At 39.4% G+C, this 72089-nt stretch overlaps 3 protein-coding genes across 4 annotated transcripts; all 3 read left to right on the forward strand.

Moving 5' to 3' along the window:
- The first annotated feature begins 3473 nt into the window (after positions 1-3473).
- Positions 3474-8691, forward strand: Taar2 (trace amine associated receptor 2). The gene is made up of 2 exons (XM_003465629.2): positions 3474-3497; positions 7705-8691. The coding sequence occupies exons 1-2, from the start codon at positions 3474-3476 to the stop codon at positions 8689-8691; spliced, it is 1011 nt and encodes a 336-aa protein (XP_003465677.2).
- Positions 8692-13105: 4414 nt separating this feature from the next.
- Positions 13106-19938, forward strand: LOC100716344 (trace amine-associated receptor 3). 2 transcript variants are annotated; one of them, XM_063233352.1, is made up of 3 exons: positions 13106-13239; positions 17204-17253; positions 17885-19938. In XM_063233352.1, exon 3 carries the CDS (start codon positions 17970-17972, stop codon positions 19002-19004), a length of 1035 nt encoding a protein of 344 aa, XP_063089422.1. In that variant the 5' UTR covers positions 13106-13239; positions 17204-17253; positions 17885-17969; the 3' UTR covers positions 19005-19938. The 2 variants fall into 2 exon arrangements, with proteins under 2 accessions (XP_063089422.1, XP_003465695.1); XM_003465647.2 differs by lacking the exon at positions 17204-17253.
- A 13311-nt stretch (positions 19939-33249) lies between these two features.
- Positions 33250-34293, forward strand: LOC134472189 (trace amine-associated receptor 4-like). The gene has a single exon (XM_063233353.1). It carries the CDS (start codon positions 33250-33252, stop codon positions 34291-34293), a length of 1044 nt encoding a protein of 347 aa, XP_063089423.1.
- The last annotated feature ends 37796 nt before the right edge of the window (positions 34294-72089 follow it).

Raw genomic sequence — 72089 nt, forward strand, 5'->3', positions numbered from 1 at the left:
GGCCATTCTATCTCCACAAGTGCAGCTGCTTCCCCAGTGACAATAACATGAACTCATTTTCCATCCTTTCCCAAACAAGCAGCAGATGTGCTAATGAAGCCCTCTGGTCTCTATTTACTAAGGAGTTTAGCAAATGAGGAGAAAATCAAAGAGATGCTACATGTGCTCCTCTCTTTCAGTCCCAAGAGCAACCAAATTGCAGCTTCAAAGTGTCAAACTGTACACAAAGAGCATTGGGCGCTGATAAATAGCCAATCAACACATTTAATTACCATTATTAGTAATTCTCAAGAGCCTACTTTTCTTCACAAACAGAAAGGTTTTCAAACAGTGATGTCATGTTCTTGAAGTGTGGTGCTAACTTTATGTTTATAGGCTTAAAAGTTTTCCTCTTGGCTGTGGGTTCTCCTAAGTAGAGAAAATTGGGAAAAGTCTAGAGAATAAGGAAAACACACATTGACTATGAATTGATTTTCTTTTTCTGATTTATGTTACTGGAACAATGAAATAAAATACAACACAGCAGGTCACAGAATAATATCTATTTTAATACCATGCATTTGGTTAAAGGTGGAACTATCACAAGGCCACATTAGACCATTCTCAATATATCACAGGCTAGATCTAAGTAAAAATAAAGGAGGGGAAGTGAAAGTGGTGATCACTGATTCATTAATGCAATCATCAGAATTCTGTTCTTTTTTCTGATACCACCATCACATAAAGGCCTCAAATGAGAAGATAGATGTCAGCTTTTGAGGAAAACTGTGTTCTCCTGGGTGGGTCTATGTGTGGAGAATGGTGGTTATCAACTGCTTAGTAATGGTCAGAAGCAGAAGAGTTTACTATGTCTCTTTAAATTTAAGTTTTCTCTTTCATAAAAGATACACGACATAGTATTCAGGGCTGTTGTGAAGATGAATTTATTCATTCACATAACAAGTTTTTATTGGACATATGTGCTTAGTCACTGTTAGCAAGGTCCTAAAGACACAGATATGAGAAGGCCAAGACATTCATCAGCCTTCTGGAATTTTCATGGACATGAAAAGAGGTTTTCTGGAGATGAAGTGACACTACATTTGTCAAGTCTAAAACCATTTGTAATATGATTTGTTGTCTTGTGAAGATGAATATTCTTACGCTTTCAGACTCCGAAATTACTTTTTCATGTATATTTCCAAGAAAATCTCTAGAATATATGCTCCAGGAGACAAGCACTGGCATGCTTGAGATAGTACAGTTCACAGTAGCAAAACAATTGGAAATAATTCAAATAACTGATGACATGGAAAAAATTAACTGATTACTATATGGCAGAAATGGATGAAATGCAGTCATATAAGGTTATGTGGAAAAATAAGAGCAAAACAAATTCCAGAAGACAACGCAGAGCATGATGCTCATAAAGAGTTCTAAATATTATCAGAGAACTTTATGATTTAGTTAGAAAACATAGGTGATATGATTATTAAATGAATGCAAAAATGATAAACCCAAGTTTAAGTTCCTAACTACCTGCAGTGGTGCACAAAAGCAGCATCTGGATGTGTAAAGGCAAGTGTCAATTTCACAGTCATGGGTGGTCATCAATATTTTTCTGACTTTGAAGTAGAAAAAGATTACTTAAATAAAATAACACACAAAAATAAGTTGGGTAAGTGGAGCTTTATCAAAACACTTTTATTCATCCAAAAATACTCAACGTGACTATTTGTAATTAATTTCAGTCTACACATCTGTATTCCACCAAAAATGTGATAATGTGTATTAGTGATATATCCTTTTTCTTAGTGTAAGGTACAAACAGAGAGCCACTTTAAATGACTTAAATAAACTATCTGTTTATCAATTTTCCTTTGGATCCTCTCTTTTGGTTATATTCTCTTTTGATTAATCCAATGACTGAGTTCTTCCAGGCTGACACAAGGTGTCAGTGTTGAAAATCAGGGTCACCTTCTTCCAATAATCCCAGTCTTGCACAGATGTGGGACTGCTAGACACTGTAGTGTCTCAGGCACAGAAAGGAGTGAACTGTTGTCATTACATTTACAGTTGCTACAGATTTTTATTCTTAGCTCTTTTTGTTTGTTTTTTGAGAAAGGGCCTCCTTATGTAGTTCAGGCTGGCCTTGAATTTAAGACAATTCCTGCTTCAGCCTCCTAAGTGCCAAGATTATAGGAACACCTCACATTTGTAGCCTTCCCTGGTTACTTGTTTCCCATTGACATAATTTATAAAGATGGCTTCAATAATTCTCCATAGAACAAAATGTTTGTTCAGTATGATATACTACGTCTTTGAAAAGAGAGAGAAGTTGCTAGCAACTTTTGAGCAGCAGTGTCTTACACTATTCAAAAACTTAAATGCTAACTTTCGACAAACAACTGTGCTGCTATTTGTGTTTCTTTAAAAATACTTTCATAAACATTTTCTCATTGTACCATAACATAATTGAATGTGCTCATAAGTAAAGCGATGTTGGAGGGGATTCACCTTTCACTTGCTGCAGAGAACAACCAAGAGAGGAAAAGGCGGGCAGGGCTAGTAACAGGTTTTGTGGGGCCCGGAATGAAAAGAAAAGCTGGAGCTCCTTGTAAACAAAATAAGGACTTCAAGATGAACGTGGTAGAACACTCAATCAAGTGATGAGAGCCCTCTGAACGTCAGCCCTCCAGCGTCTGCCCAAGGTTAACGCCATTGCAGTAGCCTTGAGCCAAGTGTCACCAAGTTAGGTACGGTTTTAATTCAAGCTGGACCCTGGTACCTTCTAGTTACCAGGGTTGTGTTTCCCCTGCATCTGAGTTACCTGCCTTCCAAAGCTGATCCATCATTAGAGCACGAATCTTCACGTTTCAGAAGAAGACAAACAAACACATAGGCCCTTAAACATATGAAGAGATTCGAACCAAATAGCAGCTGGGTGGGTTTGGGCATAAACATGGGAATTACAGAGATAATGATTATACCTAATTCCTCTAGGCTAAGAGTTGATGAGACATACTCTTCTAGTTAGATCTATGCAAAGAAATAAAGCATAACAGTGGGTGGTAAACCTCGGTGTCTGGGATGTGAGACAAAATGCAGACTGTGACCATCTCGGGTCATCCTGAGTGCTAAAAAGCATGTATCTACATTTCTACTGGAGCCACTGATCCCATTCCTGTGTGGTTAGGGTCATGTTCAGGCTTACCACTGCTGCTTTGGTGTAACAGCAAATACAGAGACTTCACCACTGCAGTGATAATAATTCAGCAAAGAAGATGTACCATCTCCTGAGCTATGAGAAGTCAGGGTCATTTAAGACACCAAACTTTAGAATGGTGACATTTTTTCATTTGCAGGTACAATTCCCATGAGACCAGCTGTTAAATTATAGAACAACCTGATCAGCACAGCTCGGGTCTCTAGTTCCATATAAATATTCACAAGAGATGCCAGAGAGAGAGAGTTTCTACAATAAAGAGTTAACGATGGCATCTTTTGCAGTGCAACAGGTATGTGGAGAAGAGGTTGTATGGGGAAGAGCTCTGGTTTTTCTTCTTTGAAGTTTTAAAGAAGCAAGTTGTGCCCTCAATTGTTCAGTAGTTTGCTGTTGCATGTTCTTCCTGTTTCCATTTGGTGATGGGTCTAGAGAAGGTGCAGGAATATGAATTGATAATACAAGAAAATTCCCTTAAATATGAGCACTGAAGAATGCAGTGCCTTTTGAGAGGGCAGCATGTTTTCTGAAAGAGTATTTAGAATCCTGCTAAGAGTCACTTCCTCATGGACCCCAAGCAAGTTATTTATTGTAGGTGCTCGTGAAACACGGCAGAGGACTAAGGCAGTTAGCTGGGCTTTCTGCAGGCAACACCATCACCTCACTCTCCTAGGAGAAACGCTTCCTGATGAGATAAGTTTTTGAGTGTGGTGTTTATTTCAAAGAAGAAAGGAAGTAGGGGAAGAAAAAAAGAGAGGAAGGGAGGAAGGAAGGGAGGCAGAATTGTGTTAAAGCAGTTCCTATAATTATTTAATGATCAGTATCCATTAATTTTAAATGTTTTATAGAAACTGAAAAACAGAAGGGAGTCAATAGTTTGAGTAAGGATAAAAAAATACCTGAAGGAAGGCAGAAAGAAGAATAACAGAAATATCTCTTAAAATCTCAAAAAGTTACTACTGAAACAAAAATATTTAACAATAAAGAGCTAATCAAATCAATGACAAGTTAAAAAAGAAAGGAGATCATATTATAAAATTCAGGAAGTTCTTTATGAGTGTGGTCATGGCCCTACACTTTAATAACTTTTTTGAAGAAATTTAGAAAACATTTTTTAGGTCATTTTGAGACAGGGTCTGGTTATGCAGTTTGGGCTGGCTTTGAACTCATCTTGTGGCTCAAGATGATCTCGAACTTGTAATGATCATCCTGCCTCAGCACCCTCAGGGCTTGGACTGCAAGAAAAATATTTTTATTTTAACAATTGAGTACAATAAAATTAGGCGGGGTGTTTTTCATAAGCTGATCCATCAAGGAATTTATTATGTTTCAAATCTTTAAAGTTTATGTTTGTCTTTTTGCAGAAGTACAACAGTAATGAACAAATGGTGTGGCATTCTATATAATTCTGTTGCAACTCATGTTGTACAGAGAAGTTTTACAGATAGCAAAAATGTTCATTGCAGAATATACTGTTTTTACTTGTTTTTCATGGGCATTTGATCTAAAAGATGTGGAGGACAGAGTTTTTTAGATGTTTAAATCCATGGAAGATGTCACACGCAAAACCATGGCAAAATATGATAGCGAATGGTGACACACTCTACAAGTCCATCAAACACTTGTCTAAAGGGTGCGGACCTTTCTGCTCTGTAGTGAATGAGAATGCGAATCTGCATTTAGGCATCATGTGATACATTTCAGAGACTTTCATTCTAATACTTAGATTTCTGGGATGATAAGAGGAAAATGAGTCAGGCTTCATGCTATAATTCGAAATCCCTTCTGCAAAAGTGGGAGGATAGTATAATTTATAATATCAAAGTCCTAAATCAAGAGCACAAAAAGTTTTTAATTAAATCTAAAATGTATAGTCAGAGAGTTATTAGCAGAAGAATGTTGTGCTTTGCCATTTTCACTACAATGAAATTATTTCCTCTTAGCCTTCCTTTCTAAAGAGTGAGGTGATTTAAAAATAAACCAACAAAATTTCCTTTGGCTCTCCTGTACTGTGTGTGTGTGTGTGTGTGTGTGTGTGTGTGTGTGTGTGTGTGTGTGTGCATACCCTTGTCTGCTAAGGCTCAGACCTTTAGCACACACTCCACCACTGAGCTACACCCTAGTCATTCTCCACTTCTCATGCTTTTTTCATAAGTAGGTCCAAGGTGACCAAAGTCTTCTCTTCTTTTTTATTATACTGCATTTTCTCTCAGCAGTTCCTTCTGCAGTGATGCTTACCTAGTTAGCAGGTAGCTAGAAAGAGATGGAAACAGTTAAAAATTCAGTACCAGGACAGCATGGGAATCCCTCATCTTACGCGTTTCTTTCCTGCCTCTTTCCTGTGAGCACGCTAAGGGAACGTGAGTGAAATGCTACGTGTACATGAGACAGCACCACTGTCCATGCTAACAGTGAGTAGAGTCTGGGAATCAGTTCCCTACCTTTTTGGAATTCCAGGGTAAATTTGGTGAACGTAACTTTCAGGAATAACCTTGAAACATTTATTGTTTGGTAGAGACTTTACATGCAGTTTGACAGTATTCCTGTTCTGGGTCTAACCCCTCAATCACAAACATGAAAAGGCATCTTCCTCCACCTTGAATTTCACTACTAAAGCAGGTCCTGTCCTGTCTCACAGTTAGGCCATCAGTGTTCTTCAGGTCAGGGGGGTGGGGAAGGGCATCTCACAAAGAAAGTCAAAGTCAGGTAAAATTGCCTTGGGGCACCCCTTGGAATCAGCTAGAGAAAGATTTTAATTTCATATCTATACTTTCCTGTAGCTATCTTAATTATTTAAAAATTTTTTTTTACTTACTTGCCAAATTCAAGTGCAAAGTAGATAATCTTCTGTGACTCTGCTAGCTAAGAACACTGACTTGGGAACAAGGAAATCAGAATCCCTGTCTTCTCTTACCTTTACTCCTCTTCAACTTCATGCTATGCTGTGCTTTAAAATTCTTTGGAACTTACTTTTAGAACAGAACATTTCCAACCTCTCGGTTTTTCTTCACCCTTTGTTTGGAAGAGTCTTTCTTTTCCAACTCACCTAGGGAGTCAAATCCAACTCACCCAGGGAGATCCAGATCAAAAGTCCCATCTACTTACTGGAATAGTATTGTCTAGTGCAACGTAAAACCACTGCGTCCACTTTTGGTCTCTAGTTGCACATTTTATCTAGATCTCTTTTTGTTTGTTTGTTTGTTTTTGATCAGTTAGTCATCAATGCTATTTTTAGCTGAGATACAGAATCATTTGGGTTTTAAGTCCAGTCTTTAGCTATTCTGCAGGATCTCTGCAACCAAGGACTATTCATACATTCTTATTCCATTCATTGTATCTTTGGAAATTTCGATGAATATTTGTGTTGATTCTTTCATGCAACAGAAATTGAGACTTTATGTTAGGCCAGGTCAAGTAGGTGTGAGGTAGCTGAAGGTCAAGCACTTTTCTTCACTATTAATAGTTACGCCTTGCATTTAGGTGGTGGTGGCCCTCCTAATGTACACTGGAGGGAAAGTTACCCTGACTCATGACCACATTACATTTCTAAACAAATATGAAAATGATTACTTTCCAAGGTTTGTAAGTACAAAGAACATATTGGGCAACACAAAGAGGACACGTACTTGTTTCTCTTGTAGTGGAAATGGCCGATTTTTCAAAAGTCCCTAGACACCTGCTCAGATCTGGATGACCCACTCAGGAACTTGTCAAACAGTCATTGCAAGCTGCTGTGTGTTGCATGAGGCTCTCTGGAGATGCCATGCTGGGCAAGTGTATGTGCTCTGGATGAAAAGCTGGGATTCAGCTTTGATCTCCACAGGGTTCTGACTCAGTTGTCCTGGCTAACATGATGCTTACCAAGTTTTCATGGTTTGCTGAAGAGATGACTCTGTGAGATAATTAGGGATCCTTTAGTGATCCTTCTTACAAAGCCCCATGGAAATAATGGGACACATGAATGAAACTACTTTCAAAATCTCCTGGATGATGCACAAGGCAGTGGACCCCAAGCAAATCAAGTCTGATTGTGTATTCCAGATTAATTTGAGGAAGAAGTGTGTGTGTTCTCTGATAGCCATCTAGTATTCCTGGACATATAAAGAGGATCAATTTCTCTTTTAGTGATAAAATTGCTTCCTTTTTGCCTTTTCCTGCTGCTTCTTGTTCCCTTTCTGCTCACCCTTTCTTCTTTCTCCTGTTTCTCCTTTCTATTTCTCTTCTTATTCCTTTTCCTCTCCCTCTTTTCCCTTCTTATATTCTGGCCTTGGAATTATAAACTAAAAGTCTATTGAATGTTTATGGTAAAGTAATGTAAATAATGATCATTTAAACCTGTTGTTAGAATTCTGTAAAATTACAAACAAAGATTAAGGTAAACAAATGGGAAAGACAATTATCTTCCTTGTAACTTTATGCCTTTCTTGAGTTTTTTTTATAAAAACATGCATAAAAGATGTCTTTTTTCTGACAGAATTCCATGTGTTTTTGTTTTTCTAAAGGAAACGTTTGATTGCTCTGAGTATGGAAATGGGTCTTGTCCAGAAAACGCGAGGTCCCTGGGAGTCCGAGCTGCCATTTATTCATTTATGGGAGGAGCCATATTCATCACGGTCTTCGGCAATCTCGCCATGATATTTTCCATTTCCTACTTCAGGCAGCTTCACACCCCAACCAACTTCCTCATCCTCTCCATGGCCGTCACTGATTTCCTCCTGGGCTTTGCTATCATGCCATACAGTATGATCAGATCAGTAGAGAACTGCTGGTATTTTGGGATTACATTTTGCAAGATTCACTATAGTTTTGACCTGATGCTTAGCATCACATCCATTTTTCATCTGTGCTCTGTGGCCATTGATAGATTCTACGCTATCTGTTGTCCTTTGCAATATTCCACCAAAATCACCATTCCGGTCATTAAAAGGTTGCTGCTTCTCTGCTGGTCAGTTCCTGGAGCATTTGCCTTTGGGGTGGTCTTCTCAGAGGCCTATGCTGATGGAATAGAAGGCTATGATATCTTGGTTGCTTGTTCTAGTTCCTGCCCAGTCATGTTTAACAAGCTGTGGGGGACCACTTTGTTTATGGCAGGTTTCTTCACTCCTGGGTCTATCATGGTGGGAATTTATGGCAAAATTTTTGCAGTATCTAGAAAGCATGCTCACGCAATCAATACCTTATCAGAAAATCAAAGCAGTCAAATGAGGAAAGACAAGAAAGCAGCCAAAACTTTAGGAATAGTTATGGGTGTTTTCTTGTTTTGTTGGTTTCCCTGTTTTTTCACAATTTTACTGGATCCATTTTTGAATTTTTCTACTCCCGTAGTTCTGTTCGATGCCTTGACATGGTTCGGCTATTTTAACTCCACGTGTAATCCCTTAATATACGGTTTCTTCTATCCCTGGTTTCGCAGAGCACTTAAGTATATTTTGTTAGGTAAAATTTTCAACTCACATTTCCATAATACTGATTTGTTTACTCAAAAATAAACTGAGTAGATTGGCTTTTATATGAATACATTGAAGCAAAAGAAATGGAATTCAAGAATGAAGGTGAAGAAGGAAAGGGACAGAGACAGAAAGAGAGAGAAAGGAAGGGAGGCAGAGAGAGAGAGAGAGAGAGAGAGAGAGAGAGAGAGAGAGAGAGAGAGAGAGAGAGAGAAAGAGAGAGAGAACATGCACATTATTTTGGCTCAGAAAGAAAACGACTATTAAGTCTTGATAGAAAATGAAAGAACCTCTCTTTAGACAAATTCCCTCTCCTCCAAATCCTTCATACTATTTTTAGGCAGCCCAAAAAGAAGGAAAACTAGAAGGGTAAATAGAAGTAGACAAAGTGAGAATTAGAAGAAAAAGGATGTGTAAAAACTTGTTTTATTACTTGAAGAAGATCAGATTGCAGGCTGAGTTTAAACATCATATCTCACGACCACACAGGCTTTGTGTAATATTTTCATTCAACATTCCTCAGTAACTGATCAAGTGTATTTTGAAACATCAACCATTAAAAATACTAGTAAATAAGCATGGTGGTGCACACCTCTAATCCCGGCACTCAGGAGATTGAAGCAAGAGCACTGCAGGGTTCAAGGCCAGCCTGAGCTGCACAGTGAGACTCTGTCTCAAAATACCAAAAAAATTGCTGTAAACACATATGAAAATAAAGATCGCACAAAATCTTATTCTAGCAGAAAGCAGTGATGCTTAGCTGAGGCTTAAGCCTTTATTAGATTTTATGGTGACGAGATTAAGCTTTTTTTAAATGAAAGATCTTAATAACTGTGTAACTTGTGAGATATTCCACGAAGCCTTCATTAACCAATTACTTTACACACAGAAGTAAATTTTCTATGTCACTGGCAGTAGAATTCTCATTTGTCTTTCTCTCTTCCTTAGGCTCACACACATTTTGCGTTGCTATGTGATTCTCTGTTTAATAATATCCTTAACCAATGATGTTTAATACCTGGATCCCAAAAGAAAAAAAATTGCTAGTTGGTAGATGTTTGACACTTTCTGTGGTGTACACACAAATCACCTCATTTTAAATTATGAATATCATGTCAACTGGTTTTCAAAATTCCTGAAAGGTTAACAACCCACTGTGAGAGTGGGCACGAAAGAGCAGATTGCAGTGTGCAGCTGGCTTCAGGGAACATTCTGTTCTTTAGTTTTTATCTTGGTTAATACACAGTAGTAATACCTAATGATTACACGCATCATGGGGAGTTGGTACATGTTCAGAATACATCTTTATTCTTCTTTCCTCCCTCCTCCCCTCCATCCTTCTCTTGGCCCTCTTCCCATTTGGAAAAGACCTATATCTCCCATTCTTAATGAAAAGCCAATTAGAAGGAAACAGATAATATTGGAATCCATCCCCTGCACTGAGGGTAGTATTGCCTTATGAAGTCTTGTTTTGTGCCCACATATGTGCATGGATTTGTTATATGTGTATCAACTGTGTCTCTCCATAGCATTTAATTTCTCCGTTTACATTGTATCAGTGAAAAAACTGACCTGTTTTGCATTACCACCTGCAAGTCTGTTTTGGTTTTAGCTCCTTGCACAGGCTAACAACAGTTAGAAAGTGCAGTCAGCTTACCTATGAGATTTGTCCAAATACAGCTGCCTGAGGACAGACATACTGCCTCCCCATCCTAGCTGCACTTCTGATAGGTTGCTGCCTCCTCCTCATTGCTTGCAGAGTAAGAGTGGAATAAATAACTTCTATGAAATGTCGAGAGAGAGAGCAAGTTCAAAATAAGAAATGGAAAAAAAAATCTTCCAACAATGGAATAAATAAACCAGCTGCATTTATGAGTGCACTACTGTGGGGTGCGGGAAATAAGTGTATTAGATCGTTTCTGTTCATGCAATAATGATGTGTATGCTGTTTTGATATTTAAACACACACCCACAGATACTCATGGAAACTTTCTGCTATTAGTTTAAAAGACTAATTGCCCCAAACTGAGTGAAAGTTTATTCTCAATGTGAAATAGAATAACACTATTTTGAATTAATGTTTATTAAATTTATTTCCTAACTCATTAAGCAATTACTTGAGAAAATAAAACCAACAGAGTATTGTGATGGGCGGTTGCACACAGGCATCTGTGGAAATGGAGTCTGAGGTGCTCCTTTTCGCATTATGATGACTTTGTGATGGTACTTTTTGTTTATGATGGAGCATACAGACAAAATAGAAAGGAGGCCATCCTGGGTGAGCTATAGAAGCTATTACTATGTTTGTCTCTTTTAAAATTCTGTTTATATTTTCTTTTGCTTTATAAAACATTCCTTCTTTTCCCCTCTCCCTCTCTCCTTCTCTTCCTCCCTGTTTTCCTTCTTTTCTTTCTTCCTTTTTGTGGTGCTGGGGCTCAAACTGAGGCCTTTCCCATGCTAGACTGAGCCACACTCACAAATACCTTTGTGTTTGTATTGTCTTTCTTCTTCTTCTGTTTGTTTCTCTCTTTTTTAAAACTGTTTTTCTTTCTTGCTTTTTTATTAAGACAGCATCTCACTGTGGAGTTCAGGCTGGTCTGGAGCTCACAGTGATTGTCTTACCTCAGGCTCCTGACACTTGGGTGCTGGGATTACAGCGTGCACCACCACACCCATCTGCATTTTTAAAAATTTTCTTTTGGGACAGGGTTTCACGGTGTGGTCCAGGCTGGCCTTGAACCCACTATGTAGCCCGGGCTGGCCTCAAACTCATGGTAAGTCTCCTGCCTCAGCTTCCCAAGTGCTGGGGTTACGTGCAGCACCTCACCTGGCTTTGTATTTATATTTTGAAGTATCACTCACATAGTGTTTCTATATGCTTTTTCTTTTTAATTCCTGTATTTTTATTAGTACACATTTACTATACAATTATGATTATTAGTACAATCATCATGGAGAATTTGTACTGTATAGTGTATCTTAATTCTTTTTTTCCCATTCCCCTTTGCTCCCCTTAACCCTTTCTCCCCAATGCATTCCTTTCCGCTGCACTTTTTAGCTTGAAAGTGTTGTCATTGTGCTTTGTCTGCTGATGAAGATGTGTTCTCAATGACTCTGTCTGTCATTTATTCTGCTTTTGCTCCTCAGGGCTGGTCCAGTAAATCTGCCTGCCCTATTTCTAAAGTTTGTTGGAAGTCATAGATGAAAAACTGGACATAGATGGTAGATTAAGTAACCAGGTGGATTATTCTGTGACTTGCAGAAGCAAGGCTAGAACCCAGTGTCATCTTACTTCATGTTCTTTGGTTCTTAAACTGGATTTTCAACCTGATTGTGATACCTTAAATTGCTTTTCATTTTTCTCAAGAGTTTTAGTTAAATTGGTACAAGCCACTGAAATAAAATTAAATCCTCTATCCCACTCCAATGTCTTCTTAGAGTTCAAACAGAAATGTTTTATGGTTCAAATAATAATTTCTTCCTTTGATATAGTCAGTGATCACTTTAGTCTGCCCATGTCAGTATATGAAAATTTCAGTACCTGCTCTTTCCAAAATGAAACCCAAATGGCCATAAACTCAAACATGAAATTATTGTTGTGCATTTTGAAAATATTAAAAACAGAACATTTCAATATCCCTCAGGAAAGAAAGTTAAAAGAGCAGTTCCACTGGGGCTGGGTAGTAAGCACCTCTCTCCGACCTCCTCTCTTCTCCAGTTCTCTTGAGAACAGAGCCAACTTATATGATCCGGTATCTTCTTCCATTAAGCTAAACTTCTCAGAACTTTCTGCCACCTTAACTGCCAGACCTCATTAGAAGAGACTCAATGAATCCCAACTAACTTTCTAGGAAAGAAAAGGTACTGGACCACTAAAAAGACTAGCAATGTACCAGATATTGTTATAATTAGGTTTTAGTAGAGGAGATTAGTTTTTTTTTTTTAACCTGAAAAATAGTTATGTTATTCTTGATCTTAAGTTTTCCATTCAAATAAGTTTCCACGTAATGACATATAAAATGCTTTTGCAAATATGAAACCTATACAAGACTTGATTCAAAAAGTGTCAAGCACTGGGGTATTTGCTGAAATGCACCTTTCTGTTAGGCACTGCAGCACAGTGGAAACCCCAGCTGTTCAGGCAGTGCTGCTGAATCCCTGGCAGATGCCCACTGCCTCCTTTCTGGCATTTTTTCCTTTGCAAGTTACTCGGTGCTCTTTGCTTCCCAAAATGATCTCTTTTTTCAAAATACAAAGAGTAACCAAATTAAAAATTTGGTTCCTTTATGGTCTACAAGAGTTCTTTGCAAATTCACTGAGGGTGCAAATAACGCAGGCATACCCTGGGCAGAGAGGAAATGACTGAGGACCAGTGGGAGGCAGGGAGTTGTCACAGAGCTCACAGGCCACAGCGAAACCACCAGGGCTGAAGGCGGGCTGGAGTGGGGCGGCAGTGGAGGGTGCTACAGGCTACAACAGGTTTTTGTGTAAACAGAGGCTGAGGCGGACACGGACACATGGCACAGACAAGGTTACGGTCTGGCTTCCCAGCCGAGGGGAGATTTTCTGCCCTTTACCCGCAAACACAAAGTGAGTCTCCTGATAGTAGTATTTTACCTTTTAGCTCTTTGCCCTGCTCTGCTGAAACTTAGTAGGGATGTTTCTCCTCCCTGATTGTAACAAACACGCTCCGATTTGAACTCTTGCTCTCCCTGCTCTCTGACATAGAAGTTGCTTTATCTGTTCCGTCTGGGTGTTTACTGTCACTCAAATGGTTTTAATCTTCTGTTTTCCATATGCTGCTTTTAAGAAGATACTATTTTCAAGATACCTCTCTGGCTTTTAAATGTTTTTATAAGACTTGTGAACTGTCAGTCATTTGGGAAAAATTAGTTATTAAACGCCAGATACCGGTTTTCATTTTTGCTCTCATGAAGTATGAACAATGCTTAAGCTTAATAGAAGAAATATTTTTCTCTGTGTATCTTAGCTGTTATTGTTACATTTGAGTACAGTCTATTTATTGTTAACTCCAAAATGCTTTTCAAATAGTTTTGGCATCATAATCTTTAAACACTCATTGTAATTTAGATTTTAATTAGGCAGAAAACAATGAATATCATGAATTTTCATAATGTCCAATCTTTTGTCTATTATACTTCATATATAATTTACACTGTTATAGTAAAATGTACTATAATGTACAATACAGAGAAACCTCTGTATTAGAATTACTATGAAATTGCCCTGTTTTCTGCTGTCTTTATTTTGAAAAATTTCATTGGAATTAGTACAAATCTCCTTTTAGACTAAGAATGACTTTAGATTTTTAAAAGTTAGAGTTTACATTTGAAAGGTTGTACTTTAAGATCAATTTTTAATGAACTATATAAGAATTGGCATTATTTTCTAAAATGTGTCAGTAGAAGAAATGGGTCAACGACTGATAGAGTTAGTGGTCGTCCTGAAAATGTTTCTGGTTTTGTAAAGTTTCTACTCTCTGCAATACCATAAGCAGGCACTCAGAAGAAACTAGGGTTTGTAAAGGCTAAAATATCATCATTTCTTTACAAGAGGAATTTGTAGCATTTGACACTTACAGGTAACATATACAAATATTTGTCTCATTGTTAGAACAAAGGATCACAGCCTTTTCCTTGTCAACTACAGTAATATACATTCATATTTTAAGGCTATGGAAATTAGATTTTAGATTCTGCACCTAGAGTTTTCTGTGAGACTACCTCTGACCTCTACTGAAATTACTGTGTCTGCCTATACAAAAAATTTTTCAACAAGCTTTAACTTCATGACAAGATCTCAAGTTGTAAATCTGACATTTTGCAAAATATAGGTATCTAGAAATAGGCCAGTCTTCTTATTTAGAAATTGATACTAAAACCTGAGAGGAAATTATTTGTAATTATGAATGTCTAACATTTTTTAATTACAAATTATAGCAATTTCAAGAGACCGTTTGGTTCAATAGATTAAATAGAAGTTTTTTTTGTTTTTAAGCAAAATTGAAATAGGTACCCTAATTCTGAGAGGAAGAAAAAGAGGATGAAAACAATGCTAATTATAAGCAAGTTGAGAAAGAAAAATTAATTTGCCAGTCAGTCCTTTGGAAATCAAAATATAGGTCAACAATACTGAAAGTGTTCTTTTATAAAGTATGATCTGTAATTGTTCCATTTGCTTGCAGAAAACCTATTGAATCAATTGCATAAATTTTAAAAAACAACCATAATTTCCCATATATTTATATATTCATCATTCAAAAATATGTATCTACTGTATACTGTTAGCCCTTTTAGGAAGTAAAGGTAAGAAAAAATGAGGCATGATGATGTTTATTTCAGCACAGATTCTAGCTGCATCAGTTAGTTTTGGGTGCTGTCACTGATATTACTAAAACATAATCTAGGCTAAATGCTCAAGTCTTCCTTGGTGAAAACCAAAGAAGAAAGAATGCAATGAAGAACAGAGAAAACTCTGTGTTGGAAAGCAACAGATCTTTAATATTGACCACCCCTGCCCTGGGATTGAGAGTACATTAATGAATCTTTTATTTTCTTGTATCTGGAACAAAATACTTGACACTTGCAATTTACGAGATGGCAGGTTTATTTTGGCTTCCAGTTTCAGTGGGTTCAGTCCACTGTCAGCTGGGTCCACGGCAGAAACTGCATAGCAGAAAAACATGGTGGAAGAAAGCCCTTCCCTGCATGGTGGTCAGGAAGCAGAGATGGAAGGGAGGACCTGGGAGAAGAACACATGTTCCAAGTCTCACTCACCGTGTGCCACCACTTCCAGCCAGGTCCCGCCTCCCAAAGTCAGAATTTGGGGGGACATTTTATATCCAAACCATGTTACTCTGGCTTCAGCCACAAACTTCATTCCATATCTCTTTCATCTCTTTATTCTCCTTTCCTGTCTTTTACTTATTTAAAACAAATGGATTGAAAACTAATAACTTTTTGTTACCAGTGATTCATAGGTTTTTTTTCTTAGAGCTGGAAATATATGCAAGGCACATTCAGCTGTCATCTGTCAGGACATCAAGAGCTCAGAGCTGACTACCGCCAGCTCTGAGGAAAAGAGGAAAGACTCCCAATGCCAGGTTCTTTTGTGGCTTGCTCGTTGGAAATCAGCGCTTGAATCCTTAGCCTAGTTACTAATAGAATGTCCACCACTGATGGACACTGAATACGCCAAGCTGTGGACTCTTTTATTATAGTCTCTGAGTGGCCTTTCTGAGTTACCTGAAGATGACATGATTCCAGATGAAGAGCATTTTATTACACAGATGATGCACCGGGATATCAGACAGCTTTCTCATATCTGGCATTTGTTGGCAAAAAAGAGCACGGCCCTGTAGGTCAAATGGTAAAAACCCCCAAATTCTCCTGGCAGTCACTTCACACACTGCCTACTGCCTGTCGAGGAAAGGTTCCATCGTGGTGAGCACCAGGCTCAATGCAGAAGTGCTGCAGTGTCTCCAGCGATTCCTTCAGGCAGCCAGGGTGACCCCGCTCTGACCTGTGTTTCCCTGACTGGCTGAACCCTCCGTGGGTGGAGAGTCTCTGTAGACCTCTGAGCACAACTGCATTCAAAACAGCAAGTTTTCTCTTTGAATTTGTCACAGTTTGCATCTTATAAAAGATATTAAAAGTTTGTTTCAGCTAGGAAAAAAAAAAAAAAAAAAAAAGAAATCGTTACTCTAGAGCGGTGATAGTGAACCTCTTAGAGATAAAGAATCCAAACCACAACCCAAAACCAACGTGTTTATCCCAAAGCGCCAACATTGTAAGCAACCCTGAATACTAAGGTTTTAGTTTAGAAAAAACAATTCATGAACATCTTTTGCTTGAAAAGAAAAATATAATAACTCATGATTTACCAGCCCTGATCCAGAGTACACCTGAGTCATGGGCAATGGCCATTTCGAAAAGGGAACCTCTTAAGGCTTTTCAAACAGACATCTTCCTGTAACTGGGGAGAAATTTTTCTAAGCGATATCACACAGGTTTCTGAGTTTTGTTTTGTTTTGTTTGTCACAATAGGTCTCTTTTTTGCATCCCTCCGCCAGGTAAGGATGACAGTTCCCAGACTGGTGAAGAGAGACTCTGATACAATGAGATCAGGAGTGGATCTTTTTGTGCTTTCTGAGGATCCTTAAGGGAAAACAAACTTGAACCTGCATAAGTAGATAAGCTTGCTAACTGTACATCCCAGCTGAAACTCTATGGTTTGCAAGAATACGACACAGATTAAGGGTGACCCCTATGTCTCATTCACTCAAGACTGGGGCCTCTTTTTTGTTGTCCATTAAACAGATGGGACACTTGTTATAAGCACAGTGGCAGGCTTTTCAAAATCCTACAGGTGGGAATGGTTTTTCAGGGTGTAAAACCCAACAGAAATAATAAATCAGGGACAGTGATATACTGGAAATGTAGATTGCATAATTACACTTTCATTCAGCCTGCTGTGACCAACAGGAATCACATGAGTTTTATGTGACTGGCCATAAAATTTGTGATTCTCTTAGGTCTTCTAAGAATGAAGCATGGACAACGGATCTACTACTTAGAATCTTAGGTAAGCTATATGATTCAAGAAATACAGGAAGAAAATGAAAGGAACAGAGGTAGGGAGCAGAAAGAGCAGAAAACAGAGAAGCAATAAAGCATTGTTCCAGGTATGTGGTTTAGCCCACAAGTATATGACTTTCAATAGCTATACTGAAAAACCGTATTTCATGGTACAGCATAATTAAAGAGCAATCCGCCATTTCTCATTTCTAAAACATCTGACACTTTTTGCAAATGAAGAATTCAAATTACTGAAGGAGTGCCCGGTGAAAAACTTTTCATAACTTCATTTAGACTGTATGTTGGTATTTAAGGTAAAAGATATATCAGATTATTGTAGTTCAAGAGTTTCTAGGAAGATGGTTGCTCACAGTGAAAGCCAAATGAAAACTCTTGAAAATTTTTCAATACATTATGAGAAGGGAGCAGTAAGTAGTATGCTGAATGAATGAATGAACGGATGGATCAGGGAACAGAATAATACAGGAAAGAAGATGCAGTTGAAATTTTTCATTTTTTCCTAAGTCAAGCCATTCACTCAGAAAGTAAGCACAGTTGATATAAATGTAAGTATTTGAATAAGTTGCAATTGAGGTGAAAAAAATAACAGATGACTTTGAGCTTTATTTTGCTATTAGGACCTGACATTTGCTGGAATCAAATTCAGAAGAGAAGAAATATTGAACCATCTTTTTGGCACACAATTTGGAGTAATAAAGGACCATGGATCTAAGTTACATTCCTGAAGACTTATCCAGTTGTCCGAAATTTGGAAATAAGTCCTGTCCTCCCACCAACCGCCCGTTGTATGTCCGAGCGCTAATGTATGCTGTTATGACTGGAGCCATGGTTATCACCATCTTTGGGAACTTGGTTATAATGATTTCCATATCCCATTTCAAACAGCTTCACTCTCCCACAAATTTTCTGATCCTCTCCATGGCAGCGACAGATTTTTTGCTGGGTTGTGTCATCATGCCATACAGCATGGTGCGATCAGTGGAGAGCTGTTGGTATTTTGGGGATAGCTTTTGTAAATTCCATGCAAGCTTTGATATGATGCTGAGCCTGGCCTCCATTTTCCACCTCTGCTCCATTGCTATCGATCGATTTTACGCTGTGTGTTACCCTTTACATTATGCGACTACAATGACCACCTCCATGATAAAGCGATTACTCGCAGTTTGCTGGTCTGCCCCTGCTCTTTTTAGTTTTGGTTTAGTTCTCTCCGAGGCCAATATTGCTGGTATGCAGAGCTATGAGATTCTTGTCACTTGCTTCAACTTCTGTGCACTCACTTTCAACAAACTTTGGGGAACAGTATTGTTCACTACTTGCTTCTTGACTCCTGGCTCTATCATGGTTGGTATTTATAGCAAAATCTTTATTGTTTCCAAGCAACACGCTCAAGTCATCAGCAGTGTGCCCAAAAACACTAAAGGGGGTTTGAAAAAAAGTCTATTTAAGAAAAAAGATAGGAAAGCAGCTAAGACTCTGGGCATAGTGATGGGGGTGTTTCTGGCTTGCTGGCTGCCGTGCTTTCTTGCTGTTCTGATCGACCCGTATCTGGGCTACTCTACTCCCATGTTAGTGCTCGATCTTTTGGTGTGGCTTGGGTATTTCAACTCTACCTGCAACCCTCTCATTCATGGCTTTTTTTATCCATGGTTTCGGAAAGCTCTTAAGTACATAGTGTCAGGAAAAATATTTAACTCTCATTCACAAAGTGCAAATTTGTTTCCTGAAGGACAGTCATGAAAAAGCACTTTAAAAATAAATATTGAAATGGGAAATTTGGTATCCTTGGCTGCAGTGTACACTTTCCATCAGGTCCCTATAAAGGTTCCCCTACACAATATTGGTATCTCAGTTCTATAACATGCTACGAGCTACACATTTGACCAATTGGTACTTCAATCATTTGTAAAAAATTAATTTGCTGTTCATGTACACTTGTTCTGATGCTGGAGAGAAAATGTGTAAGAGAAATACATAGTTCGGACCAGGTTGACCTAGATTTTGATCCATGAAACAATTAAATGCCAATATAAGAATCAGGAAAAGGGCTGGGGATTTAGCTCAGTGGCCTAAGCGCCTATCTGGCAAGCACAAGGTTGTGAGTTTGATTCACTGTATCAAAAAAAAAAAAAAAAAAAAAAAGAATCAGGAAAATAAAATGCTGATGGTTTTGACTCTACTTGCTTTCACTGTTGGAATTTGGGAAAGAGAAGATCTTTTGGTCAGTGTGAACTTTCACTAATAATGCTTTCTAGGATGCTGACACATTTCTCTTAAATATCTTAAATGCTTTCATTGCGAGGCCCTTCCCCAACCCCCAGCCTCTCCACTGGCTCTGTGCTCTGCATTACAATGCCACCTCTGCCCAGAGTCCCAGTGGCATTTTATCAAGGGGAAGCAGTTGCAAGAAATCAGTAGGTCTCCTGGTCACTTCTTTCTGGGCTGCTCTGTCAGGCGTGGTGGTGGCTGCCTGCCCTTGCTATCCATAGATTCTAGACCGCATGTTGCTGGCTTCCTAACAAGAGTTGCCCAGTCACCATGGTAACAGTCCCTCTATTAAATCCTCCAAAATCAACCCGGCCAGCTGCACCATCTGCTTCCCACTTCATATCTGACCAATGCAGATTTTCCCTGGTCCAAGATGAAGTTTTAAATTCCTCCCAAAACCCTCCAGTTCTTCACAGGGCCGCTTTAGCCTTTTGGCTCATTTGGGGGACCATTCATCCTTGTCCTCCTCTTTGGCAAGTTTCTGTTTTGATGTTGAATAGCATTCTGTCAATTGGAGGTTTCTGGTGCTCCTGGCATGTACACAAAAGATACTTTGAAGTAATTTTGGCTTTTAAAATTAGTGTTCCATTTATTAGATAGTATTGGAAAACCAAGGCCTTCCTTAAAATTTTGTTTAACTTCAATGTATTTAACTTATAATTTTAAACTTTAATATAAATAAAGCTTAACGTACACATTTATCAACTTTCAACAATTTTCAAGTGGCAATTATGGATTTATAAGTTTTTTTATTTTTTATCTGTATTCTTTAAATGTCTAAGTTCCAGTCTTGGTATTTAATTGTCATAGTATTATATAAAACATTCCCCAGAATTTAAATAACTCATAAGTTTAATGACTTACTTACAAATGGGATGAATTTCAAGATTCTTAAATATAACACCATTTGTAAACATAGCAAACTTCTCTGATAACTCTCAATTTTAAAATACTGTACCTAAATTGATCATTTAGCTATACATTCTAAGGGGAATCACAAAACTATTGTAGTAAACATTGTCCTGTTAAATTCTCTTCAACACTGCAAATAATCAAAACGACATATAAAAAAGATAATTTCCAAACTGAATATAAATGATATTGATATAATGATTCTGATTTACTTTTTCATTTCTTTTAAAAAATGAATCTTAGAAATTTTATTGATCCTGTGTACACCATACATTCATACACACGCAGATATCCTGAGATTTGAACTAGAAGATAATTGATTTTGGTTGATTGTAACTTTTTTTTTTTGTCTTTTTGAGACAGGATCTTGCTATGTAGTTCAGGTCGGCCTTGAGCTCACTTTTTAGCCCAGACTGGTCTCGAACTTGCCGAGATCCTCCTACCTCAGCTGGGATTGTAGCCGTGCACCATCACGCCCGGCTATGTACATTCTTTAAAGTAGAATATTGTTCTGGTTTTCATCCTTAGGTTTGTCCCTTATTTTAGTTTGTCTGTGTTCAGCGGTTAGGTTTTCTGCCCCTTCACCCCCTATTTGTTGCTAAACCAGAGGGGCCGAGCTTCTTGCTGAAATGTCACCTGAAATAGCCAAATGACTGTCCCTGCTCTCAGCTTTCTCACCTGCACACATCCTGCTCCAGAACTGAAACTTACGAAGGTAGAACGAAGTACTTTTTGTTCATCATTATCTATTTGTCTGAATTTTAGAGTCCTGGACCGCTGGCAAGATTCATGTTTGTTCACCATTAGCTCACGTCGCAGCCTCGCAGCTTTTCAGCAATGAATGATCTTTAAGCCCATGAGTTTTCCCAGGTCACAGCTGTGCTTCCTCAGCATTGCGCTTTACTAAGGAAGACACGGTGGAAGGGAGAAAGAGACTGACGAGCATTTCTTCCGTCTCTTCCAGTGCTCTCTGGATTCACTTGATTGATCAGTTCTCTCAAGTCATATGTCTACTTCTCTTCATTAGATCCTTCATCTTCTCTGTTTAACAGAGGTGTTGGTGCTGAACATAAGTGACATTCCAAATTGGACACAGGACTGTCACATAGTGCAACACTTCATGCAACACTTCAGCCCTTTTGTAGTATTTTATTTTTTAGATAGGGTCTCACTAAGTCACTCAATTGGCCAGGCTGGGCTTTGTTAGAGTATTCTGGTGCAGTGGAGAAGCGAAAGTACAAAATAAACAGGTTTATTGAGTTGAGGATGTGGGAAGGAGCCACAACCCATGGTGGCTGGGCTGTCTCCTTCAGCCAGGTACAGAGAGGCAGAGGATTATATGACCTCTGATTGAAGTGGTGCATGGGGTGGATACTGATGATGTTTGAGCAACCGATTGGAATTCTGTGCATGGAAAGAGGAAGGGGAGTTGCAATAGGGCTGAAGAAGCAGGAAGTGGTAGGCGTTCCTGCTTTTGTCTTCTACAATGTTTGATCACCTCCATTAACTGTATAGTAATTTATACTAGGGCAAGAACCTTTCAGGCTTAAACTTGTAATCCTAGTGCTTCAGCCTCCCACAGTGCTGGGGAAGAGGAAGATACAGAGTTAAATGTTATTTCCGAGGTCCTATACCAGCCCGTAAGTAGCTGCTCCCCTGAGCAAGTCTGTTTTCCAATGACAAGTGCATATTTCCCTTATATAACCTACTACACTCTGAACCCCTATGTTACCTCAGCGAAGTGTTTGCTGTAACTCTGATCTTTCCTGGATGTTGAACTTACCTTAGTATACAACATAGAATATATAATTTTCCCCTAGGCCAATCAGTAATAATGAGATAAGATATAACCAATCAATAACTGCCAAATTCTCTGCCTCTGTACTCCCCACTTGCAAACTGCATCTAAGCCCTTGACTACCAGAGATTGGGACCTGACACTTTTGGAATGAAATGATTCCCAGTCGAGTCCTTCGATGTTAATAAATCTGCCTCCAAATCCTCGTTGACGTCTAGGTGTTTCTGTTTGCTGCTGCACTGGGACTACAAGGAAACACCACCATGCCCATCTGATGATTGCTGGGTTTTTGAGTAAAACCAGCATAGAACAGAGAAGGAAAATATCCATCATGAGTCTTAACCTCACTCTGAGTTTCAAGCATGGGTCTGTCACTTTTGGACCAAGGGCACACATGCTCTCAAGGCATGTGAGGAAGCCCGGCAATTTTAGTCCTGAACATTCTCAGTAATTAGCTTGAAGAGATATCATCATTCTGCACACAAGCTGTACCCCCTTAAACACATCCCTAAGGCCACCAGATGCAATTTTGGTTCTGGAGTCCTTGTGACCAGTGTTTTGTCAGATGCCTTGTATGAGACACAACAGGTATTATCACACCATGCCAGCTTTGCTCAGCCAATGGATCAACTTCTTTCTTCTTGGATCCTTTCTGCCACTTTTTCTAAGTTCCTATTTATTTACTTAGTCAACAGTCATGGTATTCCTCAGAGGGCCAAAACAAACAAACAAACAAGCCAGAAGCAAAGCATTTTAAGGTTTTAAAGTCTTAACCCTTTCTTACCAATACTTACATTTTTGGTGGTGGGGGTTTTTGCCTTCTAATTCTAAACATCTGAGAGCTTCAAAATGTCCATGTCCTTGTACTTTGTCATTTCTATACCTAATTCAGGGTCTTCATGAACAGTAAGTGTTCTTTTAATCTTCCTCATAACTAAAAAATGTTAATTAAGTTAAAGATTGCCTTAAGTAAGTATAGTAAGGATACAATAAGGGGCCCCTGGTTATTCAAAAAATAAATATTTTCTTAAAAGCTAGTATAGACATATCAAAAAATTCAAAAGAACTAACATCAATAGTAGAAATAAATGTCTCCCTGTCATCATGCTTCCTGGTCTTCCAGACATCTTCCTGAGGAAGAAACTCAGGAATATTGTAAATAATTCCATGTGTACCAACTGCAAGCTCACACTTTAATGAAATAGTAAAATGCTATGTGTATTATTCTTCATATTGATTATTTATATATTATATTATATTTTAAAGGTTTCTTCTATATCAGAAAATATAAAGCTAGTGCTTTGACAAGTCTACAGAATAACCCATAATTTGGAAGTATAATATTTTATTTACCTAGATTTCTATTATTTCTGATGTTTTTGTCAAAACAAATAATGTTGTACTAAATATCTATATATGTACTGTTTCAAAGATGTGTGCCTATAGATACGTTGGTGGTTCCAGGTTTAGAAATATATTTGACTGCATTTCGAGGACTACATATCACTGTTTAGTACAATGTACCTTTCTTGGTACCTCTCAAGGTGACCTAGCACAGAACACCATGATAAACTAGAATTAAACCCTGACTCAAAATTTGCATCCTGGTCATGAAACCACAATATGCAGATAGATGAACATAGTATACTTGGAAACATAAGTATAACCTATACTAATAAATTCTGTGATTCATTCAGATCTATTTCTTATTGCAAATTTTAAAAGTTAATAAAAATTTAAGTGTCCAGTTTTTGAGTACTTGCTGATATGACATAGGAGTTTTATTTTTATTTTAAACTTGCACTAATTTGTTTTACTTTTATCCCACATTATCTTATTATTTTTGTTAGGGCCGACGCCGCAGGGAAAGAGACCCCAAGGACTCAACTCTTGGTGAGGGAAAAAAGTTTATTTCCATGCGCATGGGGTCCCTCAGGCAAACGTGTGCGGAGGGGCCCCGAGGGGAATCTGTGCAGGGTTTTTAAAGGTATAAGCAGGAGGCAAGCAAGTTTACAGAAGCAAATCGCATTGGTTAATTTTGAACGGCGCAGGACTTGGCTAACGCTGATTTGAGGGTCTGGGGCTGAGTAACCATGGAGACCGAGGGTCTTGGGTTGACCTTAGAGTGCCAGGTGCCCCCTGGTCCTGTTTATGCAGTACATTCTTTTGCTTATCTCTATCTTTACAGAGAACAGAACATCTAGTGGTTAATGACTAGCAGAGACATTCCTTTCTGCCCTGCTCTGATTATCTCCTGGGAAAGGTTTAGGGAGTGAAACATTCCTTATAGCTCTGTTCTATAGCTCAGGGGGGGGGGTTACATTACAAACGGGGAGTCGATTCTCTCATTCCCCCCTTTTTCTTGTGGATGACTTTTAATCTTAAAGGTCCTGTATGGGTAAGGGATCATATTGTTGACGTAGCACCATAACTTTTATTTGAGAAATCTGGGCCCTCACAAACCGGGTTACTCGGTTAATGAGGCAAGGGGCTATAGCCATGACTATAATGAATCCGGCCAGGGGTCCCAATAAAGGGAGAATATAGGGCAGGATTGATTCCCAGAAAGAGAACACTTTGGCTTCACTTGAAGGGGGCTCTTGAGATCTGATTCTCTCTCTTAACTTTTTTATTGTATCCTTTACAATCTCAGTATGATCAGTGTAAAAACAACATTTTTTCTCTAAGTGCGGCGCAGAGACCCCCTTTTTTTTAAAAACAAAAGATCTTTAACAATTGGTTTTTTTTTTTTTGCTTACAGGGGGACCAAAGCCACCGTGCAAGGTCGGCATCAATGTTATTAAAATCAAAACAAGCAAGCTAAAACAGTTTATAACCAGCATAATCTAACTATGTTTTAGTCAATTTTTAACTTTAAGGGTTATCAGTCTGTTGTGTAGTCCACTGAGTATGTCCCTCGTTGTCCGCTGTTTCCAGTGGCTTTACATGAGTGTAGTGAATCCGCGCAGTTTTTTTCTGTTACCTTGATGGCAGTGAGGGTACTGAGCACCACAGTGAAAGGTCCTTCTCAGCGGGGTTTAAGGGAGTCACGGTGGTGACATCGAACCAAGACTGGAGTCCTTGGGGCCTTGAGAGGCGTCTCTGAAGGCAGGTCCAGGTGTTTTTGTCTAAACAGCTGGTGGATCCAGGCCAACACAGGTTGGAGTGTCTGCAGGGACTTAAGATCTCGATTAGTAATTTTAGCTAATCTGTCTTCTGACAATCTTGGAACCAATGGCGGGGGCCTCCCAAACATGGCTTTAAAGGGGGAAATTTTGGAAACATATGGGGTATATCTAGCTCTTAACAGTGTAAAGGGAAGAAGGCTCATCCAATTATCACCAGTTTTTGAAAACAGCTTAGCTAAAATGTCCTTGAGACTTTGGTTTATACGTTTTACTTGTCTTGAGCTTTGTGGCTGATAGGCACAGTGGAGTTTTAATTAATCTTTAATGTCTGGGCTAACTTTTGGGTGACTCGGGCTATGAAAGCCAGGCCATTATCGGACCCCATTGATAGTGGGAGGCCAAATTAAGGTATGATCTTATGTAATAGCCTTTTAACTACCACTAAGGCTGACTCAGATTTAGTAGGGAAAGCCTCTACCCAGCCAGTAAAAGTGTTTATTAATACCAAGAGATAGCGGTGTCCCTGTAAATTAAGTTTTACCATGTCTATGAAGTCTATTTCCCAATGTTCTCCTGGAACAATTTCTTGATGTCGGGTGGTCTCTAACGCAGAGCTCTTGGCTGAGTTGACTAACAAGCACTGTGGGCATCTGGAGCTCGAAGAGGTGGTCAGTTTGTAGAGTTTTGGAATAAAATACTGAGTTCTGAACAATTTTGCAAGGTGAAACAGCTCCCACCCTAGTGTCTTTAGTAACAGTACTTGTTTATCAGGTAACTGGTATTAGCCCCTTGGGGTGGGAGACTTTATTTTAAGTTGAGATGCCAACTGTAGGTCTTTCTTTGTGTAGACTAGTTCTGACAAGGTCAGAGGACTAGTATCAGAGCAGTTACTTTTTTGGTTGACCCCTCTGATGTGGTTGCTATTTTTTATCTCTGGTTGGGTGAGCCTTGTAAGGAATAGCAATCCATTGAGGCAGCCAGACAGCTGCCAGCAAATCTAGAATCTGTGGAGCATTTTTAGATGGCTTCCACGTATATGTACAGTAGCAAAGGGATATCTTCAGTAAAAAATGTTTACCCTCTTTTCCGTGGCTAGTTTTAGCCTCTCAGTCAAAGCAACAAGCTATGCCTTTTGGGCAGAAGTGCCAGGCTTTACCCGCTTAACCCAGAGTACCTCCTTTTCGGCGGTCACTGCTGCCCTGGCCACTCGTTTGCCGTTTTGGATGAAGCTGCTTCCATCGAACAGTTGTCGGCATTTCCCAAAAGCTGGTCAGTAAGATCAGCCTGTAGGTTCTGCTGCAGTTCGAGGATGTCAGCACACTCATGGAGAGGTGTCCTTTGTTCCTCCGGATCATCATCAGGCATAAGGGTGGCTGGGTTTAAAGCTGAAGAAGTCTTGAATATCATTGACTCTGGGTCTAGAAGCAGGGCTTGACAGTAGAATTCTGGCATTTGAGAGCCTTTTTTAGGAGGGGTTTTGATAAGAGTCTCTAAACTGTGAGAGGTTACCACAGAAATCACTTGCCTAAAGCGAGTTTCTTTGTCTTCTTAAGTAGCATTGTCACAGTAGCTAGTATTCTTAGGCAGGGGGGCCATACTCCTGTTACTGAATTAAGTCTTTTGGAGAGGTAGGCCTCTTTCAAGGGCCAATGTCCTGAGTTAGGACTCTTTTGGCAATGTCCCTGAGTTTATCTATGAACAAGATGAAAGGCTTGGTAACGTCAGGGAGTCTTAGGGCTGGGTCCTCTGTCAAGGCCCGCTTGAGCTGTTGGAAGGCCTGTTTACATTTATCAGTCCAGTTCAGCGAATTTTGAGTTTCTCCCTTATGGGAGTCATATAGAGGCAAGCTTTCCAGTAAAATTTAGCCTACAGTATCCAACTGCCTCCAGAAAGTCTCATCTGTAACACCTTGGCTATCTTTTTGTAAAATTTTTTTAGTTCTCAAAGACCTTTTTGTGCTATCTCTATTAACTGGCTGAGGGGCATTTTTTTTAAACCTCTCAAACCTTTGTAATTTTTGTCTAACATGTGGGGCCGACTGAGTTACAAAGAGAACAACTGGCAATATTGGGAAACCTCCTTACCTCTGGATGTCCAGTCAGGGTGGCACAAAAGGAGAACATGGTTTTGGCATTCCGGATCAGAGAGCCGGCTTCATCTGGATGGCACACTGCTTCTTGTCCAAGGGTGTCACGTGACAGGCCATCATTTTACTAAAATTATATTCTTAACAAAAAGGGCTTTTTTACAGGTAACAAAATTGTGCTGCATAATCTCCCAGATGTTCACAGCACATGTAAGAACTTGTATCTTATTTTTAGTATCACCTATAATCTCATTTTAATGAAAACATTTTGCAGCAAAGTACAATCTTATGTATACTTTTACCAAAACTGATCTAATACTGTCAAATTCTGAACACATTTACTTCTTGTCAAACCTGTTATTTGTAGTACTATAAACCAAGACAAATAATATTTACATCCTCTTGAGCCTTCTACAACTTACAATAATACCTCTCAAACTAAGCTTTAATCTTTTTCTACATTCTGGCATAGCCAGACACCTTTACTTGAAGACCACTCTCTTTGTCCCTTTTTTTACTATTACCAGTCAATTACCTTTTTTTTCACTTCTCAGACAACATTAAAACTCTCAACAAAACCCTTGAAGTCACCTTTTAGTAGTCCAAAACATACTTATTTTATGTCTTTTTACCACATAAAAATGCTGTATTTTAAAAACAAAACTGTAACCTTTTAACTGGCTCAAATATAGTACCGCCTGGTTTTTACTTGGCAAAGTTGACATGACTCTTAATAACCATAGATATACATATATATGTGCACATGTTTACATTTTTACCAGAGAGAAAAAAATACTCCTTTTAAAAGGCATGCCGAGGTTGAAAGCAATCAATTGAAGTCTTACATATTAAACAAGGTGCCACAACATTAAAGACACAAACAAAGGGAGCTTCTTGCACAGTTTGGTGAGCTAAAGGAAGTAATTGAATCTAATAAGCCATATGGATCCTGCAACAGAAATGGGCAACAAGCCCCTAAGTTAGTAACAAGTTTAAACAGGCAACCAAGGAGAGGGCGGAGGAAGGAAGGGTTTTACCCACGGTGGGGGCTTCTCTTTGAGGTCCTGCCATACCAAGATGTAGGTGACCCAGTCGGGGTGGCTCTCTCGTCCAGGGCGGAAGATGATGTTTTTAACTGCTAAGATGAGGGGAAGGTGGAAAGTCCCCTCCGGTGGCCAATCCACGGAGAATGTGGGCCACTCAGACGAGCAGAAAGTCTGCCATTTACTTTTTTTAACCTGAAAGGAGAGATTGTGAGCCCTCTCTCGAACCTCCGACCAATGGTTGAGGGTGAGGGACAATGGGGACGATGTCATTTGTCCCATGGTGTTCTGAAGACAAAGAGTGGTTAGCGTACGCGCGACACAACAAATAACCGTTCACAACAGTCACAACACACAGGACAAACAGGCCGGCCACCTCACTCTCACGCATTAGTTTCACACCAAACGAGTCACCTTAGGGGGTGCCTCCAGATTGGCCCGGACGGACCACAGATTGGGAATGAAATTCCCCAGATTGGCCCAGACGGACCACAGATTGGGAATGAAATTCCCCAGATTGGCCCAGACGGACCACAGATTGGGAATGAAATTCCCCAGATTGGCCCAGACGGACCACAGATTGGGAATGAAATTCCCCGAACGAGTCACCTCAGAGGGTGTCTCCGAATTGGCCCTGACGGACCACAGATTGGGCCCCAAACCGATAGGAAAATCCTATCGCAGACGGTGAGCCACGGAAAACCGTGTGGGGCGTCCCCCGGTCACCAGAGAACAGAGAACAGATAACAAAAACAGGTAACAAAAATTGCCCCTAGACCGGAGCCGTTTGGCTCGGGGCGTAAAATACCGGTAGATTGATCCTCAGAGTAAAAATAAGAAGCGACCGGTCGTACTCACCCACCGCAGAGCCGTTGAGGTCACCTTCCGTGAGACGTGCTATCTCGCTAGGGCCTCCAAGATGTTAGACCAGCCGCAGGGAAAGAGACCCCAAGGACTCAACTCTTGGTGAGGGAAAAAAAGTTTATTTCCATGCGCATGGGGCCCCTCCGCACACGTTTGCCTGAGGGACCCCATGCGCATGGAAATAAACTTTTTTTCCCTCACCAAGAGTTGAGTCCTTGGGGTCTCTTTCCCTGCGGCTGGTCTAACATTTTAAATTTAAGTTTACTTGTTATTTTATTTAAAAATTCTGTGGTCTTGATGAATGATGCATTTATTGATGCAAATTATTTAAAGCTTATTGTATGAAACTATAACACATTGCACTATAACACATGCAAACAGTTTCCTCAAAGATCAAGAAAATGTCAGTTGGTGATGAAAGTTTTTAGTTTTCTTCTGATTGTTTAGAAATGGGTTTCTCTGCTTTTTCTTTGTGCAAAGACCTTACTTGGAAATCTAAAAATTTAAGGAACTGCTGGAACATGGTAGCAAAAAGAAAAGATACCAATGAATAAACTTTGCTTTGCAAACATATAAAATAGAGTGAATTCTGTTGGATTTAAATTAAATTTCCGCTTTCTCTCTTGCTCTCTTCCCTCCTGTTTCTCTGTCCCCACCTTTGGCCATGTGTGAGGCTGGGGATGCAGCAATGTGAGCATAAGACTGATGCACTCTCCCAAGACCGATCCCCTGGTGACTCCTAGTGATATTTGTTTGCAGCGCCCTGCAGGGTGTGAAGAGACACACCTGTGGGAGCAAGACATGGGGCTGTGGGGCCCAAGAGGCACATTTTGTGCTTAAATCTGCTGTCAGCACAGCCTGCCAGTACCTTGGTGCAGGACGTGGGTGCCGTGGCTTCTGCACAGGGGATGCCAGCCAGCACCCTGCTGGCTGATGAGAGACCCTGGCAGGGTACAGAACTCTCCTTTCCGTGACTTACATTCAAACTGCTGCATGAGCCCAGCACATCAGGTAAAGCCGAGGAGAATTTATCAAGGGAGCGGAAAATACCAGAGTTTCTGTGCTTTTCCATATTGAAAGGAATCATATCTAAAATATGGACCTGTAAAGATCAGTGTAGGCTATTTTTTAAAAAATTTCTGAGTCTCTAAGGAGGCAGTGATAAAATGTCTTAAAATTTTATTTTATAAGTGACCTTCTTTACCAGAGAAACAAGTGAATTGGTGAGAGGTGTTAAAGTAAACTTCTTATTTTCACAGAAACAGCTCGAAAAGTAGGGCTAGGGAAAGGGGAAAAAGAAAACCAGGCCTGGTAAAGCACATGTGATGTGTCTTCCTTTTAATTTTAAAAGCTTATTCATAAAACACTATTGAATTGTTGGGTATTTTCCATATTTATTTTGGAGTAAAACATACATGCAAATATATTTGTAGCCACTTAAATGTGAAGAAAAGTTGCCACACTCCCAATTTGGAGAAACTCTTGCATTTTAAAAATCATTATTTTGTAGTCCTTATGTCTGGTTCATTGGCTGATAATCTTTTTCCTTAAAGAATTAAATTTCAGCTCAAAACAAAAATTATACAACTTTTGCTTTTCCAGAATGGCTAGCACACGCTGTGTTTACGTCCTGGAAAAGGAACTAATAATATTGTGCTTTAGCAAGTGATCATATTTAATACTATCTTTTAATCAGTCTCATCTCTGGTACTTATGGGAAAATATTACTGGTAAAAAGTACAAAAAGGAAAGAATGTCTCATGATATATCAAGATGTCTAGAGGTTTAGCTTTATTTTGTTTTGTTTTAAAGTTGCAGTGTAGAAGTTTTTGATGATGAATCTACAAAGGAAAGGGATTTTTATGCTGTCAAGTTTGAAAATAACAGACAAAGCCTCAGCTCTTAATAACAATCTCTTTTTAACATATGTTAGCTTGCAGTCACACTTGTTTTGGTTACTCTTTTTTTATGATTTTAGGACAAGAGCTTACTATGGGAATTTAATATTAAGTATTATATTTGATATTCCTTTAATAATTCACTGGTGACATAATTTTAAAATAAACATATATATTTGTCATGTCTTCTTATACTAATCTATCAGCTATACACTACTTTTCTAATGTCTGTAGCTATGCAACAGAAACAAGAAAAATACTAATAATTTCTAGAAGTAGTTCATTCTAATTTTTTTTAACCAGTAGAACTCACATCATCAACGAGGATACTAAATTAAACATTATTTTATGAATTGTGTTTTCAAAATGAAAATTTTCAACTTTAAATGGTATATAGTGAAATATTAAAAGGGGTTGCAATTTTGTGTGGGGAACTCAAGTCCTTAAGCCATATTTTGGTAATTTTAGCTATTCTTAAATATAATTTAAGAATTAAAAAGTTTTAAATGTTTTCCAATCATAAAATCATAAAGATGAAACCAGATAATTTTTGAAATAAACTAATTAGGAGCTTACAATTTCAATATTTTCGGCCATTTTAAGATTAAAATGGTAAGAAAGAAATATTTTGTGCAGTGTGAATACATAATTTTACTTCTTACATTTTGGTTCACTTTGTCTTGGTCTCTCAGGTGTAACTTACCTGCATAATATCTTGTTTATACAATTGGAATACCTAAAGAAGAATATAAATCTGAGAAATAAAATTCTGGTATTCAGAACTAATAAAATGTGTCATGATACAATTTCTAATTAGACGTAGGCATGGAAAAGCTGTTGGAAATAGTGCAATAAATTCTGGAGTATTACTTTAAGGTCCTTATATTCTCATTACAGGCTTTCCCCTGTGCATTTAGATGAGGATGTGTTCCCAGATTCGTTTACCAAAAGATCACTGACTATAGACTATTTTTGGATCAAAATTCATTTCTCTCACTTGCTGTTTGATCTCACACATGCTTGCCATTGGCCATCAGAATTACAGTGAGGCTTCAAGACTGGAAAAACACCTCCATGTCACACTGGAGATGAGTCAGTCCCATTAGATTCATATCTAAGGGTACCAATGTAAAGGATCTGAAATGATGGCTTAAACAGTGAGTATATTTGTAAGAGAAAATGGTCACCAATGTAAGACTAGAAATCTACGGACAAGGGATCTTTGTCCTGAATGTGAACTTATGAGTGAGCTTCTAAAGGAAAGAAAAGAGCAGATAAGATTTGCAGAGCCTATCAATTTAACCTGTTTCACACCGTTTTTGGACATACTTCATGTATTACTGATAGTTAGGTCACACATCATTTTTCATACAATTCTGTTAAGCTCTAAAAACTGTTCTTAACCTTAAAGAGAAAAGCATTGCCTAATTGAACATAATAAGTGGCAAGATCGAAGGAATTTGCCGTTGTCCACAGAGAGGTTTTGAATAACAATGCAGTAGTCTTCAGGCTATAATTCATGTTTATAGTAAATGTAAAATAACAGGACCACAACCCTTGATGATTCTTGAGAAGTTTTTATGCAAGCACCACACACAGTCATGTATCAGTTGCACTAACATGCTGCTTTTAATCCACATTTACAATGATCCAAGCAGATCAAGAGTTTTTCTGTCCTACTTGGACACTGGATGAGAAACATGTTCTCTCCTGAGAACTTGTAAGAATGCAGCATTGGCCTCTAATCCTGAATGAGAATTCATGGTTTAGAGCACAGACTTATATGATACATGTGTATAAAAACAGTCGCAAACAGTGCTAGGTTGTAGAAAGCTCAAACATGAATTCAAAACATGGTGTAGACTGATACGTATAGAAACTTGTCTTGCTGATGACTTTTATTGATTTTCATCTATTTTTTCCACGAAGAAAGGTAAAGAACAAAACTTTTATGAAAAAAACATCTCTAGTACTCAAAGAGAATGACAATGAATTCACTTGACTTTATGAATCCTCCAGAAGTACAGTTTTGCTTTCCATTGGTTAATATTTCATGTCCCAGAAAGGATAGGCCCATGGCAATCGTCTACACCATGTACATCCTCATCATCTGCTCCATAGTGATGACCATGCTGGGCAACATGGCTGTGATCATTTCCATTGCCCACTTCAAGCAGCTCCACTCCCCAACCAACTTCCTCATCCTCTCCATGGCTACCACTGACTTTCTGGTCAGCTGTGTGGTCATGCCCTTTAGTATGATCAGGTCCATCGATTCCTGCTGGTACTTCGGAGACCTCTTCTGCAAAGTCCACAGCTGCTGCGACATTATGCTCTGCACCACGTCTATTTTTCACCTCTGCTTCATCTCAGTGGATCGTTACTATGCTGTTTGTGACCCTCTGCACTATGTCACCACAATCACTGTGCCTGTCATAGAGTGCTTCCTGCTCATCACTTGGTGCTTGCCCATCGTTTTTGCCTTTGGCCTGGTCTTCTCAGGATTGAACATAATTGGTGCAGAGGATTTTATTGCAGCCACTGAGTGCACAGGACTGTGTGTGCTGATATTTAACAAGCTCTGGGGGGTGCTGGCCTCCCTCATAGCTTTCTTTATCCCAGGCACAGTCATGGTGGGGATTTACATACACATTTTCACAGTGGCCAGGAGGCATGCCAAGCAAATTGACACAGGTCCTAGGTCAAAACAGGCTGAGTCAGAAAGCAGGATGAAATCCACATCCAAAAGAGAAAGCAAGGCCACCAAGACTCTCAGCATCGTCATGGGCGTGTTTGTGGGGTGCTGGCTGCCTTTCTTTGTCTTGACAATCGTAGACCCTTTTATTGATTTTACCACCCCTGAAGATTTGTATCATGTGTTCTTATGGCTGGCTTATTCTAATTCTACTTTCAATCCTATTATTTATAGTATGTTTTATCCTTGGTTTCGCAAGGCTTTGACGATGATTGTCACAGGAAAGATCTTTAGACCTGAGTCTTGTAACCTAAATTTATTTCTGGCATATTCATAATTGGCATGAATTGGCAATTCATGAATTCATGAATTGGCAATTTTCCCAATTCATGAAGCTTTTAATCTTGGCTCTTTTCTCCTCTTCACAGAGGCAAGCACTAACTAGGTGAGGAGATTCTCCCTGATAGTATAATGGACATCTAAGAATGGACAGTTCCAGTCTTCTTGTTATACAACTCCTTCCAAAATCATGCATATCTTTGCTTCCTAACAAAGCAGATCCGATAAAAAAGAAACTCTGTGTAAAAATTTACTGATTTCTGAGTTTCCAGTTTACAATCTCATCCCAATAATTTCTTTTTTCTTTTTTTTTTTAACATAGCAAAATACAACAAAACAAGGCAGAATAAAGCCAATCAAGACAAAGCAGTGAAACTGGTACAGAACATCAGAGAAGGATACTGAGATAACATTAATCTTACCATAGTATATCTTGTTATCTTTACAATAGTTGTCCAGTCAATCAGGTATAGCAAAATCAAACCAAAAATAGAGTATTATAAAACCTATCAAAAAGGAACATTGAATGCAGGAAAACAGTTAATCAGAACAAAACAAAACAGTGACAATAGTTGTCTTCAAAGAGAAGATAGAAGAAAATCCTCCATATTTGCTATATTGCACCTAGTCCACCTCCCAAGAGATGCTCAGACCTCTGGCCCCAAGTCAGCATTTAGTTGCTTTATGTGCCTTAGTTGCTATCAACTCCTGACACAAGCCAGCTGCTAACTGGGGTGAAGGAGAGGATGGAAGATTTGATTCTCAGCTTGTGTTGGTGCTGCTTCCTGGGAAGGAGGGTGTGTTCCTTTCTTGCTCAGCCCCCCAGGCGTCAACATGTCTGGATCTCTGTAGATGCTGACTTGTTCTCTTCCTGGCATGCTCACTGCTGGCTCATGCCACCCTCATCCCAGTAGTTTAAATAAATCAAGAACTTTCTCATTTACAATTTCAACATCACAGAATTTTTCAATTATTGCTGGCCATGTAGTATATCAGAATTTATCTAAACTCTGAGAGTACTGAGAAGGAAATTCAGAAGGGAACTTGAGCCTAAGTTATAGATCACCCGAGTGACAAGAGCAGGGAAAGGATAGCAAAAAGTTTATATTCACTTCAACTTTAATTGTTCTGACTTAAGCTACTTTTCAAAAAAATCAATATATAGTTTGCAGTACTTGACAAAATTAGACTACGTTAGAGTATTCTTCCTCCCAATGTGTAGTTTTGAAGTAGGTACAAATGTGTGCTATATGTATACATAGAGGGAGGGTTTCTACAGCTTTTGATAGCATGAGTGTGTATGTCTGTGTTATATAAAATCTTTGCTGAGTCTTAACATTATTTTCCAACTGAAACCCTTTCCCTATTTGAGATTTAAGATGCTCTCTGTTATCTCAATGAATAACATCTTTTGTATCCTTTTTGTCTTTCTTTTCTCCTCCTATTACTTAAATTTATTTTTACCAAAGTTTCCTCTTATAATTGTATGTGAATCTTTTTTATAATTATTGTAGTATAATGACAGAATAAATAAACTCTCTCTAACCCTTGCAAATGATACCAGATTACTCTGATCTTGACATTTCTCTTGTTCATGTGCAAAATTCTACATGAGCCTTTTACAGCCTCTTTGCTGTTTTGAATCTAGCTTTGCTCCAGTACATCTATTGGGAAATTCCTCATTCCTCCAAAACATCTTTCAGAAAGCCTCTCTGTTCAGTTGGGATTTTACATTGTGTTCTTGAACAATATGTTCTGCAAAATATTTTACCTTCCAGAATCACTGTTGGAAATTGGATAATTGGAACACAGCATATTTATATACTGAGAAGTTTCAGTAAATTACTATTACTATCTGCATTGTAAGTTAATGTTTTCTCCTTGCTGATCTGCAATAACCAAAACACACAAAGCAAAAGAGAAGAAGTTTGATTTCCTTATTGTTTTTGTCTGTGATTGGTCAGCATGAAGGCAGAAATAGCATTGTTGAAGGACATTGTGGAGTAAGCTGTGCAGTTTATGGTGTCCAGGAAGCACAGCACGGAAAGTGTGTAGAATACAAGGTGAGGGTCCAGAAAAGACTCCAAGGTCTCACCATATGTCTATCCCAGACATACCTAGGAGTGCTCTAATAATTGCTGGATTAGATCTGAAAGCCAGTGAAATTTCCACCTCATCACCACATTCAACCACTTGTCAATTTGACAGGAAAACATATTTTTACACTACTCACTCTTCAAATAAATACAACAGCAAGTTTATAACACTACTTCACATAATAGAATTATACAGGGTAAATCAGAAATGTAATAGTCTCTTCTCCAAAGTCTTGAGAGCTCTAGCACTTTTAAAAGTCTAAATCCAAATCTCTTTTCAGAAATAAGACAAAAATTTAGTTGTGGACTTCTGTAAAACAAAACATATTCACATAATTCCAAGAAACAATGGCAAAGGATAAACACTTGTGATAGCTCAGACGCTAGAATAAAATCCAAGGAAGCAAGAAATTAAAAAATTTGGAGCAATGGCTTTATTTCCAGGCCTGGCAACACAGCCTCCAGTACCCAATATGGAAGACTGCACGCCTAGCAGGCTAAGGGTGGGGTTTTTAAAGCTAAAAAACCACAAAGCTGTTGACCTATTTCAGATAATATCTGGGATTCTTAGTACATTCCGTTGCTCTCTGCAGTTAAACATTTTCCCAGAACACCACAACTTGCAGAAACATGCAGAAGTGGGGTTGGGAGGACGTACAAGAAGCTGAAACTTAAGTCTTTACTGGAAATGGAAATTTAATCCTATCAAAATGGTGCATACAGAACAGGAGGAGGTGCATTGGTTAGAGCTAGGCCGTAACACACTCCCATTCTGAAAGGGAAAGATAAGGAGATAGAAAAAAGAAGACCAAAGCATGCTGGAATCTTAGTGTTGCAGGCAGTGGAGTTAGTCAGAAATATTATAGGCAGTGATATATGGCTAGGTCCTAACTGGAGCCAGTGCAGACACCTGGCAACTGTGGGGGAGACAGATACCTCCTGCCGTGGGCCAGGCCTCAAGACAAAGGATCAAACAAATGCATCCACATTCTAAAGATTGATATTCTTATTAGTTTCCTATCACCCTGGAGTCTCTATCCCATCCCCCTAGGGGAAAGATCACAACTCTAAGAATGCTGCCTTCCTACATGACTTGCTTTCCCATTTGTCCCTAATATAATCAATTTTACCTGAACTATTGATCTTATTGGCTAACGATCATTCTGTCCCAACTTATGCCCATCTGCCTTGTGAGTTCCCAGTCTTCCCCCACCTTGAACCAGTCTTGCCCCATGATTTTACTCTATAAAAGTCCCTGGAAAAGACAGAACCCTGGGCAACTCATTTGGGTCCCCTTCTATCTTTCTCTGACAGAAGCTTCTTTCTCTCAATAAATATATTCTACTCTTCACCTCCATTATTCCTAAAATTCATTCTTTGGTTTTAGAGAACATGAACTTGCGGACATAGTAGGTCAGGATTTTCATTCCCCTATATCATTTGGAGGTCTTCCACCAAGATCACTGAGAGTTTGCTTTTGCTTCATGTACTCTGGACTGGGACTCATTTAGGCAACAAATTTTTATGCTTCAAATTTTGCTTTGTCTTTGCCAGTTGTTTATAACTATTTGTGATAATTGCTTGCTATTTGCCCATTGTTTTTAATTGCTTTGTCTCATATAGTTTTATTAAAATAATGTGAATCTAAGTTAAAATGTGACATTTATGATATTTCTTTAATGGTATATTATTAGTTTGTTCTTATACAAGTTAAATTTAAATTGGTTGTTAAAATTACTGGTATTACTTGCTTGACTGTATTTAGACAGTAGTGATAGGATTTTTAGCACAGTAAAGGAGAGAAAATATTCAGTAAAAAATGGCCTTTATTCTAAGAACACAGAGAGAAACCCTATGACCACTGGAGGTCTTGTTTTCTCTGCTGAACATGTGGTGGGGGGGGGGCATACATATAGCTTTTGTCTGGGGTAGTGCCTAAAGGTGGCATTGCTGATGCATGAGTAACTGATTGGAACTCTTTTTGTGCCACAGGTAAGTTGCCTAGAGGTGGGGAAAATGACCTCAAGGTAAATGTCCCTTGGTCCCGCCTCCTACTGCTGTAGTGTCCTATCTAGGGCAAAATCTTTTCTTCTCATCTTTTTATTGTTAGAACAAAAGGCGAAGTCTCTCTCTCTTACTAATTCCCTGCTGAAAGGAGGTATCATATTGGGGTTTAGGAAAGGATGACAGTTGATGCCCATGCAGAAGCTGGTGCCAGGTGTTTCAGCCAGGACAACTTTATCATTGGTGAATGCTTGCACATTAGACTGGAAAAACAAAGAGACAAGGTGCTATGAGGAGGCAGGCCACTATCATATTTAAGGACTCAGGTGAGGTATAAGGAAAGGTACCTTTGATTTAGATATGCCATTTTATCAGACCACAGTGAGGCAGAATCATTGCCATGGTGAGGTAGAATTCTGAAAAATAAATGTGGGGTTAGGAGGAGAGAAGTTATGGCCAGAGAAGAAGCGAATCTGGAACCTGCATGGAATAGGCCCTATCTGCAAAGGCTGTGTAGGCTGGCTGTCAACACCCACTATATAGAGACTGAAGACTTAATACAGTGGCCTGAAAACTCAGGAAGAACACTATACATGGCCTCTATATCCACAAGTACAGAAAATGAGATCTTCAGTGGGACTTGGGGCTCTAAGAAGGACACCTTACTGGGGTCTTTGGGCATCAAGTCCAAGCAGATCAGTCAATGATGAATCTATTGGTGATGGAGTCTCCTGTGAGGGCAAAGAGCTAGAGAATGGCTTACCTGCTCTCTGGTGACTAGGACAGTTGCTCTTCCAGTGGCCCTTGAGATTGCCATAAGGGCAAGGCCTCAAAGGAACACCAGGATTGGGGCATTCTCTTGTCCAATGTCCTTCTTTGCTGCACTTGAAGCATGGTCCATCCAAGAGGGGCTCAGGCATCTCCACCTTGTGTGATGTTTACCTGTCTCAGAGCTCCAAGTGTCACTGCTAAAAGATCAGATTGTTATTTATTATCTCTGTTGTTGAAAACATGAAAAGCCATACTAAGAAGATCTCCATGTGGGGTTTGAGAGCCACGTTTAGCTTTTTGTCTTGGGATCTGGCCACAGTGGAAGGTACCTATCTCTTCCACAGTTACAAGACATCTGATTTTCATCTTGGGTAGGTGTACAGCTTTTAAGTCTAAAGGAGACAAAAGCAAAGAATCAATTATGTATGCAGAAGTCAAGTAATACAATCAACAGAGTTTTTATGATTATAACTTTAGCAATGGCTTTCTGTAAGGAGGGTAAGGTCCAGGGAATTTTAGAAGCTGACATGTCATTCATTTGTCATATACACATTTGGGTTTTACAATTGTATAAGTACCTCTTGTGCTGTTACAATGTCTAATACCATCTGATTTTTGGAGGATGGCCTGTTTTATTAATTTTACCTTTTTATCTAGGAGAGAGATCAGCTATGGTGTCATTTAACACCGGTTGAGTATAGTTATTTATGGCCCCAATATGCCTGGCACTCGCTGGTTGGCAGAGGGCTGAGCCACAGTCAGCAGACAGGCTGGGAAAGGCTCAGACCTGGCTCCTGACCCAGCCTCAGTGCCATTCTCATTGATCTGTAGGTCCCTGCATCATATAACCTTTTTTTCTGAAAAAGATCTGGTGGATCCCAGCAAAAGGAATCCAAAAAGAATTTACAATTATCTCTTAATTTTAGTTGTTGAACATCCAGAAGATGGATAACAGTACAGTGCAGTGCAGAAAGTAAGCTTAACATAGAACATTAGAACATAGAACATTAAATGGCTATTAACCATGGGTGTTTTAACATTTGAGCACTGAAGAAATTTGTGACATTGTTTGGACTGGTTACTATTTAAGCATCTGTAAGCATATGTCTGGATCTGAAAGAAAACCCTTGTCATCCTACATTATATTGTAAGACCGGTGTCGCACAGGAGACTCCAAGGGCTCCTCTCTCATGTAAGAACAAAGGGGTCTTTATTATTCCGTGTGCACGGGGTCCTCCAAACAGGTGGAAACGGAGAACCCCGAGTTGGGGCAAGGCTGGTGTTTTTAAGGGGGAAAAACCACAATGTAAGCATTTTTTTTTTTTTACAGAAGCCAATCACAGCAGTTAGAGTAGGATCAGCAGTTTACCTATTTGTGGTTGGTCAGCTCATAAGGAATGACCAGTGGGTCAGAGTTAATTAACTGTCTTTGTTCTGCACAACTTATCTTTAAGACACCTGGTTTCTGTAGGCTCGAGTCTGACATATTTTACAACCCTGATTAGCGTAATGGCAGGCTCTATCTCTGAGTTCCCTGGCACAGCACAGCCCGAGCATATCACAGCTGCAGATATTTTCTTTGATCTTCCTGCAGGGCTGAGTTAGGACTGAGTCACGAGGCCCAGTGCTGTTTCTAGCTGAGAAACAACATCTTGTTTTTAACCTTTAAATTTCTGGTTCTTCATTCCCTACTCTTGATGTATCTTAGAGGTTAATTGTAGCTAAGGGAGTATATTGTTGTCTAAGGACCAGTATTTTTATGTGAGAGACTTGGGAGTTAATAAACTGAGTTATGTGATTTATAAAGAAACCTGTAGAGCCATCAAACTTGTTGACCCGAGTCTGGAAACTGTATTGTTGTCCACTTAGCTCTGACAATCTCAGGAGTTTCTGGTGTTTCTCAAATTACTCCCATCCTGCAGACTGACATTATCTTAGAGTGGCATGTCTGCAGCAATATTTGGAGAAGAAAGTGGGGAAGTTAATTATCCCAGGACAGCTCGTTTTCGCTAGTGAGTGCGAAGGGGTCATGAGTTATGAGACGCTGGAACTTAAGTTTTACACAGATCTGATATCTAACTCATTTGATACATACAGAACAAAAGGAAAGCACCGATTGGGGTTTGGGCCATAGTATTTCCCAGTAATTTCTTTGAAGCTAAACAGTTCTTAAAATTGGGGTAGGCTCATTTTATGACAGATCATCACCAGGTCAGGAAGAGGTCACCAGAAACCCAAATTCTTTATGGCCTAGATAGATAGGTGAGGGGAGAGGGAGGCAATAAGGTGCCATACAGAACAGAAAACGGCGGTTATGTGTCAAGGTCAGGGTAAAGGGTTAAACTCATACGCAAATCTCTCTGCATACAAGCAGGTTACTTTAAACAAGTATAAATTAATGGGCCATTCTAGTTTTCCTTAGCTCTTTAGCAGAGAATAGAGGTGCTTAACAGTGATTAACAATCCTTGTTAGCTTGTTTTAGCACAACTTCTGTAGTTTGTAGAGGGCAACAATGGTTAACATATCAATTAGGTGAGATTCTTGCAATTCTTTACAGAGGAGAGTATTGCTCAACATATCAGTTAGGTCACTTAACATATCAGTTAGGGAAAAAGGATAAAAAAAACATTTAGTAAGCCACTTTACAGGTTTGCTATAATACACATATAACGAAGCTATTTTCTTAGAGTACAACAATATAAGTTTTTATTTAAAAATTATTATTTGACTGGTGACCTCGTGTTGGCTTGATCTGGATCTCCTGGCTGGAACATAAGAAAAAGACAGCAGAAACAATCCCAATTTTATATTTGATGGCATGAATATACCATCAGGTCAGCAACAATGAATTGTCTTAGTCATATGAACTTTAGTTGAGGTGTCTTCCATAAGGCTATGGAGATTGCTGGGGCCTCAAATTAATGAACAAGAGCTGGTTAAAATTACCAGGTGGCCACTTTCTTGTTTATCAATTGAAGTCCTGTCTAATGTTTCCTCACCCCAAGGAATCTTGTTTAATCAATTTTAGCATCATTTTGACCAGCTGGCAAACTAGGTGAAAGCATGTTTTTTAAATCTATAATCCAAATAGATCTTGATTAAATGGTTTGAAAATGCAAAAGAGGAAAAAAGATCGTTGAGCTCAAATAAAGAGGAACAGCTGTTTAAAGAGCAGGCAAATAGACACTTACATTATAAACAGATTGAACAAACAGAAACAGATATATAGATTGAAAATCATCTTATAAAATTAGAATGCACTCAAAGATATTTGGCCAATTTGAACTATAATAAATAGACTAGTATGAACCTTTTTGTAGATCAATTAATCAATTAATCAATTAATGTAGATCAATTTCATAATATCTGAAATAATGCTGGAAAAGGACCTAATTTATGGCTAATCTGAGATAGCTCAGAAAGTTAAAAAAGAAACGTAATCTTTTGGGGTCAGCCTGTTCCTGAAGTGGGAGCAGAGATTGAGGTGGAGAAGACTGTGGAGTAGATGGCCATCGAGCAGCCAACTGTCTGGCAGGCATGTGTGGGCAATTACCCAATGACTGGCTGCAAAGTGGCCACTCATCACCATAAGACAAAGAAACACAGGTTGCTAGCACATCACCATGTGCTCTATAGCGTTCCAGTCGCTGCCTACAGCATGGTGAGTCATCATGTGGGTGGTTGTTGCTGATTACAAGAGGACCCACAAGGGGGCAGCCATGGACCATGAGACCCATCCCAAGATGGCAAAGCCCTGCCATGTGGCAGAGGGCCGTAAGATGGCAGCTGTCCTCCATGCGAGCTGCAGTAACCATGTGGCCTGCCAGAAGGCTGGAATGAGTATGGTGAGCTGGCGGATGAAATGGCAATGCAGAGGAAGGAGACAAAGAACTCTCAGACAGGACAGACAGCTTGGGTGGGTGGGGAATGAGAAGTTGGAGATTGGGGAGGGGTTAGAGATGCTAGGGAAGGATCAGAGGCCCTAGTGGAAGAATTAGAGACCCCAGGGGAGGGAGGAAGAGAGGACTGTGTGGCAGGTACAAAAACCTTTGGCTGAAAAAGCTGCAGGGTTTGATCTTGGGGATAGGGAGGAGGAGGGGTTAAAGATGGGGAGCACATCATCTAAGGGGTCTTGAGGGCAGGAGGGGAAAGTTTGTGATACAGTAGAGCTAGCTTAAAATATTTGAGCAGGTGTACCTGATTTAATGAGAGAAGATTCTTAGGGTAAGGAAGGCTTGTACATATGGAATTTCTGCGAACTTGTCGCCAGTGTAACAAAAGTAATTGTTTAATTCTTATGGTTTTCTTTAGGCCAAGAGTGCCAAGGTTACGAACCAGGCACCCCATCGGTGTGTTTTTTGGGGAGAGGAAAAAGTATTTCCCATGACCAAATTAAAAATGAGCCAAAAGCCAGACTGGGACTAATCAGAAAAATGTTCATCACTTATTTTTGGACACATGGTTAAAGGAATGGTTCTGGCTGTCACCAAAAGACACGGGAAGAGTCCCAGATGACCACACTAATGGCTCTGCCTCAGACTGTCAAAGGAACATGGGAACAACTACGCTAGTTCAGGGAGGGAATGGGAGATCTGGTGTGAGCCCAGCCCATGGCCACTGAAAAACCCTCAGACAGGGTTGGCTCACTTGAGGTAAATGAATTAGGAAGATGTTGTTTGTAGGCTGGTGGTGACAAGTTGAGTAGCTCCTGCATGTTGAGAAATGAGGAATTAATCTGAGATGTGTCCAGTCCATGAATTGGCAGGGAGACTCAAACTGGGAGGACCCCAGAAGTCATTCACACTGCCATTCTTGGTCAGGGAATCAAATGATAGGATTTTTGGCACAGTAAAGAAGAGAGAATATAAAGTAAAAATGGCCTTTATTCTAAGAACATGGAGAGAAAACTCATGACCACTGGGGGTCTGGCTTTCTCTGCTGGACACATGGTGTGGGGGCATACATATAGCTTTTGTCTGCAGTGGTCCCTAAAGGGGCATCGCTGATGCATGAGTAGCTGATTAGAACTCTTTTTGCACCACAGTACGTTGCCTAGGGGCAGAGAAAAGGACCTCAAGGTAAATGATGTCTCTTGGTCCCACCTCCCATTGCTGTAGGGTCCTATGTAGGGCAAAATCTTTTCAAATAGCACTATAGAAAATATTAGAACACCTCTGACAGGCTCTAATGTAAACTACTGTAAAATGGTTCTCCTAAATGAAAATCTAGCTCAGAATTAGAAAATATACATACAAGGAGGAGCAAAGATGATGGATAGATAATAGGCTACAGAGGCTCCCTGAGATAGTCAACTTAGAATTCAACATAATACAGCATGGGGAATCCAGAACAGAGGGAGATGAATTCTTTCACCCCAGGAAGAAACTAAGGTGAGAAGAACCAATCAAACATATAGTCCCAGTGCTACTATTGGAACAGTTAAAGGTTCAGTGCTCCCACTGTAGCACCTGAACCTGAGTGGTGACTTACTGAGCCATCGGAAATCCCACCACTTCAACTCACTGGAAACAAAGTCACACTGAGGTCAGGGGTCGGCGAGCAAACAGAGAGCTGAGCTAGAGGGGAACCTGCATCTACCTGTGGTGAGTGATGGGAATAAAACCATTCCACAGAGAAGGGGGCTCCAACAGACAACATTTTGGGCCCAGGCAGGACTGGCAGGAACGAGGGGCAAGAGTGACTTCAGTCAGTTGTTCCCTTCCTGAATTGGATTGGCGGAATGAGCTTGGCTTGGGTCACACAACCTGGCTGAGACCCAATAGGTTATCTGAAATCAACTCCCTATGGTGGCGACACACACTCACACAGTGAAGGCCTCAGCAGGTTGACTGATCCGGAGGGGAGCGGCCAGCACACACTGCCCCTGTTTGTAACTCACTAGCACACTGCAGTGGGAAGGGTCCCCTTGTCAGCATGCTTCAGAAGAATTGTAACCAACAAAGAAAGAAGCTGAGGCCTCCTGGAAGAAGCAAAAAAGATGGGAAAAGGAAACAACAACAAAAAGTCCCCAGATCCCAACCCTGAGAACATTGACCCAGGACAGGTAAATACAAAGGAGAATGATGATAGCAAACATGAAATATCACACACAGAACCAGTGGACATAAAGAGATATCTTCGGATCCTCATAGATGAGTTCAAAGGGGAAAAATTTAACAAAGTAAAGCAAGATGTGAGAAGATTAATAAAAGAAATGCTGAGATCCTTCAAAAAGACACAGATGGAGGAATAGAGAAAGGAGAGAATGATTTGATGAAGAATATAAACAAAATATAGAATACATGAAGCAGATTCAAAGCGATTACCAGGAAATTTAAAATTCTATGGGAAGATGGCAAAATGCTTGAAAGAAACTAAGGATAGATTATCCAAACTGGAGGACAGTTTTGTAATGTGGGATTATGAAAGGAAAAACTTTTTAAAAATAGCAAGGAAACAAGTAGTAACACCACAAAGGCTAGAAGACAAGAGGATCTATAACTTGAGAATAAAGAATGTGAATGGAGAGGTAGGGGCACACACAAAAGAACTAAAAAGGCTATTTACAGAAATAATTAAGGAAAACTTCCAAAACATAGGAAAAGAAAATGATATGCAGATGTATGAGGCATACAGAACTCCAGCCACCTACAACCAAAACAGAGCCACACCCAGCCATATACTAGTCAAGTTCCCAGAAATTCAATATAAGAACAGAAAAGCTGTTAGAGACAAGAAACAGATCACCTATAAAGGAAGGCCCATTAGAATCATAGCATACTTCTCAACACCAACTATCAAGTCAAGAGCCTGGAGTGAAGTATTCCAAGCCCAGAAAGAAAATAAACTCCATCCCAGATTGATATACCTTGCTAAACTGTCTCTAGAAATTAATGGAGAAACAAGATGCTTCCAAGACAAAGAGGAACTTGGGAAATTCGCAACCACCAGTACAACTCTACAGAGAATACTACAGGGTATTCTAGAGAGAGAGAAAAGTACTAGGATTCTAGGAATAGTGGGAGAGAGGCCTCAATGAATGGAGCAGAAAACAGAATGAAGAGGACAAGCAGACAACTTGTTATGCAAAAAAAGAGCATACCAGAAATGAGGCAGAGAAGGTTGGTTATAATCTCTAATATAGGTGGCCTTGATACACTAAATTAAAAAAAAATGAACCACATGTACGGTAGATCAGGAGGTAGGATCCACTGAGATGCTATTTTTAGGAAATATAATTAACATGAGAAAGAATACTGAAAATCAAATATGAGAAAACAATGCTCTATGTGACAGAGAACCAGAGAGTTATAGGGGCAATTAGACCAGTATTTGTGGATAGGTTGGAAAGACAGACTTTAATAGGCAAAGGAATATAATTAGAGATCAAGCCCAGGAGAGAGAAGGTTTGGAACCACTTAGGTAAATAGAAGGTTGCCCTCCCCACCCCGCCAATTTAAAACAAAGGGTCTTGGTGAGACCAAAAAATGTGCAGTGTACCCTGGGGAAGGGAAAGGGGAGAGAGAGTCTTAAAAAAGATGGCAGAAGATATTGTTAATAATGCAGCAGGATTTAAAACCCACATTATTTGCCATTCTACTTAGATAGACTTTATTCTGTCCCAGTTTGTCTACTTGTATTAGATTTGAGGGCACAGACAGCTATCCCAAAAACACCAGGATATAGCACAGTAATCACCTTTAACTTCCTATTAACTTAATATGGAGTCCTGTATGACTTGTACTGTTTTATCATGACTGATCTTAGTTAAATCGGGTTTGATTGATTGCTGTTTGGTATCAACGGATTTTATTCAAAACTGAAATGATTGATAGTATCAAGTCTGAAAGTATAGGCAACTACTTTGAAGATTACAAGACTCACTATGATACACATTCTGGTTTTTGAAGTTTTATACTATATTCCAAGTTGTGTTTTTATTAATACTGTTATGTATTGATATATTCAATTATACTATGTCTGATGACATAGCCAATCCTATTGAAGATAACAAGAGACAACACAGGAACTATGATAGAACTCCTTATACAATGGTCTTATATGTCTTTTTCTTTTCATGTGTTTATAGGAATATGTTTTGTTTTATCTTGCTTTGTTTTTTTCTCCCTCTAATATAGAAAGGATAGAAATACATGTTAAGACCCAAGCATGTGTAGAACCTATAAACAGTTTATGAGAACTGATCTTATGACATATCATGAAATGAACAAATACTTTGAAGAAAAAAAGACTCTAAAGTACTCAGTGCTGATTCTGGAGTGTCATAATGTGATACCCAGCAATAGTATTATTCTCTGTTTAGAGTGATATTAGCCTGCTTGGGTTTGTTCAATCTCAACATAACTGAAGATATGGATAACTACATGCATGTTTAAGTGCATAGGATTGATAACCATATTTCTAAGTTTTTGTTGGATAGGTGAACAGAACTGGTTGCAGTCTTACTTGTTTGAATCCCCACTTTATATGCTCCACTTTAGTATCTTGAATTTGTAAGAGGACAATCTGTAATCATCAACTAGTGATTTCTTACTGTTTATTTTTTTCTTTGAAAGTATGTATTTTTCTACCCATTTTCTGTTTTGCTTAGTCTTTATTTAAATAAAATTTTACAAAAAGATACTGCAGTACCAGTGCTGATCCTGGAGTGTCATGATGTTAAATCCAGCAATATTATTATTTGTTGTTCCAAATGATTTTAGCCTGCTTTAGTTTGTTTAACCTCAACATAAATGAAGATATGGATAACTACATGTATGTTTAAGTGTATAGGATTGATAACCATATTACTAAGTTTTCGTTGGATAGTTGAACAGAACTGTTTGCAGTCTCGCGGTTTGAATTTTCACTTTATATGTTCCACTTTTGTATCTTGAACAACTATTTGTAAGAGGATAGTATGTAAACATCAACTAGTGATTTCTTACTGTTTACTTTTTCTTTGAATGTATGTATTGTATCTACCTATTTTTTGTTTTCTTTAGTCTTTCTTTAAATAAAATTTTAAAAAAGAAAATATACATCCTACAATAAAAACCAGGACTCCTTCCACCAATTAAGCAGCACCAGGCTGGTAGGTGGCCTTAAGACTTGGAGGACAGGTTTCACTGAGACAGATTGGTTCTGATCCTCCACTATTCTAAAGGAAATGTCAGGCCTTTTCTGCTTCAGTTACCTAACTTAGACTTTACCTCTACTCATTTTCCACTTTGTACTTTCCTTATAGAGACATGTAAAGTCAGAAAGAACTCTGGACTATTGAAATCTTTTTCTTCTTAGTTAAGCCCATAGAAAATGATCACTTGCTAATGATGAAGACAGGAAAGTCATCTCAGATAAAGGACACATACCCTATCTCTGTGTCAGATGACACTGATCAAATTTTGCTCATCCAGGAGAACACACATAATAGCTGTGTCCCGAGTAAGTGCTCTGGGCAAATCTCTTTTGGAGATTCAACCTGAGGCACAATGGAGAGAACTGGCTTCCATGGGACAGTGGAAGAAGCTAACCCCAGAAGCAGCACACATGGGACCTAAACACATTAGAATAAGGAGGCTTTCCAATCTCTCAAGTTGTGGACTTTAAAAACTTTATTCTAAATTCATAGAGTAGTTGAAAGGGTTTTGGCCCAGACAGGACACTGTAGCCAGAAAAGCCTCAACCGGAAGCAGGAAACCCTATCTCCCCCGCCCCTGGGAATTTACCTATGGCACAAAACCTAGGACCAATAGGCTACCTGTACATCCTTAATGCCCACCTTAGGTTCCACCCCAAACGAAGGCTATTTACATACCCCCAGGCCACGTGTCCGCAGGAGAGATTGCAGGTCACCAGCAGTGGGGGGGGGTGCCGGTCATCTCTTTCCATGTTCTCAGAATAAGGGCCGCTTTTTATTTTATACTTCTCATCTTTCCGGAAATATTTTTCATCTTTTGGAAATAATCCTAGCAGTAGTAATGATCTTGCTCAGTCTTTTAACTATTCCTTATAGAATTTTGACTAACAGTGGTTACTGTGTCAGCTAATTATTTGCTCTGATAGCAGCTGCCACCCTCAAAAGCAGAGGACAGGTTCCCCAGCATCTGTTTCTTGAATTCCCAATGAAGCCAGTGGCCAACTGAGTCAATGGAATGTTGACCAGAGAGACAGCTGGATTTCTTTCTGGAGACTGATTGTCAGTTATCTATGCTAATAGAAACTGAGATTGAGGGTTTCTGGCCAGGGCAACTCTCTGGTGCACATGCAAAAGTTCCTCAGTGAACATTTGCTCATAACCATTGAAAATCTCCACTTCTCTATCATCCATATTCCTAAATTTTTCAGTGGATTTTCAGATCACTTAGACTACCTTCCCCCACCTTCAGAGATAAGACTGAAGTAGCTCCCAACATTTCACAGCAGGTAGTAGGAAAGGATTTACATTTGTGCTTACCTATGTTAATTAAGAGTAAACAGGCCGTTCTTTTCTGTGTGCCTAGAAAATTGATATGTCTTTTTCTAATGTAAACTGTGACTCCTTGAAGATAATTTGTAAATTTAACCTGGGAGCTGCAAAGATATAGAAATTTAAATGAAGTATAGCCTTATCCTGTTACTAGGAAAGGTTGCCTTGGTAATTAAATAGGAGACAAATGCCTGTAGACTCCTAGGGCCAATGCTCAGGGTGAGGCTTCTCCAGTCAATTGTTTTACCTATTCTAGAGGAAGGGGGAAAAGCATCCTACTTCCAACTCACCTTTTAACCTATGCTCTCTTCCAATAAGCAAAGTCATATTTTATTACAAAGTCATTTCCTTCTTTAAGTATTCCTTATGGAAACAAAGTTCATGAGTTATCTGGGAAGATAGGATTGCAGGTCAGGCCAAGGGTGGATAGGCTGACCATTTTCCATTCTCTCCAGAAGGCCTCCACCAGCTCTGGAGCTGTGTCAACCCAGGGATGCCTAGGGAATATTTAGCATATAGGAATAAAAAGGAATGCCTTATTTTATCTCCTTTATTTGCATAATTAGATAGCTCAATATCACTCATAGCTCAGTGAGATCCTGAGTTCAATTCTCAGGTACAAAAGGTTTCACACCTATGCTTTGCTTCTATATTAGAGACATGGGCAACACAATGCCAAAGCTCCTTATTCCATTGGAATGCATTCTTAAGCACTGGAAGATGTATGACCCTTCCATGTTGAAAAATAGACAATTGGTATTTCTCTACAGGGGGGTGCGGACTACCTACCCCTAGAGTCAAAGTGGAATACAGAGGAAGCATTAATTATGATAAAAGAAAGAGGGAAAATGGTTAAAACTACAGTATGTTAAAATTTTCTTTGCATTGAAAGATAATTCTTATCTATGCTCCAGGTATTATTGTAATCCTTATGAGACCACTCCCATTCACAGGTCTTTTTCTCTCAGTGACTTAAAGCACATTAAGCTAGAACTGGGAGAATTTTCAGGTGACCCTGATAAGTATACTGATGTCTTTAGAGGATTTACTCAGACCTATGAGCTAGGCTGGAAAGATGTAATGTTATTCTTAAATCAGACATTGACTTCTAATGAGAGACAAGCAGCATTACAAGCTGCTATTGCATTTGAAGATGAATATCATATTGTTATTTTTAGAAGGCCAGAAGATAGATGGCCAGGGGAACCACCAGTCCCCAGTGGGGCACAAGCAAAACCCCAAGTGGCCTGCAAACAATACAGGAGATTGGAACAGGAGACATTTTCAAGTGTGTATTCTTGTAGGTCTAAGAAGGACAAAAACTAAGCCTTTAGTTATTTTAAATTGTCAGCTATTTCTCAGGAAAAAGGTGAAAACCCCTATGACTTTCTTAGGTCATTTATCAGAGGCAATAATAAACATGTATCTATAGGTTGTAATTTGATAGAGGGACAGATTTTGCTTAAAGTCATGTTTATTACTCAGTCAACTCCAGACCTAAATTAGAAAAAAGCTTAAAAAGATACCCTTTGCTCCAGATAGTTCACTTGATACTTTAGTAAAAGTTGCCTTCTCTGTATTTTATAATTATGATGAGGAGGAAGCCAAGGAGAGAAAACAAGAAAACCCAGATCAAGCAGCTGCCTTAGTTGCAGCATTAAGAGAAACAGACCCTAAGTATGATTTTCAGGATTCCAAAAAGAATTCAAAGACAACACAGACCTGCTATCACTGCCACACACCAGGTCACCTTAAGAGGGACTGCACTCACAAGCTCCCTGGTCCATGCCCCAACTGCAAAGGTGACCACTGGAGGTCAGACTGCCCTCTGAGGCCAAGGCCCCACGGTTCAGACCCATCCTATCAGTTGGTCCAGCAGGACTAAAGGGACCCAGGACACTCTCTGCCCTCTCCTTCTGGCCTTACTGTCATCTCTACAGAAGAGCCCTGAGTTATCATGACTATAGAGGGAAAAGAAGCCAGCCTATTGCTGGATACTGGTGGAAGCCTCTAAGTCCTTTTCAATCCTGGCCTTCCATTGGTGGCCACAACTCAGTGAAAGGAGGCACTGATGAGGAGGTAATTTGTCATTTTTCACAACCCTTAGGGTAACTGAGATGGTTTTATTTTATTTTATTTTTTTGTCTTTTTCCTTTTTTATCAGTACCGGGGATCGAACTCACAGACTGCCTGCTTGCCAGGCAGGCACTTATGCTGCTGGGCTAAATCTCCAGCCCCGAGATGGTTTTATTTTTGCACATTCATTTTTTATTATGCCTGAAGGTCCAGCTCCTCTCTTAGGAAGAGATATTTTATCATGTTTAAATACTGTGATATATATTCACCCAGTCAGGTGTGCTGCCTTCCCCTCATGAAGACAGAAATCCTGAAGTATGGGCAACTAAAGGTAGAATAGATAGGTCAATAAATCCATAGGACCAAGCATCTCAATTAACAGGGATTGTGCTCCAAGGGTTCGGAGACAATCTACATCTTTTTAGACAAGTACTTTCCCATGATGTGGCATGTTTTGAGTTTTTTCCAGGTCACAGTCTTTCAGTATGTAGATGACATACTGTTATGTGCTCCCTCAGAAGAGCTCTGTAGCCAAAGCATTTGTGCTCTTCTAAATTTTCTAGCAGACAGAGTTTATAAGGTCTCTAAATCTAAGGCATAACTTTGCTGTCTTGAGATAAAATATTTAGGCCTCATTATATCCAAAGGGACCCAAAGACTAGGAAAAAAAATTAAACCCATTCTCTCCTTCCCATAGCCCAAAACTCTAAAACAGTTAAGGAGACTCCTAGAAGTTACAGGTTTTTGCTACCTTTGGATACCTGATGTTGTACCCCAAAAACAAGGCCCCAGGATGTTGTTCAAAAAACAGAGTAAGATGTCTTTGAAAAAGAAGTGCTTTACTTTAGCTGGTACCCAGTGACACTGCCTGCATTGGAATCTGCAAAGCTATGTGTCCAGGATAGGTTACAGGGGGATTTTAAAATGGCAAAACCACAAAGAAGAGAAAAGGGAGTTAATCTCTGCAAAATGTTTTACAACCAGGGCCAGTTGGTCCTGGACTGAGTGTGTTATAATTAGTGGTCAACAAATGTTTTATAATCTAAGGGTCAGCCAGTTTTGGGACCAAATTGCTGTTCTGGAAGGGGATAATTCACAAAAAATGAGAGTTGAAACCCAGGTCAGGATAAAGATGCTTACAGAACAGGATAGCGGCGCCTTAGGCAGGTTACAACACCTGGATATGGGGAAACTGCACAATCCCTCTATCAACTTATAAAATAAGATACCCAAAAGGCACACATTTTATGCTGGGAACCTGATTTTCAAGTTGCATTCCAAAAGGTTAAAGAAATACTTCTAAATGTCTCCCCAGCCTACTCACAGGATACCATTTCAATTTATATGTAGATGAGAGGCGAGGCATGGCTTTGAGAGTGCTTATGCAAAATCTAGGATCTGCTAACACCCAATATCTAAATGACTTTAGGCAAAGAGCAAAGGGATGGCCTGATGGCCTTAGAGTTGTAGCTATCCTATTGCCAGAGGCAATCAAGCTGACATTAGGCAAAGATCTCATTGTATTGTATCTCACCATGGTAAGACTCCTTTCTTCTAAGGAAAATCTATAGCTCTCTGACAACCGTTGTTTTTTTTTTTTTTTTTTTTTTTTTTTTTTTGTGTGTGTGTTTTTTGTTTTTATCGGTACCAGGGATCAAACTCACGACTGCCTGCTTGCAAGGCAGGTGCTTATGCTGCTGAGCTAAATCCCCAGCCCCCTGACAATCAACTTCTTAAGTACCAGGCTCTACTTCTAGAAGGACTAGCCATTCAAATAAAGACAGGTTTTTCCTTAAATCCAGCCACCTTCTTGCCAGAATAGGAGAAAGAAATTGAAATTGATAAATGTAACTATGAACAGGTAATTCTTCATACATATGCAACCAGAAAAGACTTATTAGACACCCAACTTACTGACCCAGATTTAACCCTCTTCTGTGGTGGCAGCTCCTTCATAGAAAATGGAAAAAGAAAGACAGGATATGCCATGGTGACTTTACACCATACTCTTGAACGCTCCTCACTTGCACCTGGAACTAGTGCTCAGCTAGCAGAGCTCATAGCTCTGACCAGAGCCTTACAACTCAACAAGGGGCAAAAGGTCAATATTTATGCTGATTCAATGTATGCTTTCCTAGTTTTATATGCTCATGCAGCCGTATGGAAAGAAACAAGTTACCTAACAACCAATGGATCTCCTATAAAATATTATAAGGAAATAAATGACCTTTTACCCTAACAAGTGGCAGTAACTCACCGTAAAGGACATCAAAAACCAATTGATGAAATATCTCAGGGTAATCAACTGGCTGATGCAGCAGCTAAAAAGGCTGCTTGAGGATCTCCTCTCCAAGCGCCCCTGATCTGGGAGGAATCCCTTGAACATATTCAATCCAAATGCTCCCAGCCAGAAATTAAATGGACTATCTCCCATGGATACCAGCTTCTACATTAGGATGGCTACAATCAGATGATGGAAAATTGTTTCTTTCTGGTGCTAGTCAATGGAAGATAAGTAAGCCTTTACACCAAACCTTTCATCTAGGAAGACAAAAAACTCAACCGATGGCTTCACAGCTATTTATAGGAAAAGGAGTTGATCAGACAATGAGACAGATAACTCAGACCTGTGAGCTCTACCAAAGTAACAATCCTCTTAAATGAACCATAGCTATTCCAGGCATACAGAGACATGGTAAATTATTAGGTCGTGATCTAGATCCCTGATCTCCCAAATGAGTGTATGGCAGAGGTAACATAAAAAGAGACAAATTGTATGATTTTTTTTAGGGCTCTAGGATGGTCAAAACCCTTTAATTAAGCTTGCAACTCCAAGAGTTAAGACCAAAGCTCTTTAGGATCAGTCCACTTATATTAGGACCAAGGACAAAGATGAAGAAACTGAGGAAAGCACAGGCAATGATCAGGACCTTGGGAGTCACTTCAAGGAGGTCTCCAAGTAATGAATCAAGTCAATTCAGTAACTCTGTCTTATCATGAAGATATGGTAGAAGAGAGACTGTAGGAGTAATTTCTACAGCTGCAGTCTTTATCTTGTTAATTGGGGCTGGAGCCAAGTGTCCACAGCTGTGGCCTTATCTTGCCCTTTGAGATAGCTCTGACCTCACAGGACACTACAGGCCTCAGCTGATCAGTAGTGGTCTCCAACATCTCCTCTCCCCCCTTTTTTTTGTACCAACAGCTGGATTAGGGTGAGGTATGGTTGAATGTTGTCTAGGAGTCAGCCCATCTTGGCTCCTCTTTGACAGAGTATGAATAGAATAAGGAGAAACACACATATTTCTCCAAGTATACCAACATAAAGCCAGAAATGTGCCTTCAGATAGTTGAATGGATTTAATTGATCTAAAGCATCAGAAAATTTGTCCCAATCTTGAATTTGTTCATCAAATTTTTGGGTTTGTTGGAACATTGATAACACCTCCTTCTGGAGTGCATCAATATCCATAATAACATTTTGATGGATAGCTCCTTGTATATGTTTCTTTATATTCTCCCAAGGATGCATAGATTTATTATAAGGTAAGGGAGTTATGCAGAAATGAGTGGCATTGTAATTGCACAATTTAGGAAGTCAAGTCTAGTTCATGATAAATCTCAGGTGGAGAATCTGTCCAAGTAATAGGTCTAAGTAATGGTGGATCAGGGACATAAATCTAATACTCAATTCCTGAAACAGGTGTTATAGATACTGCTAGCAGGGCCATTAAGGCAGCCAAAAGATTTTTCAGGGTTTGGTGGAATTCCCCTTCTGGTGACTATATCTCTAGCTTCACAGATCTTTGCTTGGATGTTGTTCCACTGGATCACTCATCCTTTCTCTTGGTCTCTTAGGGGAGCTGGAGGTCAATTTTTTTGTTGATTGGCAGGTCTCCCTGGGCCCAGATTGGTGGAACCATCACCTGTTAAGACACAAGCATCACTTCATCCCCACATCATTAGTTGTATTGTTCTTTTAAAGTGCAAATTAAGAATGGAAAAGGTAAAACTTGATCTGTGAGTAAAACAAGAATGTTAAAAAAGCAATCTTTTAAATCAATTATGATGTGAGGCCAGTCTCTGGGAACTGCAGTTGGATCTGGCAGTCCTGGCTGCAGCACCCCCATAGGAAGTAAGCAGACATTTACAGCTCTTAAATCCTGTAACAATCTCCATTTGCCTGACTTCTTTGGAATAACAAAGACAGGAATATTCCAAGGGCTAACTGAGCTTTCTAAATGTCCTTGCTGTAATTGCTCTTCAACTAACTTGTGTAACTGAGTTAGCTTCTCCTTCTTAAGGGGCCATTGATCTACCCAAACAGGCTCTTCAGTTTTCCATTGGAAAGGCAGAGCTGTTTTGTTGGGAGAAGCATCAATGGCCCTTGTCAAAAAACCTGCTGAAATCCAATACCTTGCCTGTCATATTTAGGTGTAATCTTAACAGACTATTTGATCCCTTATTTTTCCTAGTCCTTTGCCTTTCTGATATCCCATTTTAATCATCATTTTCTTAATTTTAGGATTTGAATCTATTTGTTCAGTTTCCAAATTGGAACTTGTTTGTTCAGCTTTAAAATCAGAATCGCTAGTCAGCAGTAATTTCCATTTTTGTGACAAATCTCTTCCCCACAAATTAACTGGAATAGGTGCCACATAGGGTTAAAAAAAAAAACCCTTTTTGTTGGTCTGGTCCCCCATAAGGCAAAGGTGAGGCATAAAACGTGCTGAGGGGTCCCCAGTCTAATAAGGGATGTGGGGGTCCTTTGTGGTAGCCATGTGTCAGGCCAATTGTTCTAATGCAATTGTAGACACATCTGTACCAGTGTCTATCAGATCTTCAAAGTATTTCCCATTAATTTTTATAAAACACATAGGCCTGCTTTTAGTCATTTCTTGTGTAAAATAAATCCTTTTGTAGTCTTTTTTTTTTTCTCTTTGTAGTCTTGCTCTGAGGGTCTTCTTCCTTCTTGAGCTGCCGATACTTAACAAAAGAAGGCTTCTCTATAGGTAAGAAAATCAACTGCACCACATAGTCTCCCTGTTCAAAAACCCAGCTATCCATAGCTGATGCAAGAACTTGTATTTCATCTCTACAATCATCATCAATCACACTCGGCACAGCAGTTATTCCTTTAAAAGTTATGTTAGCCTTTCCCAGCACAAGACCAACAGTTCCTTCAGGTGGGGGTCACCTCCAATGTGAGTGACTCTGCAAGCAGCAGGAAGGTCTAATCCCACATTTTGTTTAAGATATTTTAGCAGTTATATTTCAAAAGGCTTAGTAATAAAATACTCCTGAGCATTAGCATCTCTTTCAATTCCAACTGGGTAGCAGGCAAGGAGGGTATTATTTGCTCCCTGTCTGATTGCCTCTTCTTGCACTACCTGTAAGTTTCTGGATAGAGCCCTATGAGATAATATTGTAAAGGCTCCAGCTCCTGCTGAGGTAATGCCTCTAAAGATTTTGCTTTGGTGATAGACACCTCAATGGGGAACTTTCTTCCCTCTGTGTCTCTACAAGGGACTTAAAGCTCTGTAAGGGACTTAAAACTGACGGGACCAGGTTCCAAGTTGAGATTGTCTCAAGGGAAATGATTTGTCCTGCCTTGTGTGCCTTTTAAATATTTTTCCCAACTCTTTCCCAGGTATCAATCTCTATAGTGCCTGTTTTAGGAAAGCATGGGTTATATTTGGTTACCTCTCTTACATTTTTGTTGTCTTTCTTTGGCACATGAGCCCCTGTGCATTTAAGCAGGCTTTGGAGCAGTTGTAAATACTTTGCCCCTTGGCTGAAATTTTTTGCCCCATATTTCACTCCCAGATAAAATGGCTTTTCATAGTGGGAAGACTCACATTTTTTCTTGCCTCTTTTCTCTCCAGGTATTCCCTGAGAAGTTTTTGTCCTGTGAAGGCCTCCTCTGTATCTAAACCTTTCCACTCCTGGTGGACTTACTCGGTCAGGCTAAAAATTTCCCAGTCCAAAGATTTTAAGTGCCTGGTCTGAGCACCAGTTATCAGGTCCTGACCTAGATCTCCAATCTCCCAAATGAGTGTATAGTGGAGGTTACATAAAAAGCGACAAATTGTATGATTTTTTGGGGGCTTCAGGAGGTTCAAAATCCTTTAATTAAGCTTGCAGGTTCGAGGGTTAAGACCAAAGCTCCTCTGGATCAGTCCACTTATATTAGGACCAAGGACAAAGGTGGAGAAACTGAGGAAAGTGCAGGCAATGAACAGTAAACTCTCCTTTAGTGGTCTCATTTACTACCTTTAGCTCTTATCAAAATAAGAAATATGCCTCAAATCCTATGCCTTAGTCCCTTTGAAGTGCTTTATGGATGTTCTTTCCTCACTAATGATTTTTTCTTTGATGGAGAAACTGATGCCTTATTAAAAGACATCGCCTCATTGGCTAAATTACAACAAAATCTTCAAGAGCTAACAGAAACTCAACCTACAGATAAAAGAAACCCTATTTTGTACCCTGGAGATTTAGTACTAGTAAAATCTTCTTCCTCATCATCTCCTTCTCTAGGACTAACTTGGGAAGGACCTTACACTGTGATCCTGTGGACTCCTTCTGCAGTCAAGACAACAAGCCTAGACTCCTGGATATACCACACCAGACTCAAACCCTGGGAACCAGAGACTGTCACTGGAAGTGAACAACCACTCTCATACTCCTGTGAATCCATAGAAGACTTAAGATTCATTTTCAAAAAGAAAACAAGGACTTCAGATAAGTAATGCTACTATTAGCCCTTTTGCTGTTCATGTCACCACTCATAGGAGGATGCAATTCCTTTTTAATGTTGGCACAAGAATATGCAAAATCCTTGCAACAAACCTCTTGCTGCATATGTGGCTTACTACCCTTGTCTAGCACATCAGGACTTCCTTGGTGGGTATCTCCTCTTCAAGGAGATGATTGGAATAAATTATAAGGCTATATTAATGAGATATGAGGAGATTCAGTAGTTCATAGTTCTACCCACAATTACAAAGTAATAAAATGGCCTATAAATCATACTCTTAATGATCCTGAACATAATTGGGTTTTTTTTCTAATATGCCACTGAAGCCTCTCTACAGACACTAATAAGGCCCCTATTAGATAAAAACAAAAGTCCTGTCCTAAGGGTCAACAACCGTAGATATCAAGATGGTTATTTTCAAATATGGGATGAGTATCTGTGATTAACCCCCACCATAGGATATCTCAGTAGAAAAGCCCTCTTATGTTGGGAACAAAAACCACTCTTATTCCCATTGGCCTAATGCCACTAAATACTTGGGATGGACACCACTTGAACAATGTGTACACACAGTGACTTTACAGGCTAATGACTGGTTTGCAACAGACTGGTTTAATCACCCTGAAGTTAGATGGGGAGCCCGCAATGGCACTCATGGGTCTTGTAGAACCAATGTGTGGCCCTAGCTGTCCCCTGAGTGGATAGGCAGATGCACATTAAGATTTGCATGGTTACAAGGCAAGTGTCAAAATTATTGACAAACCTGCAAATTTAACTCACTTACGTTGACGGTCCAGAAACGTGTTCCACTGGTATGATCATTTGGCCTCTGTCTTTACCCCTTCCCTAGGATTAGAAGATGTCATGCAACATATTGAGGCCTTGACTGACTATACTCAGTGGACCTTAAATGGTACTACTGCTTGTCTCTCTTAAATGAAGAAACAAAATTAATGAGATGGGCTGTCCCTTCAAAATCAGATGGCATTAGACATTCTGACAGCAGCACAGATGTGCACTTGTGCAATTGTAAAAACTAAATGTTGTGTATACATTCCTAATTCTCCTTCTAAGGTCTCGGTAGCTAGTCAAAACATTAGACCACAAATTAACAACATGTCAGACTCTGAGATTTCCTGGGCCTTGTCTTTCTCCTCCTTATGGAAAGCTATTACTAGTTCCTCTTGGTGGAAATCTTTGTTAACTATACTCATAATTGTCTTATTAATTCTGCTCTTTGGTCCATACATACTTAACTGTTTCTTTGGCTTTGTCTCCTCCAGACTTAAAAAGATGAAAATGCCTGGTGTCTATTGAGGTCTTCTAGACAGGATCTCTGTGGAAGTACCTCTGGCTACCTTTCAAACACTGCGCCCCTGTTCAGCTCAAAGAAGTCTGATCAGTCATTGCCCATATCTCCTCATGGCACTTAGGGTTACTTCTTCAGAGTGGGGATTGTTGCAGGCAGCTGATTTAGTTAAAATATTATAGGCAGTGAGACAGGGTTAGGTCCTCAATGGAGCCAGTTCAGACACCTGGCAACTGTGGAGGAGACAGACACCTCCTGCCATGGGCCAGGCCTCAAGACAAATGATCAAAGAAATGCATCCACATCCTAAGAATGATATTTTAATTAGTGACTGGAGTCACTATCCCATTCCCCTAGGGGACCTACAGGTCACAGTTCCAAGAATGCTGGCTTCCTACATGACTTGCTTTCCCATTTGTTCCTAAAGTAATCAATTTTTTTTCTGAGCTATTGATCTTATTGGTAACTATTGTTATGTCTCATCTTATGCCCATCTGCCTTGTGAGTTTCCAGTCTTCCCCTACCTTGTACCCCTCCTGCCCCATGATTTTGCTCTATAAAACTCCATGGAAAAGACTTTGCAACCCACTTGGGTCCCCTTCTGTCTCCCTCTGACAGAAGCTTTCTTTCTCTCAAAAGATATATTCTACTCTTCATCTCCATTGTTCCTAGAATTTGTTCTTTGGTTTTAGAGAACATGAACATGCAGATATAATAGGGTGGGATTTTCATTCCCCTATATCACTAGCATGATAAACTTTCTGTCTTGTAGTTCCATAATTAGTGTCTAGAATAACCGGAACTGCCCCTGCATGCTTACTTCCCTCAGGGAACCAGAAAGGCCAGGGAGAAACATCCAGATATGCATGTGCCCATGGGCTGCCATTGGAGACACTTGCTTCCTGTGGACAACCAGTGCTGTCTGGGAGAATCAGACAAACTTGCCCTGGTGCACCTACCACCATCAGGAGAGTCTGGTGTAGCCATGCAGGCCAAGAGAAAAAGCAACCTCACCACCATGCACCCATGGTTGTAAGTGCACTCTTGGTGTAGTTGTGTGGGTCTGGAGAAGACCACCCCATGACTCACTGCCTCCGTGGGAACCTGAGTTCAGAGAAACCCAGGTGCCTGGCCCATTTCCCTATGCCATGGATTGGCAGCCAATTCAAGAAATATCTGAGACTCTTCAACTAACTATTCAGGAAGAATTCAGGAAAATATCAAGACAAAGAACAAAAGGCAATCTCAGACTTCCAGTCCACACAGAACAAGTCTGGGAGATACAGACATGGAGTAAAATGGAAATTACAAACCTGAAATCCCCTAAAACTTAGCAACTGAAGTAAAAGAACAACTTCATGAGGCTGTAAAAGTAATCAGATAAGAAATAATATCTCAGGTAAAAGACAAAATTGCAAACATAGTGAAAGAATTGCTGAACATATCTAAAGAAGACATAGATAAAAAAGAAGAATATAGGAAAATGATGAGAACCTTGAATGAACAATATAGGAAGGAATAATATGAAACAGATTCAAAGAGATATCCAGGAAACTAAAAATGCCATTGAAAGTTGGCAAAACTGCTCAAAAGAGACTGAAAATAGACTTTCAGATATTAAAGACAGATTTGCAGCTAGCTACCATAAAAGGAAAGATCTCTTAAAAATAACTATGAGGGGCTAGCTCAGCAGCATAAGTGCCTGCCTTGCAAGCAGGCAGTCATGAGTTCAATCCTTGGTACTGATAAAAACGAAAAAGACCAACAAAACAAAACTAGGGACTGGAAACTAATAATTCAATAGTTGCAAGATGACACAAAGAAAAATAATTTAAGAGTGATAGGTTTCAGCAAAAAAGCAGGGGTCCACACAAATGGTGAAAATTATTTATAGAAATAGTAGCAGAAAACTTCCCAAAGATAGGAAAATGACCTGACATACATATGAGTGCAGCACATAGAACTCCAACTATCCATAGCTAAAAGAAATCTACACCCAGACATAAGAATCAAGATCCCAGAAATACAACACAAGAACAGAATATTAAAGACTGTTAGAGAAAAGAAACAGATCACCTGTAAGAGAAAACCCACCAGAATCATGGTAGACTTCTCAACACAAACCATCAATTCAATAAGAGTTCAAAGTGAAGTGTTTCAAATGCTGAAAGAAAGCAACTTCTAACAGATTGATGTAACCTGCCAAACTGTCCTTCAGAACATTGCCTCTCTTTTTGGATTATTCCATTCATGGGCTGAAGATTTTGCTTGGCCAATGTTCATAAATTAGAATCTCAGTTTTTCTGGATTGTACTACACCTTTTATTTCATTTCCATACTTTCATGCTCTTCCCTCTCAGAAACTATTTTCCAGCCTTCCATGCCTTGTTTTGAAATCTAAGAGAAGTCTCTTTGGTCCCGCAAACTCTTGAATTCTGCATACCAATAAAACCTACATAAACTGGATGATGGCAAGTCTGATGCCAAATCAAGATATAGTGAAGGTTCTGGACCCTGGGTACGGCAGTTGTTGAGTGCCTGATTGCCTGAGTATGGAGAAATGGATTGCAGTAGTCCAATATCCTAGAGACTCTTCTCAATCAAGGTTCCAGGGCTCTATTCTCAAAAGAGAGTTTGATACTTTTGTACCCTTGAATCTTCAGTAGTTGACGTCTTGCTGACACTGGATACGTTCCTAAGGCTATGGTTCCTAAGGACTATGTTTCTCCATAGTCCTGCACAAATTCCTTCTTTACTTTTTAATCACAGTAATCTTGTCACTAGGAACACCTATTTCAGTCCTGTCTTCTGTATCAAAATGTAAGTTTTTCATGTTTCTGTTCTACTCTGCTGTTGCTTCTTATTATAAATCTGGTTGAAAGCAACCAGGAGTTCCCAGTCACAGCCTGAATTTTAGACTTTTTGATTTCCTCTACCAAAGTAATTAATCCAGGGCTGTTAATCCCATTTTTCCTGAAAAGTCTTCCAATAAGGTTAAAATATTAACATTTTCTGCCAAAATATAGAAGACAGGCCTCTAGTCCAACTGCCCATGGAATTCTTGTCCTCAGATGAAGTCTCCTGATCCTGGTATTTATTACACACATGTGCATTAGCATTTTGGTCTGAGCTCTGACTAAAATAACTTATCTGGCTCTACTTTTATTTTTCTCAAGCTTCTCTAACTAGCTTCTGCCAAAGTTTCCAAATTCTTCCATGAACCAGTTCAAACTGCTTGTGAATAAGTTGGGTGAATATAATCAATGTCCAACTTTTCTGTAGCAATTTTCTGTCAGCTTTCTCATCACTGAGATGCAATACTTAACAACAACCACTTAAATGCAGAAAGGTTTAATGTTTTCATGCTTGCCAGTCCATAGGCAGCTGACACCAAGGCAGGATCTTCATGACAGGAGCACACAGCTGAGCAAATCTACTTAGTGCAGGGCATTCTGTAGCCCAATGGGGAATGTGTCAGTGAAGAAGTGAGAACCCTAAGACACCCCAAGGGCTTGTTTCTGTGAGCCACCCACACAATTAAAAAATATAAATTAAAAAATCAGATCTCAGAGTCAATCACTGTGAAACTCCACCTTAACCAGCACATTATCAAAGAGAAATCTTTGAAACATAAACAGTTTTGAGAAGCCCCAGTAGCTTCTGATTGCAGCAATTTAATGTATTAGGAGATTTCTATGATTCTTATGCTAAAAGCAATATTGAGGCTGATGTTCTCTTTAATTTTGAATTCATGGAGGACTAGGAGTGTTTCTATAGCATTCAGGCCAAGATATATCTTATCACAGGCACTGAAATGGCAGTAGACACCCATTTGATAGCTGAAATATTTTCCAGTTCACTTTCCATGAGGAGCTGCCTTTCTTTCTTGAGTTTAATTATGACATTTAATTAGGTCATCATTAGAAATGAATTCAATAAGAAATGTGGAATTTCATTAAGTTCATATTTTTTTTCTCAGTTGACCCTCAAAACAATCAGAATATGTTAAAATATCAAGAATAGGTATCTGAAACCACACAGTGTTCCTTCTTGTAAATTTTCTTTTACACAATAAGTACTGCAGGAGACCAGATAACTGAATTGAGACCAAAGTGACTCTGTCTGTGAGCACTAAGAAGAGAGACAGTAATCTGTGCTCCTTGGCAGTGTGTTGACATCCTGGCACACTGCAAATTGCAGAGAAAAGTCAACCCAGTGGAGAACTGGTTGTTTACATCGGCATATATTTTAGATGATAGGAAGCAGGTGACTCTTGTGCTGCCCTAAATACTTGTACTCATGTATAAGTGAATAAAAACAGGGTTACCCAGATGTGCAGAGCTCTTTGTGCAGTAGACAAAAGAGCCCCTTGATAGCCTCACTTTAAAAATCTTTTTGTCTTTCACCCCTGTTTGTCCCCTCCACTTCCCTCAGTTGGGAAACAAACTTGTAGGTATTTCTCTTCCTCACAGACTTGGTTTCATACAAGTGATTCCCATGACGAAACTTACTGGGGAAGACTCTCCCACAAGAATGGTGTAGTAAGTGAGTGCTGGTTGGGTGGGGTGGGGGTGGGGGTGGGAATTGGGGTGTGGGGGGGGAGTTCCGCAATGCACAAGAGCCAAACTGGCCAGCAAAGGAAAGCACTACCTTCATGTGGAAAACTCAGCCAGGGTAATGGGCAAGAGAAAAGAAAATGAAAGTGAGTGCATGTGGAGAGCTTCCAGAAAAGGAAAAATAGAAGAGAGAGAGAGAAAAAAACTCCTTTTCACTACTGAAAAGAAAATGAGCATGCACAGAAAACTTTCTTATCCAAAGTGATGAAGGAAGAATCAGAATTAATGTGAAAGTGAGGATCCAGAATTAAAATGGAAGTGAGCGCATCCACAGTCAGAATAGTGGGGCAGAATTCATCAGTTGATATTAACAGGGGTATATGGTTGAGATGAAGGGGAAATATTTCCAGGCATTGATGGACACTGGTGCAGACTTCTTTTTAAACAAAAAATTAAAGAATAAAAATGATGCAAAATTTCAAAACAAAATAATAGGATATTAACACTAGTTAATATATTGCATATTGTGCTCTTCAAAATAGTTGCTCAAATCACAAGATTGAGGCATGAGAAAAATGATCAAAACAAACTATGAAAACTTAAACTGTTCTTTTTGATGAAGTAATAGAGATTAGTATATAAATGCATACACATATATGTGTATACATATATGCATATAGCCTTTTCCCCTCTTTTCTTTTCTTCTTTCCCTTATCCCAGTGGTGGGGTGTTTATAGGGAGAAAATTAATGGAGCAATCTTGGACTTGTAGAAGTCTATTGGAGGAATGAAGGAGAAGATCCTAGCTTTGAGGCAAATTTTTCTTTAAATTTTATTTTGAAGGTTGTAAAATATAACAGAACAAGACAGAACAAAGCCAATCAACACAAAAGCAATGAAATTGGTACAGAACTTCAAAACAGGTTACCAAGATAACAGTAATAGGTACCCTAGGATATCTTATTATCTTCATAATAGTTGTCCATTCAATTAGGTATAGCGAAATCAAACCAAAAACAGAATATTAAAAAGTCAATTGAAAGAGAATATTGAATAGAGCAAAACAATCAGAACAAAGCAAAACAGTTAAAACAATATTTGCCTTCAAGCAGAAGATAGAAGGAAATCCCCCATATTTGCTATATTGCATATGTTCACCCTCCCAAGAGATGCTCAGACCTCTGGCCCCAGTTGCTAACGGGGGTTGGGCTGTTTAATCATAGGATCACAGGAGCTGCTGAGTGGTTCTCTTCCTGGCTCACACCAGGGTCGCTTACCAGGAAGGGAGGTGAGCTGCTTTCTTGCTCAGCCACCTAAGTTCCACCATGGCTGGATCTCATGAGATGCTGACTGGTTCTCCTCCTGATTCATGCCAGAGGATCTTACCTGAAGGGAGGCCTATGAGGCAGATTTTTAATGGGAGTCATTGTGGCTTCCCTCCATTAAAAAACCACTCCTTCTTTAGAATGAAAAACTGATGTTCCTGTTCGAGTGGATCCATGGCCTCTACTAAAGGAGAAGCCCAGTTACTTATGAGCATTAATGGAAGAGTAATTACAGGCTAGACATACTGAATCTTCCACTAGCCCTTCCACTAGTCCTGTTTTGTTGTCCAAAGAGGTCAGGAAATGAAAGCTGCTTTAGGATTTAAGAGAAATGAATGCACTTATTTAACCTATGGGAAGTCAGCAGCAGGACCTCCCTGTCCCACTGCAGCCCCGCAGGATTGGCTGATAATAGATATTGATCTTAAAGATAGTTTTTTTACCACTTCCTTAAGTCTGCAGGAGTGAACTTGTGTTTTTCTGTTCCTGTCCCTGACTTTGCTGAACTGGTGCACCTATGTCAGTGCATTGTTTTGCCAAAGGAGATGATGGGTGGTCCTACCCCCTATCTGTATTTTGTTGGTCAGGCTTTGAATCCTGTTGAACTTTAAGGAGAATGGGTGATACATAGCTCCAGAGAAAATTCAAGCTAGATCTTCCTGTGATTACCTGGGAACTCTGCCAGTAGGAGGAGCAGATCGAGTCCAATATTGGCATTGGGAAGAGACTTATTACAAACATTAAGTGATTTGTGAAGGCAGAAAGCCATTTGGAATAGGACTGCCTCATAAAATTGCAAAACCAAAAAGGAGGAATAAGTCATAGTAAATCTTAATAAGGCACAAGCGCACCTTCATCTTGTAAAATGTGTACTTAACTTTTGAATGCATTTGCTGATGTAGATAACAACTCAATGGAATTACACTGGTCCAAAGTACAAGAGCATGGAAAAAAAGGAGAAAGCACAAGTGTATGGCAGTTTTCAGGGAACAGGAAATGGAAGACTGGCTCCTCTGTTGGTATGGGAGTGGAAGTTTGCTTGTGTCATTGCAATAAATGGACGAATGGTGTGGATACCCTTCAGGAGTATACAACCATGATGCATCTCCCCAGGAGTATCTCCCCATGATGCATCCATAAAGAAAATTGGCTCTGCTCTTCTCACAAGAGTCTGCTCCAAGGTGGTTTTTGAAGAAAACCACCATAGAGGCAGAAAGTCTTGTCCATCATCAACACTTACCTAAGACAAGAACATGTGGCATCTATGGAGGTCTTTTTTTTTTTTTTTTTTTTTTTTTTTGTCTTTTTCCTTTTTATCGGTACCACAGATTGAACTCACGACTGCCTGCTTGCAAGGCAGGTGCTTATGCCACTGAGCCAAATCCCCAGCCCCCTATGGAGGCTTTTAAACAGACCCTCTGGGAAGTATCTCTGACTGCCAAACACAACTATGCCCCTCTTCAGCGAGAAGTAGCCAGAATGTTCCTTGTCATTTACTACCTCACAGTAGTTGGATGTACTCTCCAGAGCGGGAAGAGTTAAGGGAGTTACATTATAAGCAGTCAGACAAGGATGGACCCTGAAAAAGAGTCAATACATATACATTACAACTGTGGGAGGAGGCATAGTAATTAAAGGCCAGATGTAAGCATAAAATTTAGGTGAACTATACCCAAATACTTCCCCTAGTGATAAATAGCAATGATTATTATTCAGTATTTGGTTGCAAATATTTTAAAAAAGGGAGACATGAAGACCATATGATGAGGCCTAACTTACCTCTGCTGTAAGCACAAAGGAGGAAGACAATAATCTGTGTTCCTTGGAGTGTGCAGGCATGTTGGCACAATGCAAATTCCAGGAAAATATCAACAAAGTGAGAACCAGTTGTATACCTTGGCATATGCTCTAGATGATAGGAGGCAGGGGACTCTTTTGCTACCTTAAGTGCTTTTACTCATGTATAAGTGACTAAGAGCAAGGTGGCCCAGTGTGCAGGCTCTTTGTGCAGTAGAGGCAAGAGCCTCCTGGAGCCCTCATTCTGAACTCTCTCTCTGTGTCTTTTTGTCTTTCATCTTTCTTCACTCCCCAGGGAGTGAACAACTCACAGGCATTCCCAGCACTTTTCTTTTCTTTTTTTTTTTTTTTTTGGTCTTTTTTTGAGACGGGATCTTGCTATGCAGTTCAGGCTGGCCTTGAGCTCACTTTGTAGCCCAGGCTGATCTTGAACTCATAACGATCCTCCCACCTTAGCCTCCCAAGTGCTAGGATTACAGGCATGAGCCACCATGTCTGGCGACCCAGCACTTTTCTTGATACCTATTTTTTTTTTAAATAATGTGTCATGAACATATTGGTAAATATTAATACAACTCTATGATTAATTTCAATGGTGGTGAAATATTATTTTTTTCTTGTACTGAGGATATAAGTCCAGGCTTTCATGCTCAGCTATATCTGCATCATGGTATTTCATTTGTTTTTTTTTTTTTTTTTTTGTTTTAGTTTTTGTGGTTTTTTTTTTTTTTTTGTTTGTTTGTTTGTTTGTTTGAGAAAGGCTCTTCTTGAAATGCTAAGTTGCCGGGTTTGGGCTTGAAAGATTGATCCTCATATCTCAGTCTCCAGGGTGCTGGCAATACAGGCCGGTTCCACCATATATGACTTAATGACTAAAAATACTTTACTGTCCTTAATGGAGAGCATTCCAGTTATTTTCATTTTTCACTGTAATGAATAGAGTTCCATAGAGCATCCTTTAATATGCTTTCATATAGTATCTCCCTGGGACACAGCCTTTGAATTGGTACTGCTGATTCCAAGGATTTATTATAACAATAATGTATGTCACTTCCACCTCAATCATAGTTCCAGAAAACATTGACAAATGACTTGCAAAAGCTGGGTGTGGTGGTGCACACCTGCAATCCCAGCACTGGGCAGGCTGAGGCAAGAGAATCCCTGAGTTCGATGCCAGCCTGAACTGCATAGTAAAGCCCTGTTTCAAAAAAGATGGAAAAAAATTGACTTTCATGAATACATACCAGTTTTTAAAAATGAAGTTTAAAAAATACAGAACAAAGTAGAAAATGCAATTAGAAAAAATGCTTAAGCCAGGAATGGATCCTGGTCATTGAACCCAAACAGTGAACCTGGACCTTAATCGTGAGCTTAAGTCATGCTTTTTCCTGAGTCTCGGTATGGTCCCCTGGGTGCTGCTTCCTTGCTCCTTTGAAAGCCCATTATGGTTCCCACTGCTCCTGTGTTCCCTTTGGGCCCCCAGACACTGCTGCTGACATAGGTCCCAGAGCAACAATGCTTCTCAATTGGTTCACTTGATAAAACTCATAGCAGTTTTGTACCTGATTGACAAGACAAGATTTTTAATGAAAGTCCCATGATTGTCTGGCTTTTCCTTAAAGCTGTCCAAGGGTGCAGTGGATTACATTCATGGCACATTTCTGTGTGACAGTATGTACTTGTTCACTGTGGTAGCATGGTAATCATTGTCAAATAGAACACAAGTCCTCTTCTCATGATGACTGGTAATTGATGGTGGTCTGAACAGAAACAGGAGTCTACAATTCAGATGCCTAAGGGCTGCTATAAAAGGAGAAAGCACAGAGGGTTAGAGAAGCATTAGAGCAGGGCATGTAGCCCAGTCCCCGGCAATCAAGAGCTAATGATCTTAGCATGAGTACAGTGCAGAGCAGACACTGAACAGTCAATGAGCCAGTGTAAAGGTTTAGTAAGTTCCTGCCTGTGAGGCCTTTACCAGGACACTTCGAGAAAGCACACATTCCTAAGAAACATCCTAATGCAGCATGAAGGAAAAACATACAATAAGCAAATGTCTGATACAGGCATAAATATAGAGAGCACATTAAATAAAGGCTAAAAAAGAAATTATTTCATCATTGTTGTTTGCCTGCTATGCTTGTAGTGAGTAGTATTATGCATTTTATACACTATTCTAAAATTTTTAAACCTCTTACTTATAACCTGTAGATTAGAAGCTCTGTTTCTCAGGAGAGCTGGGCTACTTTCCCAATGTCATATGGCTTTTATTTCTAGAAGCAATACTCAAGAAGTAAGTGTTTGTGTCAGTTTTTACTAGAGAAGAAGCTATAACAACACAAGTATAGAATATATAAGAATTTCCAAGACTAGCTTACAATGGCCACGCTTGGAGTTGGATGTGGAAGAATGCAGAGACTATCTGCACACTGGTGGCCTAAGGGTTCAGTCCATGGTTGGACCACTTACTGAATGTCCTGAGCAAATCTATATCAAGAGGCTGATGGTTTGTAATGTAAAGGGGAAGAGTGTACACCTGAAGGCTAAAGAATCTGATGCTGAGGCTGAAGAGTCTGTGCTGAGAGCCAGGATTTAATATCTTAGGTGAATGCAAAGACTGGAGCTCCTCAAAACAAAACAACAACAAACAAAACAGAAGCAGATCATCTTTCTTTATCTCCCATCTATACCACCCAGGTGACAACCTGGCCTAAGGTGGGTCTTACACATGCCAGGGTAAGGGATTGCTTAGACAATTTAGTTGAACTTTTATTCAGGCTGACTCAATCAATCAACTATCACTTTAAGCTCTGTTATTTTTGACCAAAATGTCAAATCCCTTTGCTGGAGGAATGATAGCTTGTTTAACAAAGAGTACTGGTAAAAATGGCCATCCACATGCTGAAGGTTGACCCTAGATCCATATTTCTCAACATGGACTTAACTAAAATGAAAATGGGTCAAATAGCTAAACATTAGAACAGAAACATTTAATGTCCTAGAAGATAAAATGTTAAAACTGTTGAAGACATAGGTGTAGGCAAGGACTTTTTGAGCAAAATGGGGATTGCATAAAAACTCATACTAAGGAATCAATGATTGTGATTGCATCAACTTAAACAGCTTCTGCATAGCAATCGGAATCACTAACAGAGTGAAGAGACAACACACACAAAGAGAATAAATTTTGTTAACCAGTCCTCAGAAAAAAACTAATATCTACAATATATAAAATTTCAAAAATTTAGATAAACAAAAATAAAGACTTAATGAAAAAGTGGGCATCTGAACTGAACAGACACTTCTCAGATGGAAAAATGCAAGCAGCCAATAAATACATGAAAAAATGTTCACCATCACAGGTCCTTCAAGAAATACAAACTAAAACAACACTGAAATTCCACCTCACTCCAGAAAGAATGGCTACTGTCAACCATTAACAAATGCTGTTGAGGCTGTGGGGAGAAAGAAACCCTTCTCCATCACCCATGGGACAATAAACTGGGAGTAGTACGGGACTGAACTATACCCCCATGTTTCTCTGATCTTTCTTGAGCAAATAATGTACAATAAATATTGTCATATCTATATCTTCATGGATGAGTACTAGCTTGTGCCTTAATGGTTTCATTTGTTAAGAGTATTTTACTGCAGTTCCACGACTCTATTATTGTTCATTCAGTGAGTGACATATTATAATTTTTTTGAGGTCTCCCTAGTTAACATAACACAAAAAATGACGGTAAAATAGAATTAAACCTTCTTCCAGAAATTTTTCTGTAACATAACAATAACATTTTCTAAAAGCATACCATACACTTATGAAGCCGCTATCTGGCAAGAAGTTTGGAAAGAGAAGTTTGTCATCCTTCATAGAAACTCAGTAACAGCAAGCAGCTGTCCTTATCGACTAAAATGTTTTCACTTTATGAAGAAAATCCTCGGAGAATTCAGTAATATTCCTTTTTTAAAAGTTAACTTTGTGTGTGTGCATTCTTTGTGTTGATTCCAGGGCCTGGGATGTGCTAATTACACACCTCACCACTGAGTTTCTCCCCTGCCACCAAAAGGTGGTTTAAGTGTGAAGAGTTTGAGTTTGATCCCTTTTTCCACAAATACTTCTGAAGCCTGATGCTTCCCAGCCATTGTGCATTTACATATGACAGTTCTGTGGTCCCCATGGTGAGGCACTCACTGCTGCAAATGACTTGAAGCTCACTGAAGCCAGCTCTGAGATGCTGAAGCAAACACTGTTCCCAGTGATCACGAAAATATGCACGATTATGAACATTTTCACTTTCATCTGGTTACCTTGAAATACTTTGTTTTTTATTTGTGCCAGGGTCTATCACTGAAGATCTATAAACCTAAGGAACTGTGTGTGCAGTAACAGCTACGTCTTGTGTGGCAGCAAAGAAAAAGACCTCAGTGATTTGATCTTTCAGTAGGGGTTAAAGAATGCATAGTTTGCAAACATGATCTTGCATTTGCTAACAAACATACCGAGAACTGAGTTTTCTCTTTCCTTTTGGCCTCTCTCCTTTTCTTTCTTCCTTCCCTGCTGCTTCTTCTTCTTTCTCAACTTCGGCCTTTTGTGAGACCGGTCCTTTTTGTCTCCCTGAACCCATAGTAATGGCA

The sequence above is a fragment of the Cavia porcellus genome, unplaced genomic scaffold (genome assembly GCF_034190915.1).
Source record: "Cavia porcellus strain 051 isolate PalLab524CR breed Dunkin Hartley unplaced genomic scaffold, mCavPor4.1 scaffold_22, whole genome shotgun sequence".
NCBI classification, from domain to species: domain Eukaryota; kingdom Metazoa; phylum Chordata; class Mammalia; order Rodentia; family Caviidae; genus Cavia; species Cavia porcellus.

Excerpts from the sequence above, each read along its gene's own strand:
- LOC100716344 (XM_063233352.1), top strand. The coding sequence starts at position 17,970 with ATGGATCTAAGTTACATTCCTGAAGACTTATCCAGTTGTCCGAAATTT.
- LOC134472189 (XM_063233353.1), top strand. The coding sequence starts at position 33,250 with ATGAATTCACTTGACTTTATGAATCCTCCAGAAGTACAGTTTTGCTTT.
- Taar2 (XM_003465629.2), top strand. The coding sequence starts at position 3,474 with ATGGCATCTTTTGCAGTGCAACAG. Across the intron at positions 3,498-7,704 it reads CATCTTTTGCAGTGCAACAG|GAAACGTTTGATTGCTCTGA; the intron begins GTATGTGGAGAA and ends GTTTTTCTAAAG.